The 72,089-nt window shown below is 40.9% G+C and overlaps 2 protein-coding genes across 8 annotated transcripts in view; both read right to left on the bottom strand.

Annotated features, from left to right (window-relative positions):
- Nucleotides 1-20,775: 20,775 nt before the first annotated feature.
- CEP15 (centrosomal protein 15) lies at nt 20,776-45,872 on the bottom strand. Its single transcript, XM_063291522.1, is given in 6 exon segments — nt 20,776-21,119; nt 21,121-21,221; nt 22,963-23,037; nt 36,746-36,869; nt 39,928-40,009; nt 45,732-45,872. Coding segments are annotated over 5 exon segments (387 nt in total). The 5' UTR covers nt 39,981-40,009; nt 45,732-45,872; the 3' UTR covers nt 20,776-21,085.
- Nucleotides 45,873-61,640: 15,768 nt separating this feature from the next.
- Nucleotides 61,641-72,089, bottom strand: part of PTPRG (protein tyrosine phosphatase receptor type G) — a 655,485-nt gene continuing 645,036 nt past the window's right edge. For 5 of the 7 annotated variants that reach the window (XM_063291516.1, XM_063291515.1, XM_063291518.1 and 2 more), the window contains 4 exons: nt 71,395-71,537; nt 69,242-69,377; nt 68,607-68,733; nt 61,641-62,614 (listed from right to left, as the gene is read on the bottom strand). In XM_063291516.1, coding sequence (XP_063147586.1) covers nt 62,580-62,614; nt 68,607-68,733; nt 69,242-69,377; nt 71,395-71,537 — 441 coding nt within the window. In that variant the 3' untranslated portion in view covers nt 61,641-62,579. Of the gene's footprint in view, nt 62,615-67,517; nt 68,734-69,241; nt 69,378-71,394; nt 71,538-72,089 lie in introns of those variants that run through there. The other 2 variants (XM_063291521.1, XM_063291520.1) reach the window with 1 other exon arrangement.

The raw sequence follows: 72,089 nt of genomic DNA, 5'->3' as shown, positions 1-72,089 counted from the left end.
ATGGGGATTTACAGACCCACTACATTTGGGGGGAGAGATAATAAAATTCATACATGGGTGTTTCAAACTGTTCTTAAGTGTTGGAGATTAGAAGGAGGCCTAAAGGAGGGGCAAGCGTTCCCCCCCCCCCCCATCGTTTATGGCTGCTGGGTTCTCTTAAGCATGGCAGGGTCAAGGGGCAGGACTGACTGGGAGGTCGCCTTAATCTAGGTTAATCTCAGGCAGAGTAAGATGGATTAAGGGGCGTGTCGTTATTTCAAGAGCTCCAGGACACATCAGCCAAAGCGGCCATCTTCCACTGACTAGTCCTGATATTTGTTCTATCCTTTCCTAGAGAACAGACAGGCAGATACTCAAACATCCAGTTTTTGGTATGGGGGCAGTGGCGTTAAATCTCCCAAATAATAATAGAACTACTCAGCAGTCATATAATGCTTTTTGAACACCGGTTAAAACACTTTTCAGCTCTCAAATGCAGTCACAGCTGTTTTAGCTGGTTGCTCTGATCAAGAAATGTCCCGTTCAAGGAATTTTAAGTAAGGAGGGGTCCAGACATCACTGGGTCCCATTTTTAACCCTGCCTTGCTTTCCCATCACTTTGCCTATCTTTTGCCTTTCCATACAGTATTTGCTGAGAGAAGGAGGGTAATGGTAGCTGTAGGAAAGCCTCAATCTGGAATCAGCCCAAAAGGTAACAGGATCCATCTCTGGCTTCAGACAGTGTTGGCTGCAGTTCAGGGAAGAGCTTCCACCAAATTTGTGCAGCGGAAGGTTTTCCCAGGAAAATGTGGAATGTTTGTGTGGAGTGTTTGTTTATTCCTCGGTGAAATACATATTTTACATGTACATAAACATGCATGCTCAGGTGCATGCGTCTTTGTGTGATTAGTTTCTCAAGCAATAGCTATAAGGAGGCAGTACAGAGGGAGACAATCTGAGGAGCTGGGAGAAATTCCCACTGGTCCAGGATGATATCATCAGGCCATGACTGTGAACAGGAGTGGGTGAACATGAATTCATCATATATGTTTGGTGAATCACTGGCTGTACATGAATAATTGTATCCATTCCCATCAAGGCATGGCAGAGAACACACCGAACTAGATAATGTGTATGTGGGATTGGGCTCATTGCTCAATCGATATGAGTAGCTGGAGAATGAACATATAAGTGCCAGCTGCGTTCCCTATTTGTAGACTGTGTTGGGCAATGCATAAAATCTCTCCTGTGGACGCCAAACATGCAACTGAAAATTGTAGAAAACGTATCTGATCAACCTGTTCTGACAGCAGTTTTGAGCTGGCAAAGTGGGGCTGCACAACATGAGGAACAAGCTTGCATGAGGCACACCAACTCCCAAAGTGGTCAACAAATGGTAGGGGGAGAGGGAGTTATTAAATAGTGAGAAGTACTTTGGTCAATAACATTTGATTCGTATTATGGATATCACCTTTACATCCAAGTACAACATCAGTTCCAATTTCTGCCCTTGATCACTTACTTTGTCTGGGCATTGTCTACTTATTGGACTGTGCTTATGCATGCCACTTCAACACTCTTTTCAGTGTAAAAAGGGTGGTGCATCTCTGGTTTATGCTTATATAACTGTAGTCCTACTTGCTGTGTAGATTCCCTGCAGAGGAAAGAGTTGGAAGCTCTTAATAACCCTAAAGGAATAGACAGAGCTTTTCCCTGGTTCCTGATGGCAGCGTTGCTTGAGTTGTCCTCCATACAAGATCCTCTGGGTCTGCAGGCTCTTTGCATTCCCTATGGAGGAGACAAAACCTGTGCTGACCACCTGGGTCCAGAAAGTTCTCCTATACTTTCTAGTGGGAATCTTCATCAGTGGTGATGGTAACTTCTTCCCCATGTTAGAAATTTATCACATCAGGGAGATTGTACTCTATTGCTGGGGTAATCACCATCGACGATCATATGTGATGAAACTGACATAAAACAGTCATGGCCTGATGATATCATCCTGGACCAGTGGGAATTTCTCCCAGCTCCTCAGATTGTCTCCCTCTGTACTGCCTCCTTATAGCTATTGCTTGAGAAACTAATCACACAAAGACGCATGCACCTGAACACAAGGATATGACATTTTGAAGAGGTCTTCATACAGTGGCTGACCTGGCATCTGCTATGCTTGATGATGGAACAGCGATGGATGGTATCTACCAAGCCTGATAACCATCTCTGTATATGCCCAAAATTCATAGGTGCATAGGACCTGCTGTAAACATACAGGATATACTCAGAAGGAGTCCAGAAAAGAATCTAGAGTCAATGGAATCTGGGAGGAGACTATTGTGAGGTGAGCATACACACATGCATATATTCAAATTCTCATTCAGCGAAATATTTTATTTATTATTATTTATTATTTATTTATTATACAGATTTGTAAGGCCGCCCAACTCACACATGGTGGCTCCGGGCAGCTTACAGAATTAAAAACAACAAAAACACAATAGACATCCCCCGGCGGCAACAAACACATTCATACCAGCCACTTGATTGGCTCAGAAGCAGCCTGGGATCCCCAGGCCCATTGACAGTACCACGTCTTCAGGGCCTTCCAGAAAAAGAGCAAGGAGGGGCCCAATCTTATATCTGGGGGAATGATGTTCCAAAGCGGGAGAGCCACTACAAAGAAGGCCCTTTTCCTTGGCCCCACTAGACATACGTCCCTAACTGAAGGGACCTGCAACATGCCCTGCCTCCCCACTCTGGTGGGCCGGGTGGATTTAACTGGGGAAAGGCAGTCCTGCGAAACCTGGCCCCAAGCCATGTAGGGCTTTAAAGGTGATAACCAGCACCCTGAACTGGACCCAGAAGCAAATCAGCAACCAATGCAGCTCCCACAAAAGACATGACACATGCGCAAGTCTAGGCTTGTGCAAAACTATGCGGGCCGCTGTATTTTGAACCAACTGAAACTTCTGAATACTTTTCAAGGGCAGCCCCATGTAGAGTGCATTACAATAGTCCAAACGGGAGGTGACTAGGGCATGGGTGACTGAGAGAAGGGCCTGGTGGTCCAGGAATGGGCATAGCTGGCACACAACACGCAGTTGTGCAAAGAGTCTCCTGGCCACGACTGCCACCTGCTCTTTGAGCAGGAGTCATGAGTCCAGGAGAACCCCCAGGTTACACACAGGGTCTGTCTGGGGCAGTGTGACCCCATCCAGGACCAAAGATGGTAATTCTCTGGAAACCAAAGAGCCCCAAACCCACAGCCATTCCGTCTTGCCAGGGTTTAACTTCAGCCTGTTGCTCCCCATCCAGACCTCAAATGCCTCCAGGCACCCAGAGAGGGTGGTCACGGCATCACTTAACTCACCATGGGCAGAGATGTACAACTGAGTATCATCAGCATACTGATGATATCTCACCCCATGGTGATGGATGATCTCACTCAGCGGCTTCGTGTAGATGTTAAACAGGAGGGAAGAGAGCACCCCACAAAGCAGGGGCCGAGGGCAGGACCTCTTGCTCCTGATCATCACCAACTGGAAACAGCCCCAGAAGGAGGAGGTAAACCAGGACAACACAGTGCCCCCCACTCCCAACCCCCAAAGCTGCTCCAGAAGGATACCATGGTCGATGGTATAGAAAGCTGCTGAGAGGTCAAGTAGAGCCAGGATGGTCACACACCCTCCATCCCACTCCTGCCAGAGATCATCGAAAAGTGCAACCAGTACCATTTCTGTCCCATATCCAGGCCTGAATCCTGACTGAAGGGGTCCAGATAATCTGTTTCATCCAGAATCCTCTACAGCTGCAGCACGACCACCTTCTCAACAACCTTCCCCAAACTTTCTTAATGGACTTCAATGCAGCAGACTTCACACACAGCTGACCAAATTTCCTCTGTGATTTAAGTAATCTGCACACTAAATTCATTACACAAATAACATAGGTGCCATAATTTTAGTCAATTTACAACTTTTTGTGTCATGACTTCAACATGGAAATAATATAAATCAACACAAATGATGTGAGTTGTGTAATTTTGAGATGAAGGCATCATGCAAATTATGTAAGTCCCTGAGATGCCCTATTCTTCAATTTAATTAACTTTCCTCAATTATGGATACCCCTTTCCTATAATTAATATTTGTGCAAGCAGTGGTATTCCCTGTGATACTCTATGGAAGCAAAAGTTGGACTTTGAAGAAGCAGGATAGGAAGAGTATTGGTGTTACTGAACTTTGTCATTGGAGAATACCATGGTGTCAGGCTCTGCCTGCTACCCAATAAAATACAGACGCTAATTTAGGAGAAATCAGGTTCTGGTTTTATTTAAGTATAGTGCATGCCTAGTGAAAAGCTGAGAGTGGAGGGAGCGCGCCGGTACGGGATTTAAATAGCCCGCGCCAGTCAGCGCTCCCCCCTCCTTGGGTTGTGTAAGCCCCAAGCCCCGAATGTCCCATGGCCGGTGGGTGAGGGGTTGCGGGGCCCCTGCTGTTGCCCCGGGCGTCTGTTTAATCCTCTTCCTCCGGCCGGTGATGACTTTGAGCCGGGCGATAATCTTCCGTGCTTCTTTGACAGCTCCAGGCATGCCTCGTGCTCAGGCGTTGTCAGTTTCACCCTTTGTTACAATGTATCCTTTTGAATGGCTTTTCTGGCTGGAGTCGTTACCTTGTTGCCGGTGTCTGTTGCTTGCCTTTGTCTTTGCTTTCATATCTTTTTAATCCCTTGCCCGTATTTCCTTGTATTGTTGTGTGTGCCGTTGTGCTGACACAATCAGCGCAACAGTGCTCATGACATACTGCCCCCCTTCCGAATGGTTAACCCGCGGGTTTGTCGGGGTAAGCAGTGTGGAATGCACACGTTAGGTCCGGTGCCTTGACGTGTCGGGCAGCAACCCATTCTGGGTGGGGGAAGTGTTTCCACTTCACCAGGTAGTGTAGAGTGCCCCGCTGCCTGCGCGAATCGAGTACTTCTGTCACTTCGAAATGTTGCTGGCCGTCTATCATCACCGGGGGGGGGGGGGGAGGCGTGCTAGGGTGCCACCGGGAGGGACTTGCCGGCTTTAGCAGGCTACAATGGAATACCGGGTGAAGTCTCTTTAAATTGTGTGGCAGGTCCAGGCGTACTGTGACCGGGTTAACTATTTGTGTTACCCAGAACGGTCCAATGTACTTGGGGCCCAGTTTCTTAGAGGGTTGGGGTGAATTTATGAATTTGGTAGAGAGATAGACCATATCTCCTACCTGGAATGTCGGTTGCTGGCGCCGGTGCTTGTCTGCCTGTTCTTTGTAGGCTGTCTGCGCTTCTTTCAGCGCTTCTGTGATTACTGGCCACGAGTCTGCTATCTTCTGTCCCCAGTCACTTGCGCCCATTGGGGGGTCCAGGGGTTGCGATAGCTCCGGGATGGGGACGAATTTGCGACCTGACACCACCTCGAATGGGGTCTTCCCCATGCTCGTGTGAATGGCGTTATTGTAGGCAACCTCCGCGAACGGGAGTAGATCGACCCAGTCGTCCTGGTGGTAATTGATGTATAAGCGGAGGAATTGTTCTAGCGTGGCATTGAGGATCTCCGTGGCTCCGTCCATCTGGGGATGCCAGGCTGTGGATAGCGTTTGTTGGGTCCCGATCAGTTTTAAAAAAGCCCGCCAGCACTTCGAGGTGAATTGTGTGCCCCTGTTGGTCACCAAGCATACGGGACATCCGTGTAACCTGTACACGTGTACGAGGAAGAGTTTTGCCAGCTGTTGGGCGGATGGGATCGCTGCACAGGGGATGAAATGCGCCTGTTTGGAAAAGTAGTCTTTCACCACCCAAATGGTTGTTTTCTTTTGGCTGGGTGGTAGATCGACTATAAAATCCATGGAGATCTCCTCCCATGACCGGAAGGGCTCCACCACTGCTTGTCCCTGGGGTTTTCCCGGTGGCCGTTTGGCCATCGCACACACTGGGCAAGGTGCTACGTACTCCTTGATGTCTTTTCTCAAAGAGGGCCACCAGAACTGCCTCTGAGTTAGGTGCAGGGTTTTTAGAAATCCGAAGTGTCCAGCCTGCTTGCTGTCGTGCGATCTGCTGAGGATCGCCCATCGCTGTGATTCGGGGACATATAGTCTGCCTTCTCCCCATGCTAGGTCTTGCTCCATTGTAACTTTGTCGGGGTTTGCTAGGAGCCAGGGGTCGGATTTCAGGGCGGTGTTGAGGTCTGCCCATATCCCCCCTGTTAGTTGCGGTCGGCGCCGTCTAGGACCGGGTTGGCTTGCGGTCGGTTGAGCTGCGGGGTTGGGCTGTCTTCGTGTGCTGCTCCGGGTGGTCGCTGCCATCCCCAGCTGGGAGGCGAATAGTACCGTTCCTACCATATCAGGGATGGGCTCTTCGTCTTGGGGCAGTCGGGAGAGCGCGTCGGCCAGGAAGTTCTTCTTGCCTGGTATGAGCTTCAACTGGAAGTTAAACCGGCCGAAGAACTGAGCCCATCTGACCTGTTTCGGGCTGAGGCGTCTGGGTGTCCGGAGTGCCTTGAGGTTGCGGTGGTCTGTCCAGACCTCAAACGGGTGGGTGGTCCCTTCCAGCAGGTGCCGCCACGTCTCCAGTGCCATTTGTACTGCAAACGCCTCCTTCTCCCATACGTGCCAGCGCCTCTCCGTCTCCGAGAATTTTTTTGACAGGTAGGCGCATGGCTTAAGGATTCCTGCGGGGTCCTTTTGAAGCAGTATGGCACCCAGGGAGAAGTCTGACACATCAGCTTGAACTACGAACAGCCGTTCTGGGTCCGGGTGTGCAAGGGTTGGCTCTGTTGTGAACAGCGCTTTCAGCTTGTCAAATGCTGCTTGACATGCAGGAGTCCAATTAAGCACGGCCCCCGGGTTCTTGACTCTGCGTGTTTCCCCAACTCCTTTGGTTTTGAGTAGATCTGTTAGGGGGAGGGCTATCTCTGCGAACCCCCTGGCAAAGGACCTGTAGAAATTTGTGAATCCCAGGAAGCTTTGAAGTTGGCGCCTATTGCGTGGGCGTTCCCAATTCAAAACTGCCTGGACTTTCGCGGGGTCCATTTCCACGCCTTTGCCGGAGATTCAGTACCCTACGTAGTCCAAGCGCGATTTGTGGAACTCGCACTTGGACAGTTTGGTGTAGAGTTTAGCTCCCCTTAATTTGTCCAGTACTTGTCTGACCAGCCGTTCGTGTTCTTCCTGTGTCCTCGTGTAAATGAGGATATCGTCTATGTACACTAGTACCCCTTTAAATAGGTGTTCATGTAGCACCTCATTGATGAGTTGCATGAACACCCCCGGGGCCCCCGCTAACCCAAATGGCAGTACCTTGTATTGAAAGGTGCCGAGGGGACAGTTGAAGGCTGTTTTCCACTCGTCCCCCGCCTTGATTCGGATCCTATAGTATGCCTCGTGGAGGTCGAGTTTGGAGAACACGCAGCCCGTTGACAGGTGGGCGAGCATGTCCTTTACGAGGGGCAGTGGGTATTTATTGGAGAGGGATGCGGCATTGAGTCCCCGGTAATCGGTACAGAGCCGTAAGGTGCCGTCCTTTTTTTCTCGGAAAAGGACAGGCACTCCGACGGGCGAATTCGCTGGCTCTATAAAACCCCTGGCCAGGTTTTTGTCGATGAACTCCCGGAGGGTTGCCAGCTCCTTCTGGGTCATGGAGTAGATCTTTGGTTTGGGTAGGGGGACGTCTGGGAGTAGTTCAATTTTGCAGTCCGTCTTGTGGTGGGGGGGTAGTTGGTCCGCCTCCTCCTCTTCGAAGACGTCTGTGAAGTGAGCATATTGGTCTGGTAGTCCTTCTGGGGTTGGGTTATTGTCTTGGGTGACTCCCTCAGCCCTCCCTACTGTCGGGGTGGGTATCTTCTCCGGTGCTGGAGCTTGGTATGTGCCATCGCTGAATTGGATGGTCCGTTTCCTCTAGTCGATGCGTGGGTTGTTGCTGGCTAGCCACGGTATGCCCAGCACTATGATGGGTTTCCCGATTTGGGTTACCACAAAGGATATTTGTTCTTTGTGGGTGCCCATTGTTAGGGTGACAGTCTTGGTCTGTTGTGTGGCTGGTTTCCCCCCGCTGTTGAGCCGTCCAGTTGATGGAATGCCAGCAGTCTGGGGAGGGGGAGGCAAGGCAGCTTGAGCTTTGCAACGATGTTAGGATGAATCAGGTTTGTGGAGCACCCAGAGTCCACTAACGCTTCGGCCACAGTGGCTCTGGGGCCGTAGGTGAGTCTGATTTTTCCTGTCAAGATGGAGTTGTCATCATTCTCTCTGTGTGCGTTGCACCCCTTTTTCACCACCTGCTCCACGGCACGACTTAGAGCAGGCGGGGAGCGTTTCCCGCCGGCTGTGCCGGGGCGTCACTGTCATCCCCAGCGAGGTAGGCATCTGCGTCCTCGTCTGGGGCTGCTAAAGCTCCTGTCAGTCGCTGGGGGGGTGGGTTTGCTGGTTTGAGCAGCGTTTTCGGTGCGGGTCAGGGTGTGCGGTCCGGTGCTCTGTTTGCGAAGCAGTCTGCCACCTTGTGCCCCATTTTCCTGCACTTTGCGCACGGTCCGCGGGCGAACCTCCGCTGTTGGCCTGCATGTCCGGTTGGACCCGTGTGCATGGGGGGTCCTCTTGGGTAGGGCGGGGATTTGTCGTCTCCGGTAGACAGCAGGAACGTGCGGTGTGCGTGTTCCGCTTTGCCGGTGAGGCAAATCCATTCATAAAGTGAGGTTGAGTCGTCCCGGTAAAGTGCCCATTGAAGCACTTCTTGGTTGAGTCCCCTTTTGAACATTTCGGTGAGGGTGGCCTCTGACCACTTGGTGATTTTGCCCACGAGGGCTTTGAATTCCAGGGCGTAATCAGCTACAGTTCTTTTGCCCTGTCTCAGTGCTTGCAGTGCGCACTTCGCCCTCTCCTTTGCCATTGGGTCTTCGAAATAGTGTATCAAATTGGCGAGGAAAGTATGGAAGTTTGATAGGGCTGGGGACTTGGACTCATATAGCTGGACGTACCAGTCTGCCGCCCTGTCTTGCAGTTTGATGGCTACCGCCGAGATTTTTTCAGCTTCTGAATCAAAGTAGTGTCCGTGGCGGGCCATGTATTCTCTGGCGTTGGTGATGAAGAAGGACAGCTTTGTGGGGTTCCCATCGAAGGTAACTGAAAAGTCCCTTGGGAACCTCACGTGCTGTGGGTCGCCCCTCCATGTGCTTTGGCTCGTGGGCTCTGCCGGCATGGATGCACTCGCTGCTGCAACTTGCATGCAGGCGTGCCCTCTCCCGTTCGGGGTCTGGTTTGGGGTGGGTACCTGCGTTGGCATTGTCTTGTAGGGTCAGTTGGTTATCAGGGACTGTAACAGGGCTCCTAGGTCCCGTAGTTGGGCTTCCATGGCTGTGAGCCTGGCTTGCGTGTCCCTGTCAGCTGGCCGCGATGTTGTTGGGAATGATCCGGTCGGTGTTTCGGGGTAGGTGAGCTCCAAATTCAGGTAGGGTGGCTCCATCCGGTGTTCTACCCCGTCGGCCCAGTAACGGAGTGATTGGTCTGCGACTTCGTCCTCCGCTGCGCTTCTTGCGGCTGGGCTGAAGCTCCAAGACCGGAACTGGGGTGCGGCGTGGGCCGGGAGGGTGCCCGTGGCTCTGGTAGAGTGCGTCATCTCCAGCTATTGCAGGGTCACCTCTGCCTCTTGCTGGGTCCGAGACTGGAGAGTGGGGTGGGCGAGGAGGGTGTCCGTGGCTCCAGTGGGGTATGTCGCCCCCGGCCGTTGTCGGGTCGCCTCCGCCACTTGCTGACCATCTCGTCTGTCTTGGGTGCAGTTTGCCGGCTCCATTGTTGCTCCCGGTTCTGCTTCTCACCGTCTGGTTCCTCCCGCGGCTGGTCTCCGTCTGGTGGGGCTTGGCGAGGTTGGGTTTTGTCACTCTCAGCTTTCTGTCAGGCTCTGCCTGCTACCCAATAAAATACAGACGCTAATTTAGGAGAAATCAGGTTCTGGTTTTATTTAAGTATAGTGCATGCCTAGTGAAAAGCTGAGAGTGGAGGGAGCACGCCGGTACGGGATTTAAATAGCCCGCGCCAGTCAGCGCTCCCCCCTCTTTGGGTTGTGTAAGCCCCAAGCCCCGAATGTCCCATGGCCGGTGGGTGAGGGGTTGCGGGGCCCCTGCTGTTGCCCCGGGCGTCTGTTTAATCCTCTTCCTCCGGCCGGTGATGACTTTGAGCCGGGCGATAATCTTCCGTGCTTCTTTGACAGCTCCAGGCGTGCCTCGTGCTCAGGCGTTGTCAGTTTCACCCTTTGTTACAATGTATCCTTTTGAATGGCTTTTCCGGCTGGAGTCGTTACCTTGTTGCCGGTGTCTGTTGCTTGCCTTTGTCTTTGCTTTCATATCTTTTTAATCCCTTGCCCCTATTTCCTTGTATTGTTGTGTGTGCTGTTGTGCTGACACAATCAGCGCAACGGTGCTCATGACACATGGACAGCCAAGAAAACAAACAAATGGATCATCAACCCAGAAATCTCAACTAGAGGCACAAATGACCAGGCTCAAATTATCCTACTCTAGATACATTATGAAAAGGCCTAGCTCTCTGGAGAAGGCTCCAGTGCTGGGAAAGGTGGAAGGAAAGAGAAGAAAAGGATGACCAACAGCAAGGTGGATGGACTCAATTACAGTGGCAATGAGTGCGCCATTGGAAGACCTGAAAGACCAGGTTAGGGACAGATGGTCATGGAGAAAATCTATCAGTGTGGTCGCTAAGAGTCAACACTGGCTTGATGGCACATAATCAGTCAATAATTAATCTATTAAAACGAAGTTCCAATGAATGTGGAGAGAGAGAAAAAAAGCCACTAACTGATGTTGGGGGAAATATAAAGGGGTGTTTGTAGAGGTGAGATAAGATAGCCATAAAATGACTGACTGGCAGTTTAGAAAAGAAGTTCTCCTCTGCTTGTCAATCAACACAGAATGATAACTAATTGCCCTGGAACTGTGAGGAGAAGGCAAAATGAAGAAGATGAAAGAGGAATGGTGTTTTTCTCATCAAGGTACCAAATGAAATTTCAGATCAGCCATGACATTATTTTCATGGGATCTATTGCTGTTGTTGCATGATGATGATGATGATCGTACACCGAAGTAAGAAGCCATATTAATGCCATTAAGGAATGTGAAATATCTTAAGGTATCACTTTATCTAATCACCCTGGTAGGAAAAATAGTAATGTCTTCCTACCACTCAAATAAACAAGCAAGATTTCATTTTCATATTCTCCTAGTAGAAGACTTACATATAACAACTGAACCACAACCCAGTACCCACTATTTCATCTCCTATCGTGACCATAACATAATATGTACCATTAAGAGGTCAGGAGTGCTTTTTGCAAGTGAAGACTTGGTAATTGAAGAACGCTTACTAGTTCTCTGGAGAACGCTCCCAGATTGACATTTATTTATATTGGTACTGAAAAATAGAACAATGCTTTGGATATACTTGATCATTCAATCATTCATTCTATTTCCTGTTATTGGCTTCCTACAATTTCCTTAATCAAGAAGTTGTGGGTTAGATTGCTGGTATATTTATCCCTGAAAGTAATATATCTGTCAGTTTTGCAGTATGTATTTCTATTGTGGAAATTGGTCCTAGGATTAATACATTGTGAGAAGAGGGTGAGTCTCAGCTCCTTCACCAGTCAATCCTCTGTCCTGGTGATAACAAAATCTATGCTGCAGCAATACATACTGCATGTATTCTTTTTAATGCTAAAATAGCTACACATACTTATCTACCAATGGAAGATGGCTATACTAACTGTTCGGGAAGCGTATGCACCCACCTCTCAAAATTCCAAAATAAAATAAAATGTATTTTCTTTTCTCAGACATACGGACTGGGTAGCATGGAATGAAAATGAAGGAAGTCTTGAGCCAGTCACTCCCTCTCAGCCCAACTCACCTCACAGGGTTGTGGTTGTGGGTAAAATAGGAGGAGGAAGGAGTATTAGGTATGTTCCCCACCTTGAGTTATTTATAAAAATAATAAAGGTGGGATAAAAAAAATCTAAAAATAAAGTGGACCAAATGAAGAAGAAAGCAAAAGGACAGTTGAAAAAACACAAAGATCTACACAGAACTACAGAAAAATACATATAAGCAGCACTCAACTGCTTAGATCATTAATATGTAGATAGGGATTGCTTGAAACTGAACTGAATGAACAGTACTGTCTGTCAGGCCCAGTAGTTCCTACTTTAACTGACAGGAATTTTCAGAGTCTCAAGTAAACTCCTCTACACAGTTTGCCACTCAAGATCCATTGGAAATATCAGGCATTTTCCTGGGGACAACATGAGTACAAGGCAGGAGTGTGTCAAATGAGAAGTAGCCCCTCTTCGTTTCCGTACTCCACAGGAACCCTTCTTAGACCCAGGAGATCCTAATAACTATCTCCCAGTTGCTAATGCCCCTGCGGGGACAAATTCTTAGAGAAGGTTGTGGTAGTTCAACCCCATGCATTTTTGTATGGATTACAGAACCCAATCCAATCTAGGTTTAGGCACAACTTCCTTGCAATCAGCCTAATTAACTTTATCAGGAAAAAGATGAAGTAGATCCTGTTGATTTTTCTTTGACTTCTTGGTGGCCTCTGCTGCCATCCTTAGCCAAAACTGAACTCTGGGTGAAGGCAGCACACGGATACTATAGTTTTGCTTCTATCAGCAGGATTGGACTCAGAAAGGAGAACTAGGGCTTCTGCATGATTCCATGGCACCTGTAGTTTAGGTCCTTCAAAGCTCCATCACTGTCATCATACTTTTTAATATTTCCATAAAGTTACTGGATGAGATCATGGAGTAGGGGTTGGAATGCGGCATCATTATTATTATGGTGATATCACTATTTTGGTGTCATTTGAGGCTCATGAAGCACTGGATTTTTCTCTGTACTTGTTCATGGGAAACATGAAGGCCAAAAGTTAAATCCTGATAAGAAGTTTCCACAGGGAATTGCAGTAATCTGAGTCCTAAATAGCTTTCTATAAGAAGTGCCTTCTATCCGCATGGTTCCTTGGTAAGGCTCTGGAAACTTCCCAATTGATGTAGTGGTATGTGGAAATGACCTTGGGAGACAGGAGGAAGAGCCACAGACTAGGCAATGGTCGGATAAGAGCAGCTGAGCCCACCAAAGGAATGGGGGCCTGGCAAGCATCTCTTCCCTAGTTTCTTGGACTGTAAAGGCGAGGGGGGGAGAGAGGTACTTTCAGACTTGCACGATTCTGTTAATGTAACCTTACAATAAAGACAGAGCTAGTACTTCTGGATGTGCTTGTCTGGACTACCTCACAAGGCTGACAATTTATTACTGCAGTATCTTGTATGCAGATCTGCCCTTGAGGATGACATACACAATATGGATGCTGGATCACTAGCTGCTATGGCCAAATGGGATCATACTGTATCGGTACTGATTTCCTATTTATTTCCAGATCCACCTCAAAGTGCTACTTTTTTTAAATTGTAGAACACTGGGATTTCCATATATCCACCTGCTTGTGACTTGAGAACTGCAGGGGATGGTAAATTTACTTTGTATATAAGAACCTGTTTGTGAAAACCTCTGCCTATAGATGTGCAACTAGTACTAACTTTACTTCCTTCTCAGGACTAGATTAAAACTTCTTGTATCTGCCTGAGCATTTTAGCACAGTAATTTATCCTGCTAAAGTTTAATGCCTTTTAAAAGGCTTAATACAGTACAGTATCTGTATTTTGGTGTTCATAGTCTGCAGATTATTTTAGCCAGCCAGTCAAGTTCCTGACTCCAAGCATATTCCTTTACTTAGATTAGGGGCTGGCTGCTATCCAGTCTTATCAGAAGGATAAACAGTTGGTTCATGAACCAACTTTTGAGGATAAAATGTGCTTTCCTTAGGCCCTTAACCTCAGACAGGAAGAGGATGCAACCTTTTTAGGCTGATGGATGGTTTGGGAGTTTAAGAGCAGGTGGTGAATAAGCTCACAAAATGGCTGTCATGGTAAGCCCCCATACTCCTTGCTGCCTCCTATCCCTTTCAAAGATGGGGTCTCTGTCCAGTTTACATTGGTTTTTTCTCCTGGGCTGGTGGACACATTTTCAACCAAGGTAAGCAGCTGAGCCACCATCTTTGTTATAGTCTAAGAACCTCTCTGGGGCGGATGTGGGCCTCTGGGGAATAAAAATGAAGCTACAAGCTGGCGTGATGCTTTGTAGCATGTCACTTTCCCCCCCTTTTTTTGTTTTGTTTTGGCGATTTAAAGAATTAGAAAAAAAGCAGGGTGAGCAGAGAATCTGGAAGGCCATCAAACCAAGCGACTAAGGGTACATTGGCATTGAGTCCTTCCTCTTCGCCCTGTACATCCATTATGACAAGTGAACTTTTTTAAAAAGTGGAATAAGTGATTTGAATAGAAATTTGTGGTAGAATAAGAGATGGAGAACCAGAGGTCTTTTAGGGCCAACCATACAGGAGGAAGAGTACCCAAGACCCTTTGATATTATATTCCTCAAAGATCCCTTGAATTGCCAAGATGATTCTTCCTTGCTTCCTTCCCTGTTGGCTTCTGGCATTTGGCAAACAGTTCTGTAGAAATGGGGGCTTTTTTTGCGTATGAAACAGCCTCTTCCTTCTGATTCATTCTGTTAACAAACCAAGGATGTCATTACCTTGGATGGTTCCATGGCAGAACACATCTAGACAACAGGGAAGTGGAGGCTGACTCAGGCAAAAAAGCCAAATTGCACCCAAGGAATGACTTGGCAGCCAGAAACTTGGGGGTGGGGGAAGAGGAAGCATCTGGAAGCCAGAACAGAGTAGGCCAATGCTGACTCTTCAGACACATTCTAAATGCAGTTCACAGACAACACAGAAGAACCGTGACAGACTTCATTTCAGTCAGGCACCAAACCAGTTTTGAGAGATTAGGTCTCACAGTTTTTCCTATTCTAGTTTTTGTTATCTAAGGAAGCATAAAGCCTAGTTGAGCTCTTGTTTCCTCTGGATTATTAAGTGATTAAGAATATACAATGCCTCTTGAGATGCTTCGCTTTCTGTCTTATTAACTGGCATAGTGTTTCAGGTTAATGTCTGCTAAAACCCTGAGTGAAAAGATTTAACTGCGCAGCTAAGTAGACAAGGGTTTGGGAAGGAAAGCAAAAAACCCTGGCTACTTTTAGGGAGGAAGACATTGTCAGTGCCCCACAGGCAGGGAATCTGAAAGTTAAAACATTCTGACCAGTTAACTAGGTGTATGAGCCTTCCCCCACCTCCCCCTAACCATGGCATAAAGATATTATTGCATTTTTGCCCCTCCATGACTTCATGGAACTCCTTCCACCCCAGTTCTAGGCAATCTGTGAGACAGGCTTAAGTCCTCCTTTGTTGTTTTGGTGTAAGAGTTGTATTTTCTCATGAGACTGGCACAGAGTCATAGAGCAACCTCAGTGTGTTTCAAATCTGGTAGTTTTCCCTTGTGACCTTGAAGGAAAATCAGGTACCTACAGTGATTTGAACCAGAACCAAAAGAGGGAGAATAGGGACTGACAACGGGAGCAACACATTCTGCATCTATATAATTTTCTGTTGACCTGAGGATGCGTGGACGGTGCTGCAACTCATCAGTGGGGGAAAGCACGGTCTTTGTTATATGTTGCCTCTTCATAAATGGTTTATGCAGACTGGGGTGAATTCATTTAAAACAAGCACTGCCCTTCATGTGCTGTAACTTAAGAGGATCAGGCCTATCATGAGGCAGAGTGAGACAGTAACCCTGGGCAAACTGAGGCAGGGAATGAGCAACGTGTTAGAATAGCTCTCTCTCTCTCTTAGAAGGCCATCTTTAGGTATGATGAGCATTCCCCCAATGGGTAGGGTTGGAAAAGGTGCTGTTGCGTACTGTTGAACACATCTAGCTGGCATATGTACATCACCTTGTCACTTCAGGCAGCCAAATACTCAACACACAGAGTTGCCAGGTATTCACACAGTGCTGTGCATGCTATTCTTTACTGTCATTTAATCAACCACCTATTCCAAATGAAACTATATTCAATGAATATATGTGTTTAGGGTTTCTGATCTAGTAAGGGTGTTATGTTCTCTTTAAGCTATGATACAGAAAGCAGTTTGCAAATGCACTTCATTTCTGGCCTAAAAATTGTGTATCATTATGAGTTGGATACCCATGCATCTTTGTTTCAGCAGCACCTGGGCACAGAAAACAGAACAAAAATATTGCAAAACATGGGGTTATGTAAAATTACACAACGTTATGTCACGCTCATGTTCAAAATAGGTATGTATATTTGCTAGGTAAACACCTACATTTTGAATAAATAGTGAATTGGATTCATCTACCATTTGGTTGAGAGGATTCTATAATGAAGATGATGTTAGTGGGGAAATTAAGTCTATTCTTTAACTCCTTGGGAAGAATGGGCTATGTGCAGTTTCTTTGTTCTGTTTTTCACTCATAACCAATGGCTGTGAAAGAATGCTCAGTGTGGAGAACACTCTTGAATAGAAGCGATATACACCTTTTATTATTATTCATGCAATACACTCCAGGTTGTTTTCATACTGCTAAATAGTTGTTTAGTCAACATGAACTGGAGAAAAATCTGACTAAAGTGAGAATGAAGCAAATTCGCTACTGGCTGGGGGAATACTGTTCCTAGACTTTCAGGACTAACTAGAAGAGAATAAGCAAATCCAGTTTATCTTGGCTCTTGAGCTGTGGCAAGTAGCTAAATTCACATATGCACAAAAGGCCAAATGTGGCTTGCTTGGTTTTGACTTGTAGCTTGCCAAAGCATGGCCTGACACAACAAATGAACCAAGCCATTGCCTTGGATCTCCTAGTGAATGTACCGGATTCCAGTGATGATACTCCAAATTAACTGATTTTTCTTCTTAAGATTAAGAAGTATAATATAAGCAAAAAGTGGAAACAAAAGCTTCCAATCTTGTGGCCATGATGGAAGAGAGAAGAAGGCACATGCAAGTCTAGGCTTGTTCTTGCTATGATAAATTGTAGTTTATTGTTATAGCCAAATGCTATAAAACTAGTTAGAGCATTGAAAAGTAATTAAGATTATAATGAGCTTAAGTTTTTAAATCTGAACACATATATCCATGAAATCCCACTTAAGACTGCCTTCCCAACATAGGAGTTGGGATGACTGTAGAATATGTAATAGGGAGAGGTGTGTATAGGATGTGCTTGCACTAAAGGTAAGCTATTTATGTGCACACATAACTATAGTATAAACAATAACAATTATACCAGTTTTCTGTCTTCCTTTGTTTCTAACGGCTTCCTATTTTTACCTTCTTTCCGCCTTTACTACTAGGACAGAATAGACAATCATTAGGCCAAGCGCCATAATTGGAATTTGAGCGTATGATGCAGAAGCTCCCATAAAATGGGTGTGATGGGGAAAGGAGTTGCAGTCACAAAATTATAGATATACATGGCAACAAAAACTCTACATGGAAACAGGCATGTTTTGCATGTGGACCCAAGGTTCAGTCCTCAGGATCTCTGGGATGGGAAAACATCTGCCTGCAAGTTTGCAGCACAGTTACTACTCAGTGTTGAAACAGCTGGCAAGATGGACCAATACTCTAGATTCAGTAAGGATAGCTTGTTGTGTTCCTATGTCCTGGAGCAAGCCAACACTACTGCACTGTCTCCAAGCTCTTGCAGGCAGTGATGTATGAAACTCTCAAGACATAGATCAGCTCTTCCTTTCTTGTAATTCAACTGCATGGCAAAGAACCAAATCTTACAGAAGAAAACATTACCAACTTGTCTTCATGACAGAACACTGAGTAGGTATAAAATTGCAATGGTCTCTATGCCAGGTTTTGTTTTGTTGTTTTTAAAATCTTCCCTGCTTCTAAGATAAAAGCTTAATTTGATATTTTTGTAGTTATATAACAGTAATATTTTGTGACATTTTGTATTGTGACACTATAGATGAAATTGTCATCGGACTGACACCCTTTACTGTTTATTACTTAATTAGAACTGTTAACAACACTGCAGAGAAGCGTGCTAATCTGCCATCACATATTATGAAAACAACGTTATTGTTACAAACACCAACACCCACTCAACAGGATAGTTCTAAGATGGCAGTTTCTGTTAAAAAAGAGAGGGAGAGAAAACCTGATTTGTTTAATGGACACTTTAGCAGTGCAGAAAAAGAAGTTGATAGCAACTTCTAGCAATTATCTTTCAAAAGGAAAATATTTTCTGCAATAGCAATTTAATGGAGATTTTGGTTAACATGTTTTGGAATCAAAATCCACACATTCAGAACAGTAACCACCATAAATGTTGAGCCCTTGAAATTTCTGAGGGCTAAGTTTGTCCCCCTGGAATCTTTTGGAAAAAAAGTGGCAATAGCGCACTTGCTCCCTCTGCTGGTCATATAACATGTTACTTGACTATTTAGACCAGTGTTTCTCAACCTTGGCAACTTGAAGATGTGTGGACTTCAACTCCCAGAATTCCTCAGCCAGCAGTTGGGAGTTGAAGTCCACACATCTTCAAGTTGCAAAGGTTGAGAAACACTGGTCTATACAATTTACTCTTATAACTTGCCCCCATCGCTCTTCTGGGGAACTCAATCAACCTCCTTGTTACGATCTCATCTTTACCTGTTCATGTGCTTCCTTTTGTCTTTCTCAGACAATGAGCTAAAGGAAAATGCCCACCTGACCAAAGTGCAAGGACCAAACCAAGCATATTGGTCAGAAACAAAGTCAACCATACTTTGGCAAAGTATCACTAGAAAAGACCCCAGTAAATACTTACTTCATCTCTGAATTTAATATACCTTTGTACAATATCATAGATATTCTGAGATATCTGGACAGACATGGATGAATATCCAGAAATAGGCTGTGTGACCACAATTCATGCTAGGGATGGATTACTGTTATGAAACAGAGTAACAATGGAAAATGCCCAAGAACATGCAGTAATTCCAAAGGACAGTCTTTTTCACTGAATCCTGTTAGCATCTTGGATTATAAAGCCAACTCAATTAGGAGCCAAATGCTTTCAATTTAAAACAGTGTTGCCGTTTGGCTATTAAAACTCAGATTTTAAATCTCAATTTAGCCATATAGATAATTCAGTTACTTTGAGCTAATTACTTTTTCTCAGCTTCATCAGTTTCCCACAGCCGCTGGGAGAATAAAAGAACAAATGGAATAAAAAACAAATATAATAATCAAATTAAAATTATGTTATTCTTGGAAGGGATATGTAGCTTCTTCACATATTTTTAATGTTAATTACATATTTTCACCCCCTTTAGATTTTATTAAAAAAAAAACTGGTCAAATATCTAGGAATTCTGATTAAGTCTTTCAGATGTTCCCATACTGTATGGGAGCAGAAATAGATATGGTTGAATGCAACAATGAATTTCTTTCATAGCTTGGACTGAAATATCATCTGACAATTTTGAACAACTGGGTTGTGAAAAGCTTATCATCCAAATTCATACACATTCATAAATGATTATGGTATCCCACTGCTTCATCCAAAATGTCTGAAACCTTAGACAAATGTCTGAAACCTTAGACAAAATAATTGGTAGCATTTATTTTCTTGGAAATAGTTTTGCTCCATTTCTCAAATTCCAGGTATCTGGCTCCAAATGTAATGATCAGTGATGTATCACCAACACTAAAGAAATTTACACACTAATGATAAAAGCATAGGAATGAACTGATTATGTTCCACCAAGTCATTGTCAACTCTTAGCACCCACACAGATTTTCTGCATGATCTGTCCCTAACCTGGTCTTTCAGGTCTTCCAACAGTGTTACTCATTGCCACTGTAACTGAGTCCATCCACTTTGCTGCTGGTTGTCGTCTTCTTCACTTCCTCCTTTCCCAGCATGAGAGCCTTCTCCAAAGCTAAATTTTTGCATAATGCATCCAAAGTAGGATAATTTGAGCCTCATTTGTGCCTCGAATGAGCATTCTGGGTTGATTTTTCGATGATCCATTGGTTTATTTTCTTGGCTGTCTACGGTATTCTCTGAAGTCTTTTTGAACAGCAAAGTTTGAAAGCATCAGTGCACTGCTTAATTACGCAGTTCTGTTATTAGTATATTCACTCTTGCACAGATTAAGCCTCTAGCCCTAAACAAAAATGAACTCTATCTTTCCCTTAAATTTTAGCTCTAAGGGCCTCCACACTTCCCACCTACCAGTTATCGTTTTCAGGATGCTCACCTGACCACAAGAAATCCACATCCTTAATATCACAGTGCAAAATGAATATATAGATATTAACTGCTGAAGTATATTCCCTTGCTAACAGCTACAGAAAAGTGTATAAAATGAAGAGCTTGTGTGAATAATTTCAAAATAGATTTGCTCTAAATATTTATTTTGAGAAAACATCTCCTCAAAACAATGTAGTCTGATATAAGAGCCTACTGCTTCGTGATTAATAATTGATTCCAAGCACAAAGTTGAGGTCAATGTTGGATAATTCTAAAATCCTATGGTTAAATCAAATTATAAGATGGATTCAATCTGAAATATTCTAAGACAGCACTGTAATCTTTAGCCATAGAACTTGTATTTACAAACCAAATCCAACAGAGAATAAGCTAGAGAAGGTACAAATTTAGTGGGCCGTACTTGAGTCTTCATCACCTGATTTCTACTGAGTCCTTAAGCATATGCTACATATCAATATTCTCTAAGTGTTGTGTCCTCCCATTAAGCAAATCCTTTTATGGGACAGTAAGCCAGACTGATACCTTCTACCACTTTTATTGGGAAAAAGCATCTCTCCACAGCAAAAATGAAGGACAAGTAACAGATTACATTATTTCTCATCTTGACTGAGTAATTGAACAGCTGAGTTTTCATCCTGCAATGTGTTGTTCATATTTGACATCAAAGTCACTTCCATGTAGCTAACAGGCCTTTGGGGAAGAACGCTTCAGTGCAGATTTGGAATTGACAATCTTATCCAACAAATATTTAAAAGAACTATATAATGATCCACCATTCTGAAGTTTGAATAAATTCCCCCCTGGTTGTTATTTCATTTTTGTTTCCGGTTTATCCTGGTGCTGATCTCATGTGCTGCTTGATGTGATGTGATTTTTTTTTTAACACCAATAGGGGCTTGTGTTCTTCCTAAAAAAAATGGCTCCCACTTAGGGATGGATTCTTCTACTTTGGCCCAGTAAAGAGTCTAGAAAAAAGGTATAACACAACATGAAATTTAATTGCTTCACAATATAACCTATTATTTACCAGCCCAACAGCAAAAGAATCTGAACATATGATGCATTATTAAAGCTTGCTTTATGTGTGAAGTAATTTAGAAAAGGCCAAACTACTTTCTTGCTAAATCTTAAATCCCTCAATTATACAATATAATGGAGTTTGGAAGGATTTCAGTACCTAGAGTAAATATGCAATAATTGGATGTGCCCTCTTGTGGTGAATAATGTATTAGAAAGGTAATCCTTCAACATCATAATTGTTTCTTTGAGAGAGAGAGAGGAGTTACTTTTTTCTGAACTTCAACATTATTCTCAAACATTTTTAGTATTAAAAACCTTGTCTAAAACACTGATTTATTCGGAGGCTAAAAATAGTTTGACATTTACATAAGCACAATCATGAATTCCACTGATTTAACGAATGTTTATGTTATTTAAATCCACAATGTCAAGGGAATGGTACAAACAATCTGTTCAAGGTTCCATGAAATTTAGCTGGCTTCAAAAACTGTGATGTTCTGGGATCCACCGTTTAAACGTAGATCTTGACGCTAAAGGATAGGCATCCCCCCCGTCCACTAGGTTTAGACCTGCCCTAACATCCCCCCAATTAATTTATTACCACCTTCTTACCTCATTTCTTTCTTCTTTCATTCTCAGAGAGCAATAGAACAATCTCAGTTCTATACTTTAGAATTCAAAACCAGAGCATTGGGACTGGTGGAAGAGATCTTGCTCAAGTCAGATTTCTGCTTAAAAATGATCAGTGGAAGTAGCCCAAACAAATATTCATTCGATGCACAACAAATAATGGCCTAATATCTTAATCTAATTAATCCCTTCCTTGAAGACCTATCCAAACCATCAGTCTTATCCTTCCTCTCTCTCCACTAACTCCTTTTTAAAATTTGTTCTCTTGCATTCCCTCTTCTAAACTGTCTCTTCTTGTCAATCATTCTTATTCCATTTTCTTGCTGTCAATCATTGCTGCTCTCATACTTCTTATGCAAAAGCTACCCAATGTTTGCAGTTATAAGAGTGCTGACTCATCCTCAAACATTGCCCTGAGCTTCTGAAGTATTTAGAGCTGGGGCGGGGGCATGAGTGAGGCCCCTTTTCCCACCACAGCTCTGAATTTCAGAGGAAACATGGAGTTGGTCCATCTCTTTTTAGGCTTCTTTTGCACCTGTTTAAGATACTTCTGAAGCACAGTACGATATGGGTAAGACTTGGCCCTCTTTCTAACTTGGAAACGTGGGAGGGGGCAGAGAATTGTACCACTTGCATATTATGCTTTGGGTGAATTTTGAGCTGCTTCAAAGTGCAACACAGTCCAGCTGAGAGGCCAATGCTGAAACTAATACTGTAGCCATTTTTCTATAGTACACGTTTTCTTCAGAATGGCTTTTCTTAATCTTGATGAAAAAAGTCCCAATGTATAAAATGAGGGAATGGAAAAACAGTGTGGAAACTTTCAGTTCTCACAGTGAAATGAACATTACACTGAAAACTGAAATGATAGAATCTGATGTTAAATTGAAACTGGGTAACAGGCTTTATTCTGAAAAAAGGGGCCTTAAAGTGTACTGAAGACACAACAATCATTGCATTTTTCAGGACTAATTTGGTTTAACAGCAAGACAAAGCAAAGAGCTGATATGCCAGTGTTAAAGACAATAAAAACCTAAGAAACTGCTTTAGGCTTACTTCAAGGTTAACAGTTTCAGGGTGTAGAAGCAAGTGCTCTCTGGATTGTAGCTTTTTTGCTGCTGCCTCTAAATCCTGCAATACACAGAGAATCTGTTGAAAAGAAGGACGTTTCCAGAAATGTCATCTGTAATTCATTTTCCTTTTAAGCAACTATGGAAATAGAAGTAATATTCTAGCCATACAAGTTGCAACTCATATATAAGTGACACCAGAAGCACAGAGAAAAAGAGACAGATCTATGTTCCAAGTTGCTTACAATCTAAAGAGAGAAAGAAAAGGGGGAAAAAATACTTCTTTCGTTCAGCAGCATGGAACTTATTAGATCAATTCCGAAGGCTTCCAGTAAATTTCTAAGCCTTTAAACCCCCCTGTGATTTAGGACAAGTATATTTATTAAATTTATTAACTTGTGAAACATAGCTCTACATCCCTGCAATCATACAACTCTCAACAGTTAACATAGAAAAAGTTACATGGATTACTTCCTTCCAAAGGAGCCTCTGCTGGAAATGGCAGGAGGAAACAAAAAGCATTAGTTAATAGCTGCACCCCAGCCCTGCTGGACTTTGGCATTGTATAATGATAATGTGGGATGTGAATTTTATAATTTATTTAAATTATAACTATACAGTATTTTTAAATTTTCAGTATATGCTTACAGCATAAATTATTTACAATAAGACATATCAATTTATTTATTTAATTAGATCTAGAGGCCCCTTGATTCCAAATAACTCTGGGTGGCTTACGTATTAAAAGTCACAAACAGAAACAAAACAAACAAACAAAAATAATCAAGTCTGGAAGAACACAAGGTCCCCAAAATGGAATGATACAACACCCCCAAAACTGAGAGGGACATAGCAACCATCCTTCCTCTGGGCCTGGAAGCAAAGCCAAGTTTTCAGACTGATGAACACCTTCAGGGTGGGAACCATACAGTTTCCCGTACTCTGAAAGGATGCTGTTCCAGAGGACAGGCATTGCAACAGACAAGGTGAGTCTCCTAGGTCCCGATAGATGACATGGTTCAATTGAAGGGACCAGGAGTACCTCTGCTCTACCCAGTTTTACAGGAAGGGCAGAAATGAATGGAGATAATTGGTCCCTCAAATAATCAAGCCCTATGCCATGAAGAGCTTTATAGGTGATAACCAGCACCTTGAACTGCATTTGGAAGTCAAAGTCAGTCCAGGCAACTCCAAAGACTATGTTCCAGAAACCTCAGCTAGACATGCCAGTCAACTTTATCTGCCAGCTAGCTCAAATATTTTTCACAGTGGCCTTTTAGATGTTCCTGAAGTTCCAGCAAGGAACAGGTCATCCTAAACAGGGCTGCTGGATGGCTGTCAACAGATGTGATACGGGCAGAGAAATAACATTTAGCTGCCCCTATTGCCACAATGAATCCCAATCAAGTTCAATCAGATTTGTTCTTTGTCTTCCTCTAATGGTGCTCCAAGAATTTCTTCTGTCACTACATCTTCCAGAGTTCTTCGGAGAATCAAGGTGCACACAGGGAGAGGCCATGTGGGAGCAATGCAGTCCAAGGCCTCCACCACAAGCCCATTCTGGGTTGTGACTAAGGTCTCAGCTAAACTGCCCACCAGGTCCTCAGGGAAAACCCTAAGCTCCCTCTGGAACCCAACAGGAGTCAGAAGTCACCTGCAGTGGGCTGATCTAATAAACCCTTTCTCCCCACAGGGAGAGTTGCACTAGTGAGCTGAAAGGTGATCAGAGAGATCTCTTCGCAGCAGCAGATTGTTGGTCAAGTTCTCTAAAACCAGATCACATCACAACTGCACTAGGACAAAAAATAGATCTAAAGTGCAACCTCTGGCATGTGTCAGGCCTTCAATGACTTGGGACAGGTTAAGGGTTGCCATGGGGCCATGAACTCCTGATCTCAACAGCATGAAGATGGCAAATTAAAGTCCTCCAAGACTAACAGTCTCAGGGTCTTTATAGCTATGCTGGCAATAAAATGTAGAAGCTCAGGCAGGGATGAAGCTGTGCAACAGGGATGGTGGTACACCAGCAGCAATCCCATTCCTTAAATAAATTAATAAATAAAATAAGCTATGTCTGCGTCCCAAATCTTTTGGAATCAGTAGACCCATATGAAATACTGAGAGCACGTTATGGATATTCTCACAAAACATCTCCTATCTTGGCCATTACTCCCCACAAATCACTTGGGGTTCCAAGGAAGCACACAAAAAACAAAGCACAGGGCTGCAGGCCCTTTTCATTTTTACTTTCTAAGAACGCTGCTAAGATATATACAGTACTAGAAGCATTCTTGGAAATAACTATTAGAGTTGAGACCAGTCTTTTACTTATTTCTTGAATTCACATGCCACTAACTCCATAAAGATGCAGCTTACAGCTAACAACAAAATTAAAACATCCATGGTATAACATAAATATATAAATAATTTACTAGCTTCCCACTAAAAAAAAACAACAAGAACCCATTTCTTTCTTTTTTTAAAATCAAAATTTGGTATGACTATTTAATCCCTGTTTCAAGCTAAGTTTGCAGCCACCTTTACAATGTCTGCAACTAATTCCATTGAGCAGTTGCATGCTGTATGAAGAAGCACTTGCAATTGCAGTTCTTTTCATCTGGAATCCTGTGTTTATGCTTTTCTTTTGAATTGTTCTACTAAGTAATGATGCCTCCTCAATTGAGGGAGCATATAAGCTGATTAAATAAACAAACTGCTTCAGAAAGGTGGAGGTATAAATGCTAAGAAATAAAATATCCACGGAAGATAAATGAGAGCAAATTCAGCTATAAATTGCATACTTCTGGACTCACCAAAGTTTAATGCAGCTTCCGAGGTACATCATTATGTGTACAAATGGCACTTTTTTCTCTAATCCTACAATGGATTTGCTCACACAACAAAGTTAAAAAAAAACTTCTAAAAATAGGTTAAGAACTACTTTTAAACTTGTACTGTAGTTTTCATGATTCTCTTACTGGTGGGAAATCAAAATTTAGCAGCGCTGTCAGACAGTGTTCTGGGGGCAGCAAAAAAGGACTTTGGAGATTTCATGTAGCCATATCCAACCCTCAAATGTAATAATTACATGTTTCAGAGTTCAGACCTGTCAACAAGAGAACTAGAACACTGGGAAAATAGCACATAATCAGAAGAAAAAAAAAGATTAAAACATTTATTTATTTATATTTTATTTTTATCCGGCCTTTATTATTTTAATTAATAAATGGTAAGTTTATTAGATTTGATGGCTTTGCTGACCTAGTGGATGTTGTTGTTTATTCATTTAGTCACTTCTGACTCTTTGTGACTTCATGGACCAGCCCTCGCCAGAGCTTCCTGTCGGTCGTCAACACCCCCAGCTCCCCCAGGGACGAGTCCGTCACCTCTAGAATATCATCCATCCACCTTGCCCTTGGTCGGCCCCTCTTCCTTTTGCCCTCCACTCTCCCTAGCATCAGCATCTTCTCCAGGGTGTCCTGTCTTCTCATTATGTGGCCAAAGTATTTCAGTTTGGCCTTTAATATCATTCCCTCAAGTGAGCAGTCTGGCTTTATTTCCTGGAAGATGGACTGGTTGGATCTTCTTGCAGTCCAAGGCACTCTCAGAATTTTCCTCCAACACCACAGTTCCAAAGCATCGATCTTCCTTCTCTCAGCCTTCCTTATGGTCCAGCTCTCGCAGCCATATGTTACTACGGGGAACACCATTGCTTTAACTATGCGGGCCTTTGTTGTCAGTGTGAGGTCTCTGCTCTTAACTATTTTATCGAGATTTGTCGTTGCTCTTCTCCCAAGGATTAAGCGTCTTCTGATTTCCTGACTGCAGTCAGCATCTGCAGTAAACTTCGCACCTAGAAATACAAAGTCTTTCACTGCTTCTACATTTTCTCCCTCTATTTGCCAGTTATCAATCAAGCTGGTTGCCATAATCTTGGTTTTTTTGAGGTTTAGCTGCAAGCCAGCTTTTGCACTTTCTTCTTTCACCTTCATCATAAGGCTCCTCAGTTCCTCTTCGCTTTCAGCCATCAAAGTGGTATCATCTGCATATCTGAGATGGTTAATGTTTCTTCCAGCGATTTTAACTCCAGCCTTGGATTCCTCAAGGCCAGCTTGTCGCATGATGTGTTCTGCATACAAGTTGAATAGGTAGGGTGAGAGTATACAGCCCTGCCGTACTCCTTTCCCAATCTTAAACCAGTCCGTTGTTCCGTGGTCTGTTCTTACTGTTGCTACTTGGTTGTTATACAGATTATTCAGGAGGCATACAAGATGACTTGGTATCCCCATACCGCTAAGAACTTAAGACCTAGTGGATAGCTGCTTAATAATGGGGTGTCACCAGAAGAATGTCAAAATGATTCAAAGAAGGAAATTCCCACAGGGACTTCCTATAATTTCCAAACCATGACAGTGCCAAAGAATACAGATCCTGACACAGAATTAAAACAATACAAAACTGGAATGCTTACAGCAAACAGGGCAAGTACTTGGAATAGTGTTAGAAGGAAAAGCTACTCTAATATAAATAAAGATTGAGGGATGTGGAGCAAATTTACTGCAGGTGGGAATGAAAGAACATGATTGTCAGAGAGATCTTCAATGTGCAGAGGTGGGGGGGCCGGAGTGGGAGGAATGCAAACCCATGTTCCTCCTTCCCACATAGTGTAATTAGAGCAACGTCAGGGGCCTCCTGGTATCTCTTAAAGGAGATGGTTTGCAATCACAGGCATTGCCAAGTTACTACATTACTATGTCAGTGATGTAGTGAGGGGTCAAGCCCTAGAAGCTAATTTCAAAATCCCAAGACACAAAGCTGCAATCTGTCTGCACCTATATGCTGGCTAGAAGGCAGCTCTGCTTGGGGTGTGCTTGATATGATCTCTCATCAGCATTAAGCAAATACATTTTCTGTGGGAACAACTGTAGACTTCACCAAATATACACCCAGGGAAAGGTTGTGTTAATGCCACGAAATATAGAAAATGGCCCTTATTTGCATCAATGCAATAATCCAAATCTAAGATGGTTATACACTGCAATACAGAGGAGAAAAAGAGTAGCCATCATTATGGAAGACAAGTTCCATCACCACAGAAATCTCAAAGATTTCTGATACAGGAACTGATACAGGAGAAACACCTCATGGCAGAGCATTTTTAACACCTCAAGGTTATTATACAGAAGATTTCTCTTCTGTAGCATAAGACAGGACTAGATCTAACAGTTAAAATACAGGAGTTTAGATTTCAGGTGAATATTAGGAGAAACATCTTGACAGGAGGCCCTATACAGCAGTGGAACCAATTGCCCAGAAAAAATGGAGGACTCTCCCTTGCTGGAGAAGCCAGACAACCCTCTACTGGGAACGATACAGCTTCAAATGTCTTGCCACAAGCAAGGGGATGCATTATGCAGCCAACAAAAGCCCCATCAACTCAATGATTCTACAATACTTCTTTACTTTCTTTACAATACTTCTTTACTTTACTTCTTTACAATACTTCTTTACTTTCCAGGAATTACCTGAATCTGCCCAATGCGAGTAGCCTTATTGACTTTATAAGGCAAAATCCTCACAAAGAGAATGTTCAGGAATAAGATGGAGGAATTTAAATGAGTTCATTGTACTCTTGATAAATCCTCTTCAGGGCGCAAGAACTGTTCCTTATTCTTACTGAGGTACTTTCTTCTGGAAACCTGAGCTGCATGATTTGAATTGAGGGTAAGTTACAGTTAAGCCAGTTCACAATCTGGAGTGAAAGCATTCGCTGTGCACGTGTGATGAAGCCAATATTCTCTCTCAGCAAAAGCTACAAAAGTAAGAAAGCTACAAAAGAGGCAGCAGTCTTGAAGCTCTTCATTGCTTAAGACAAAGATGACTTGCTAATATGCATTCGTAACATGTGCACAAAGATGAAGCAACGCAGCAAGCTGTTCACCAGACATTCAAACTCCAACGAAAACTCACCTCTATTAGCTTTTCTTAGGAAATCTGCACAGGGCCTTCCACTTCCATGTGCGCTGTTCACAGAGAACTAGACTTGATTTAAGAAAAGGGGGAAGCGACTCCTTGAAGCTACGACCACCCCGCCTTTTTCTGTGGTCTTTCATACACAAACATTAGACTTCAAGCGCAGGCCTTTTGGGCAAATTGAGAGAGCTAGGAAAGGGATGTGGGAGTGGGGTGTGAAGAAGCCAAAACTGAACAGAAATGGAAGAGGGGAATGTAGCAGATGGCATCATCAAGAGCAGTGAGTGAGTGTGAAGACTAAGACATTTAAAGGAAAAAACAGAAAGAAGGAAATTCCCAAAGGGACTTCCTATAATTTCCAAACCGTGGCAGTGCCAAAGAATACAGATCTTGATGCAGATTAAAAGAACATAAAAAAACCTGGGATGCTTACAACAAATAGGGTAACTACTTGGAGTATTGTTAGAAGGAAAAGCTACTCTAATATAAATAAAGATTGAGGGATGTGGAGCAAATTTATTGCAGGTGGGAATGAAAAAACATGACGGTTGGAGAGAGCTTCAACATGCAGAAGTGGTGGTGGTGGGGAGTGGGAGGAATACAAACCCATGTTCCTCCTTCCCACATAATGTAATTAGAGCAACATCATGGGCCTCCTGGTATCTCTTAAAGGAGATGGTTTGCAATCACAGGCATTGTCAAGTCTGGAAACAAAATGACAGGGCAGCTGGAGTACAGAAGAAAGGTTTGGCTGTAGCCTGAACAGAAAAAGTTGTTATAGTAAATTTCTCTGGCACAATTCATTCCTAGTTTACTGGAGTGCTATATGGTTGATGAACTTATTTTTATCGTAGCGTTTTAAGTCTGTAGGAACAGACTTAAATTCCTTTAGGAACATTCCAGCCCAGATCATTTTGGTGATTGCCTGAATTTTTTTTTTCAAAATGTTGTTTATAATAGTAGGAAAGAAAAACACTTTAGGGCAAGGGGGGGGGGGACAGCATTGCCTTGCATTGATTTTAGTTGAGAAGGGCACTTTCGCAAGGCCTACATACCAGATGTGTCTTTTTGTTGCTCCTCTCCAGTTAGAGCATATTCTGAAGTCTATTGTCATCCAGAATCCTGATTTAATGACAGCCTACTGACAAAAATTGTGGCTGGGAGCTGAAAGACGCCTTAAGGGAAGAAAATGATGTCACTGAGATTTGATGGCATTTTTGCATGCTGCTAATAGCTAGAGGCAGCCATGCCGGTTTTAGTTTTCCTTTAAGTGTCAGTGACAGGGTGTGCTTTTGGCAATGCTTTTTAACATATATGGTCAATTGGGCAAACACCTTTAGCATATTAACTGCAGATTCGGATGGGCGGTGGCGGCAGTGTTTATTTTAGCCTAAAACACTGGGGCTTTTAACAAACATCAAAGACAGATAGGAGTAAGGCAAGAGAGATCAACACAGGAAGGCACCAAGTCAGAGGTGACTTCTGAGATGCCTACCATTTATTTATTTATTCAATTTATATTCAATTTATTCTGCCACAACTGTCTGCCAGTAGGTGCTTTTCTGAGTTCTTCAAAGCTTATGCTTATGTAATCAAGATACTATAAAGCCATTTTCACTTCTGACAGCCTCTTTTTCAATTGCTTTCCATTTTTCCAGGCATCAAGGTCTTCTCCATTGGCTCTTACTTTCATATTATGTGCCCAAAATATCTAAGCTATAGTTTTAGCTTCATTCTTAGGGCTTCCAATGAACAGCCTGGTTTCACATCATCTAGTGCTGAATGATCTGAACAACTGAATAGTTCCCTGGTTGTGATGAGGACTGAGAAGAATTCGAGTCTTTATAGCTACAGAATCTATCTATTTATTAAATGCATATGCTGCCTTTTGTACAGGAGTTGAGGGTGGCATAACTAGTGCCCCTTCCTCCTATTTGTCCCCACAACAGCCAAGCTGTGAGATAAGCTGGGCTGAGAGAAAGTGACTGGCCTAAAGTTGCCAGGGGGAGGGAAGACCCAGATCTTCCCACTCCATCCAACAGCTTAATCTCTATACCAGTATTTCTCAACCTTGGCAACTTTAAGATGTCTGGACTTCAACTCCCAGAATTCCCCAGCCAGCATGGGGAATAACATTTGTTATGTTATTCACGCACTGGATAGCATACACGGGACAAGATTTTACCTCACTGTTGGAAACAGTACTTAAGTCTGCAATAGAATAAGAATGTAGCAAAGAACTGTGAAGTTTTCTGCCATCAATATTTGAACTTAATAAATGAAAAGAAGCCATTCTAGTATTCTTGTGGAAGTGGGTGGCATGTTAGTAAACATCCTCAGTTACAGAGCACTGTCTAGCTGACTACTATTTACAGGAAGAGCTACATTCTTTCTTTCCTGGAAAGTATGCAAATTATAGGGAGTTATGCACAAAAGTATCAGAGGTTATGATATTTAAATAAAATCTGTCTTAAAAAGATATAACTTAATAGAAACCTTAAAATCCAAATCTACAGTTGATATGTGTGGCTTTTCATACATAAAACCAGTTTCTTCAATCATGTTGCCTATCTCTATCTTCTTAAGAGGAGTTGAGGATTTCAATTTCTATAACATTGTAATATTATGAAACTTACTCAATTCAGAAGTGCCTTGGTAGGTGCTTCTGACGCACACAAAAATTGTTTTGGTGCCATGTGTACCTGAGTTTAGAGTATATGTGGCACCAAAACAACTGAGTTTCATTATTTTTTACCATTATTCATTATTTATCCATTAGCAATGAATGGCGGGTGGGTGGGAGATAATGTGACAGTAATTTTTATCATATTCCAATAGTATCCCTTTTTAGAAATCTTACAGTCGCTCCTGGGGATGGCTAGCTCCCTAGAATGGCCCTGTTTTGCTTGTGGGTTTATAGATAACTTTTAGCCATCTGGTTTCCATCATATTTATATTTTATTATGCATTATATTTATTCTATGGTTATATTGCATTGTTTTAATTGTGTCTTACTGTAAACTGCCCAGAGTCCCTCCTTGTGGGGAGATGGACAGTGATAAATTTGATAGATAGATAGATAGATAGATAGATAGATAGATAGATAGATCGATAGATCGATAGATCGATAGATCGATAGATCGATAGATAGAAAAATGGCTGTCGGAACATGGAGAAAGTTGGATTAATTGCTTCATCATTTCTTAGGAACAGAACTCACTGAAGTCAATGCTGCTTGCTCCAAAGTAAGTATATGTAGCACTGCTGCCAAAATAACTTCAAATTTCAAAGAATCAACTCATTCTAATTTTAATATTACCCTTTGCTGAATAAAGCCAAACAAGAAGATTCCTTGGATTGGAATTTCAGCCATTTCTCTGTTTTGGAAGTACAACATTTCAGTTACAACTGAGAGAGCAATAACAACTCTTTTTATAGCTCTGAAGCAAAACTGAAATGATTTTAACTCAATTTCAACTAACTATAGGCAAATACAGTGACACCTCGTCATGGCATCGGTGTTTTTCCGACAAAGCCAAATCAACAACTCTCCACATGGTAACTGTGAAATGTACAATGCCTGTTATTGGGAACAATTTTCTAAAGTTGGCACATAAATCCAAACCTTATTTTCAAGGTTCTAATATAGTGTTCTGAGTAGATCTCCTTCCTGTTTTATTTTGTTATCAGAAAGCATCTGCAGTGCTGCCTGCCTGTTAAAACCAGAATAAAATGAATACATCTAAAATCAGTAATGCTGTTCTTTCCTGCCAGGCAATTTGTTTTCATGGTCTTCTGTTTCTTTCATGAGTTTTCTGACAGTTCTGGTATTCAGAGAAATTATGCAGAACAGTGCAATACAATGGCAGCAATAGCCTGTATATCTTGACCGTTTCTCCTACCCTTCCCACGTAGCACAGAAGCAATGCAGGACTTAATTGGAATGTAAGAAGAATATAAGTTAAATTACTTATATATCAATGAACCAGCAGTCTCCATTAATTAGCTAGCAACAAGTTAGATCTCTTTCGAGGTTGTCCATAAAATAAACTGACAAATGATGAAGAAAATGACAATCACCATTTCTTTGTTCTTTGCGATTGTCTCTTTTTAAAGATCCACTGAAATTTCTCCAAGCTTTGAACTGCTCATTCTGCCAAATGTAGCCAAATTCCAGTTCCTGTGAAGAACTAAGAGTCCCACTATGTGCAAATTTCCCTTTCTGATCCAGCCAGAAATAATCTCAAAAGCACTCCGCTGAAATATGCACAGAAAGGTTTTGGAACCCTCAGCTCCAAAAAGAGCAGAGTGGGCGAGTGGGTGATCTGTCATAACATGTTTGGAACAAATCAATTAAAGGGAAGCAATTTCCCATTTTTTCAAAGGAAGAAGTAACACGTCTCCAGTCCTCAAGGCCATACTGCCCCAGAGATATCTCTAGAAAAATTAAACAATGATAACTGCCACAAATACAAGCAGCACCGTGGAACCTCCAATGGAAAAACAACATGAAAATTAAGGCATAATAGAAAAAAAAATGTTTTCCAGAGGTAAAGCATATACGTCCATCTTTTAAATCCAGATGGGGGGAAAATTTCTTGCAAAATCAAAGACGCTGCTCTAAAAAGTTAGGTGAGAGGCAGAGTGACTCATGAATGCACAACAGACTATAAGGCAGTTGACATCTAAGCCTCTTGTTTGAGGAGTAAAAAGATTAACCATGCCATAAGAAAAACCCTTCCTATCCAAAAGGATCCGTGTTTATGCTTGCCTAAAGGAAAGAGTCGGTAACCAGCCAGTTGGAAATGGTTTCCTTAGAGACAGTAGAACCTGCTGACTTTGAGCCAGAAGAAAAAGAAGGGGTGATAAGATTTCTTATGACTTGGCTCACTCCTAGAGAAATGTTTTGTCATAAAATTTACAGAGATAGCCTTTACTGGCATGGGCAAGCAAGTGTGAAAGCGATATAATGAGCCCATCACACCTTCGTTGGAAGGCCTGTAGAAGCACTTAAGGATTGCTTTATATTTGAAGAGTGGAGTGTAGAAATGTGGGGTGATTTGTCTCAATACTGTACGCTAAAATATAATGGCAGTAGTTCCACTAAGTGCGGCATGTTGAAGTAATTTCCAATGGACAAAAGGTTCTTAAAGAAGTAAGAATGGTGGCATGCTTCTCCTTAGCAGTTTCATTCTAGATTACTAGGAATAAAAATGTACTGTTCCAGAACTTGAACATTTTGTAGTTTTGTTTCTAATGAATTCTGTTTCTTCTCCAGACCAAGATGTTCCAGCCATTCTGAAGATGGTCTGGTAAGTTTTTCAGAACTCGGTTTTCCAAATGGAAAGTCATTGTGCTATACCAAGCGAAAGAAGTCTGTTTCAGGACAGGAACAGTATGTTTTGCTCATACTCACCTTAGACTTAAGAGTGCTTTCAAAAAAATAGCTTGGGTAAAGCAAAAGGCTTTAAAGCTTCCAACATATTGGGGTAGGTAATCTTTAATGGCTAGGAGTCACACTGACTAGTTTTGTGGGACTGCAGATCACAAAATGGATGGGGCCCCATCATATTTATAGACTTGGTTATGGAGGGAATTTGGGACTTTTTAAAAAAAAAACTGTGATGCATCCATTTTAGGCTTTACATTACAGTTCTCCTGTTTCCCAATGCAAAATGGAAAGAGAATGTGCTGTCAATTTTCAGCAGTCATGATCAGACAAGGTTCCAAAGGCTGCAAAAAGGGTATTTGGAAACCTCAAGAGGTCTATGGGGCTGTTCATCTACGATCAAAACAATATAATACCCATCATCCATACTACTGTCTTCTCATTACATCAAATTAACAAAAATCATCTAGAATGAACCTATGTCAACGGAACAGAAGGCTTCATTCTCAGTGGTGGGGGACAGACAGATTTAGTCCTATTTGCAACAGATATATCGAACAGGTTTAGCTCTTATCCCATTAATAACACAAGTATACCTATTTGCTTTCTTATGTATAAATTAATGAACTACTACTAATTACCAAGAAGGAAGTTCTTCAAAATTCCTGTAAAGAAAATGTGAAACACTTAATTTTGGTACAAAAAGATGAAGATTGTAAAATCAACCACCACACTTGGCTTAGAGAAGTCGTCATCATCATCAATTAAACTTGTATGCCACCCAGCTCTCAATGACTCTAGGCAGTTCACAACAATCAAAGAAATCACAGTAAGTTATATTACAGTAAAATATTAAAAAATTATGCAACAAATATTAAGTTGCTGTGGATTTGCGGGGTATGGGAGTTGGTTAATAGGATTATTATGCAATACCAAAAGGAAAAATTTGCATCTGATTTGCAGCAATGGATATGTACTGCTTATTAACATTTGAATTAGTCTTTTTTTGATGAACAAGTAAGATCTCCCCGCCACCCTTATTAATAGCTTTGTTTATCTACTTTAGGTTATGTGAATCCTTTAATGCTACTGTATACATTTGTATTCTTCTTCTGTTGATTGGTTTAGCACAATGAAATAAATTGAAAATAAGGGATCCGGATGGAGATAGGCACAAAGAGCAACAAGGGAGAAAAGGCAAAGTCTCAGAAAAGCAAGGGGCTGTCGGATAGTTGAGAAGTGGAACTACATAAAAAAAAATCACAAGGAAGCTTGTAAGAGTGGAGAGAGGAGGAGGGATTAAAACCAAACGCAGTATTGAAGGCAAATGTGTGCAGGATCTGAAAGTAAAGTGGAAAAAATGTGTAAGAATGAGAGGCCTGTTGTTGGAACAACAACGAGGACAGCTGTTTTAAGCAGAATGCTAAATACATGAATTAGCGAACTAAAGTGAGATAATGAAAGAATAGAGAGAAAATTGCTTTAATTAAGCTGCCAATAATACAGATATTAAACTTAACTGATGATGATGATGATGATGATGATGATGATGATGATGATGATGCAACAAAGCCTTAGCTGACATCTTGTAAAAAAATCTGATGGCAATTCAGTCATTCTAAGAACAGTCAGCACACTGTTTCAGGAACAATTCTTTTAGCAATATGTCAGGTTCTGGTCAATTCAGGCATATAGTTGAAAGCAGAGGGAAATAACCAGTACTTTATTGCCTCACTCAATCACTTGACTTGGGTGATTTAAGAGAGCATTTGTGAGTGTTTTGTGGGATTTATCTATGACTCAATGACCACACTGAGAAAAGGGCTATCAGTTACGATTACACAGAACAGCTAAGATGATAGTTCTGTGTTCAGACCAGCATATTCCTAGGTACTAGATAACAGGAAAATTGAGGACTATCATCAAGGGATAGGAGAAAGCTTTCCAGGAGCAGTTGGTTGACCATTAAGGAAAGCAAAAGTGATGAACCAGGGTTGTGATTCAGAAAGCTGATTCTCATGACCCCAGAACCTCTAGTCCCTTTGTTTTGGTTAGAAATGTACCGATAGTCCTCAGTTAACAACCATTCATTTAGTGACGGTTCAGACTTACCATGGGGAACCATGTGATTCGCTTGACAACCGCTGCAAAAAAGGTCGTAAAATCGGGTTGGATTCGCTTAATGACTGCTTCGCTTAGGAACCAAAATTCTGGTCCCAATTGTGGTCATTAAGTGAGGACTACCTGATTATGCTTAACATGTTGCAGCATTAAACTTCTCTATTTTTGGCTGGATGCAATTAAAAGCATTAGTCACTCACTATTTGAGAATTCATCAGAAAGACATGGTTATTGTTACGGAGCAATTTTACAATAAAGTTACTGCTTAAAAGCCACAAAAACTTACATTTAAAAGTAATACATTTCTTTTACGAGCTGCATCAACTTCTTGCATATGCCATGCCTTCTCAGCTTCTTTGTCTCTTAGATGACTCTCCATCTGCTGAAGCAACACCAATCTCTGAGAGAGTCTACAAAAGGGAAACATTATGATAAGTGGGCAGGCATTTTTTTTTCTGCACAACAGCCAGAAAAACAACAACCTTATACCCTCACCCAATTTTTCTCTAATTATGTTGAATACAGCGTGGGAGAACAGAGAAGAGGGGGAAAGCACATGAAGTCCCTTTCTTGCTGGGCTCCTGTGGAGAAAGTTACCATCCTGTTGTATAACAAGGAGTCTCTGTGCATAAATGAGACAATCAGCGCAGAACACCTCAGACGAGATGTGCCTGCAAGGCAGAGTTAGCCATCTATAGCATGAATTCTGATATGGGTCAGCTGCATTCTGTAACTGTGGGTAGTTCTGCAAATGTACATGATGCTACGTTCAGGAGAAAAGCTGTCACATTCCCAATCCCAGCCATATGTACCTCTTTGACTGTCCCACACAATTTAAAGACCAGTCATGTTTTCCTTACAATCCGGATTCACTGACAATAATCAAATGTTTCTTCTTCTCAAAAACAACCTTTCCAAATCTTTCCTTTAGAAATGAGGCTCTGTTCTATTCTCTGCATAGATTTAAAATGGCTTTTCAAAAAATGTTTAGTAAAGTAATTTCAAGAAACTCTTCTGGGAGGAAGCAATATAGTGTAGTTTGCAGAGAAACAGGATTCTGCATATGTACTATATACCAGCCTTTCTCAACCTCTGGACCCTGGAGGAACCCTTGAAATATTTTTCAGGCCTTGGGGAACCCCTGCACATTCAGGCTCAAATATAGGCCGGAAGTTACAACATTATTATATTTGTTTCGTGTTTAGGAATGTGTATATGCATTAAGTGTTCTTAAACTAAAAATAAAGGATGAAACTTACCTCTTTGATGTGAAGTTGCCTGAATCTGAAATAATTTTTAAAATAAATCGTGATCTCTCAGGGAACCCCTAGTGACCTCTTGTGGAACCCAAGGGTGCCACAGAATCTTGGTTGAGAAACCCTGCTATATACAGATGAAAGTTGTACACAGAGGCTGTAAAATGTGGATCGGGCAGCCTTCTAATCTTACATCAGGGGAGATTTCCCATCTTAACTTTACAAAGCAAACAACAGAGTTGGAAGAAGAGTCTCAGAAAGCTAAAAAAACTAAACATCAAATACGTATACAGGAAAAACAAGTCCCTTATTACTCTTGATTGACTAACACCAAAAATAAGGAAAACAAGACTTTCATCAATTTCTTTGGTTTGCTGGGTCAGCTCTCTGTGCAATGAATATTAGGATATATTAAACCAGTAATAAATGGGGAGGTACTGTTTTTTGCTTATTTTGGCACAGAAGTATTATGAATTTGGACTCTGTATGTATAGATTTGTACACAGGCTGTTTTTCCATTTACTCCTTTGTTTTTTTGCTCTGTGGCAAATGTCTATAATCTTAGGGAGAAATTTTTGCTACTACCCACTATTATCTCCTTAAAAAAATGGTGAAATCTGAGATTGTACCTAGAATGTAATGCATGCAAAGTAGATGCTCTAGTATTGAGCTATATTCCCTCCATGAAAGACACCTGTTCATCTGAACTTAAAGAAATACCAGCTACATTCAGATTTATATAAATGATTGAGAGATTATTATGTCAAATAACATTGTAACCTTGATTATTTTTTACATTAATTCAGTAGAATTATATTACATCATTATTTTATTTTTAAACCTTCAACAATTTAGATTGCTGTGTTGTACTAGCTCTTCCATCTCCTTTTTGAGAAGAAAAATCCAGAAAATTCTTCACAGATTTTGGCATTAAGCTTACTACAATTGCTGTACTTTTAAAAAACTCTTTCCCAAGAATGAATAACTTGTCTTTTCAACCTAAGAAGAATATTGGTCCTGTCAATCTATTCTAATTATGCCCATACATTTAATATTCTTTTCCTCTGCCAGAATAAAAGATAAGTAGGATACACAAGGTCATTTGAGGAGCCATAGGAGAGCCTAGTGCCACAAACTGTACATTAGGATATAAATGGGGACAGCCTATTTAATCTCTCCATACATGATCGGAAGTCAGCCCTGAGTAGCGAGGTGACCAAGTCTGCGGATGAAACCAAATTATTAAATGCAGTGATGCACCGAAAAGATCTCCCCAAACTGAGGGAATGGAACAAAATTGCAAGCGAGGTTCATCCTAGGATAGTATGAAAATGTGTATATTAGTGCAAGAAATTTAACCAACATATATACTGGCTAGGACGTGCATTCATAATGACTGATCAGAAAGAGATTATGGTTTCATGGTTCAGTGAAAAATTTGCTGCTGTGCAATTACTGTTAAAAAGTAAATGTCATGCTAGGGTTCATAGAGTGTGAAAGAAAAGTTGCCAATATCATACTTGTTTGTACCGATACACAGTAAAGTACTTTATGCTATCAGCTACTTGGAAACAATCATGGGATGAAAACTATTTTCTTCAAATCCAGTCTGCATGTTTCCTACAGATTGCTAACTGTGGAAGCAGGAAGCTAGAATAGGCAGACTTTGGGCCTACGGATCAAAAATTCTACAATCTGCTTCTGAACAGGAAAATATTTAAAACATAGCTAGGATATTGCAATTCACATTCACGTTTAAAAAATTGTTTTAGGAATCTGGATAGACTCTGAAGTGCTAGCTGCAACATGGAGAGAAATGCAATAAAATGGGACATTACACTGAATTTAGAAAAGGAATATCTAATCATTCTGTTGTAGCTGGAATTCAATCAGAAAATACAAGGTTGATGAAGAGGACTTCATATTCTATTTTATTTGAAAAGCAGCACTGGTGAAACAGCTCCCTCTAGAGGCAGAATATGGCATAGTTTTTAACAGAAGGAAGTACCTTTCTGTTATTAAAATTTGTTATGTCTCTAAGACAGCGTTATCTTGCATGAGTATCAATTATTTCGAACAGCCACACAGTTATTCTCAGTTTGATAAATCAGATTACAGATTGGGGAATAGTACTGCAAATTCTTAAGCATTCACATAAAATGTTTGTGTTTTTCTAACCTCTAAAAACAGGACATCTTCTGAAACTACTTACATTTCTTCATGCCTCTTAGCAAGCTGAATTTCTTGTGCCAAATAGGATGCCATCTTTGGTCACATTAATAATTTCAATTACTCTATGAAAGGGAAAAAAGAAGAGCAAAAATGGTTCCTTCAGAAATATACATATGTACTTTTTATGACATTTATTAAGAAATAATCCTAAATATAAATAAATGAATTAGTGACTAGAAAATTTTGTTTTTAAAAAATGAAATCTTTTAACAATATTAACAGAATTACAGTACAGCTTCATGATGTTTAAGACAAAAGCTCAGTGCTGTGCCCGCCTAGAGAAGTTTCTTTTCCATTCCTGTTTACTTTTGCTTTTAAACTTGGTTTATTTCCCTTTTTAACACTGCACTTTTTAATTTGGGTCTGTCAGTTTTGTCGTCCAATAAAAGAAAAAGGGCCCACAATTTTTAATAGTAATTTTATTAAAGATTATAATTACAACAGTAAAAAATAATGCAAACTAAAAAAAGAATAAAAAAGGAAGAGTAGAAGGTGCAGAAAAGAAAAAAAGGGAAAAAAAGAGAGAAAAGTAAAAATATAGTAAAGAAAAAGAAAAGAAATATATAAAGAAGTGACCTTCTACCTTCATCACAACAAGTACAAACAATTTTAGTAACTGTTCATTTCCTCTTAAAATACAGTAAGTAATCTCTTCTTCCCATATCCCATCTCTTATTTATAAACAAATCCACAAAGCATCCTCATTTCAATCCTGGTGTCAGCAAAAGTCCATTAAGGGTTACCAGAAATAACAACATATCTATTTTAACCTTGATCAGTAAACCAACTTTATATTCCTTCCTTTTACTTCTAACAATCTTAATCTTTAGTCCATTCAAATAAAACTGTAAAACTTGATTTCTTTTCATTTTTCTTTGTCCCTTCTCATGAGATGCTTTGCAATTTCAACGAACTTCTTTAGTAAATCCAGTATAGGAAAATTATCTAGGTCACTCTTTTAGTTTATTGTTTATCCCTTTTGATTATTAAAACATCAGCTGGTTTCTTTTGTATGTCCAGTGTAACGTCTTTTTCCATGTCATTCTTGTAGCCTGTCATTTGTAAATCCACTTTCAATTCAATTTCCATCTTGTCAGGTAAAACTTGTTCTTCTTCCACAACTGCTTTTAGACACAGTCTCTCCCTAGAGGCAGGTGTCTCTGTTGACACTATTAAAATTAATTTCTGAGTCCATTGTTCAAAAATATACTTCAATGTGTCCAATGTTAGAATATTTATGCTTCATTCTTTAATTGTGAGTTTGAATGTTCTTCTCCTTTAATTGTAATCTTTAGTTCCCTCTAGTGTCCAATTTTTAAAATCTTATGCTTTTTTTTTAATTCAAAACCAAAGCATTTTCCCACAGGAAGGATTTTTTATAATTAATTCCAAAAATTTATTTCAAATTTATCTGGACCATTAGTCCGCTGTAACTTTCTAAAATCAAAGTTATAATCACTCTTTTGCTTAAACTTGTTCTTAAACTTGTAATTAAAACTTTCTTCTGCTAAGGATTGAAGGAAACTCATCCCATGTTGTCAAACTTGTTGACCCAAATAACTGAAAAGCAGTTAACCAGCAATTTCCGAAAGTGATTAGAAAGGAAGTATGTGAACTTGGTGTCCTTTCAAAGGCGCCGACTCTGGTTTGAGCAAGATGGCTATTCCCTCGTCTCCCAGAGCTCTAAACCTGCCAGAGACCACTGTCTTGCAGTCTCCTTGAGAGGAGCAGCTGTCTGGAGCACTTGTGGGTGATCTCAAGTCCTCCCCTTGCTCAGAGAGGTTTCAAAGAGCCGGTCTACTCACCAGCTCTTCATTCCACCACGGCTGTTGGCCCCATCTTCAGTCTGCCATTTCTCCCTCCAGAAGTCCCACAAATTAACAAAGCATAATGTACCTGTTGTCATTATCTTCGCAAAGATAACAAAGTTGTATATTTTACAGCACAAAGGCTATCATTATTACAAATAATCTCATAGTTCTTTGCAATGTATGTTAAGCTTCATGACCTAAAAACTATAGTTTTCTAATTTTAAATTAAAGACGGATTTACATTAATAACCCACCCTACGCTAAGCGAATATCCAAACTGATTGGTAGTTGGACTTTCTATGGAGTACTCTTTCTGACTGCTGTAAGATGGCTCTGACAGGAAAGGATTAACTCCACCTCTTTAGCCAGAAGGCAGGGCTTAAGATTCTTCCTCTCCCATGGAAGATCTCTGTAAGAACTGGCAACTTCAGTTTCACCATTCACCCAACTCATGCACAATAGCTACATGCAGAATTTACGTTTATTGGAAACAAGCGCACAGAACACTGAAGAAGCTGCAATTAGAAATTCCCACTCAAAATCCCCCATTAAAACATTCCAGTCCCAGGCATTCCCCTCCCCTTGTTTCTTTCCCATCCTCCTTCCAACGGCCAACACTGCCAGCCGCAGATGTCTCCGGCAGAATGTCCTTGACTCCCACCTGAAACCCAAACAAGACCATTTCACACTCCTTGCATTTTCCCCCTCCCCTCTCTTGTTCTGACACGCTTCGAGTGGCTGTTCCATTGCAGACAAACACAATCAGATGTTTTCCCAAACGTTTGATTGTGGAGACTGACCAAATCCGTGTTTCAGTTGCATGCACTGACTTCAGTCACAGTTGCTGGTGGCAAGCAGTGCTGGCCCAGCTGCTGGAGGATTAGTGTTGCTCATTGTTTGCTTACTTGCTAAAGGGTTCACTTCACCTGATGCCTAGTTCAATGTTTACCTCTGCCCTTCTCCTTTGCTGCTTGGAAGCTCCTCTGGCTGATGCTAGTGCAGCTGTTCCTGAATCATCTGAGTCTGTGAAGCCAGGCATTTGTTCTCATTTTGTGTTCAACTTCCATATGGCTTTTGTGCTATATGTCAATTTCCATCTTGTCAGGTAAAACTTGTTCTTCAGATACTTGTAGCTGCTGGTGTCCTTTGCTGCATGGAATTTTATGGCTTAACTTCCTTCTGCTCTCAGCCTGTGGCTCAAATTCCATCTCTTTTATTGTTTTGGCCCTCAAAACAAAGCTGAAAGAAAGGTCATTCTTTCTCCTAGAAGGCACAGCTAAAGACTGAAAGGGAAGGGCTTCTTCCATAGAACATGAAAACTTAAGCCATGCTTTCTAGCTAAAAGAGGTAGAGTTAATAATTTCCAGTAGACTCCACCTTCAGCTGGAGTTGCAGCTGTTGTGTGTGAATAGACCAAACCAAATGAGGATCTGGCCATCCTCAGAGCCTGAGCTGTCATACTGGACCTAGTTATACCAGTTCATGTTTTTTATCTGCTCTATCACCCTTCCTCATCTTTCCCAATATCAGAAAACACTGTAGGGATACCTAAAGATTCAGATTTTTTCTTTTTTTTTCAAATTAAACAACTTCCCTGGCAAAGGTCTTATTTAAAATATAGCTGGTCTTGGGGCTCATCTATTCTTGAGAGCAAACTCCATGCAGATGATTTTCAGAACTTAAAAAAATAACACATGCAGTGAACCCTTGATCTGACAAACTCTATTTAATGAACTTTGGATGCAATGGGGCCAAATCAGGTGTGGATGTCACCCCCAAAATAATGGAAAAATCTGTTTCTAAAAACTGTAAAACTATAACAACATATCACATTTGTGTCAATCTACATCATTTGCATAACTCTGTAATAGGCATTTTTATGTTATTTGCATTGATTCATGCCATGTAATGGAATCCTTTCCCCCAGTAGTCTGTTAAACTGAGATTTTATAATAATAGTATTTTACCAACTTTGGACTTTATTTTGGCGCATTAAAGGACGCATGTCAGTACCACTTGGCTGTGTGCCTGGACAAGATTAAATTTGGTTTGTACGTGAGTGTACCCATGCAAATACCATGCACATGCCTTATTGCCCTTAAGGTATGATGGTGTGGAAGTCATCCAACCCTGAAACAGTGTAGGAAGCTCAAGAACCATGTTTCTCAACCTCAGCAACTTTAAGATGTGTGGACTTCAACTCCCAGAATTCCCTAGTCAGCATGATGACTGGGGAATTCTGGGAGTCGAAGTCCACACATCTTAAAGTTGCTGAGGTTGAGAAGCATGGCTCTAAAGCATGCATAGGTTGAACAGAAGGTTTTTTCTGATCCTGTGCCCCTGCATTCTAACCTAGGAACCTGCTTTAACACTCAACTCATTTTTAGAGTTTGAGCATGCATTTCAGCAGTAATAATCTGTCCAATATGAGCTTGATTCAGTTTCCCCTCAAGTCTCTTCTTACTGTACTGTTCAAGTTGACAGATCATGCTACCCTAGTTTAATTCAGCTTAGCATGTTATATGAACTCAGCCACTGTTGCTTGCAAACTATGATTTAGACTACTGTATGAACCTAACTAATTGTAGCTGATTTATCAAAATGTTTAAACTATGGCCTAGTGTGAGGTTGGAACTCAGATGCCATGAGAGATAAAAACTGTCTATGGAAAGGCTACAAGTTACTGCCTGAGGCAGGCTTTGATAGTACATACTTGTCCATTTATTTGTTTGATTTGTATGCTGCTGCTGAGTCTCATATTTGTAGTGGCCAACAATACTAACTACACAACTGTGGTGACCAGAAGTCAAGCCCAACTAGAAGGCCAACTAACAGGAAGGCATAGAAGCCTCTCATGATAGCTACAGTAGCAAGAAAAGATCTGGTATCACCAGCAAACACTACTGGTAGCTGCCTACATTTATACTGTTCCACAATGATGTTCTACAATAGCTTTTTGTTGGATCCTGAACACCATGTGAAAGAATGAAAGCCTAAGCTTATTGGGCAGATCTCTTACGAGCAAGAACACCGTCTGCAAGACGGACATACATACATTCAAGGGGATGTACAGGAACGCAGGTAGCCAGTAACTAGATGCATACAAAGTCATGAGTATGTTTGGTTTAGTTTAGCAAAAAATCCGATCTAGACAACCACTACAGCAAAGCTCTACAAAAATGTCTTATTTAAGACTTATAATAGTCGACCAGATTTCTGCCAGACCCAGCAAGTTGCGTGAAGCCAGTCATTGTGGGTCGTAAGATATGATTTAGACACTAGAGTTTACAGCAAACCGCAGCTTAGCAGGATGCGTGAATCCAGCCCAAATCACCTTGCACGACGCAGCTCGTCCGAAAAGCCATTCGGAAGTGCGGCTTATGGATGCCAGGACCATGTTTCCCCTTCACACACATTTCTGCACGCAAAAGGGGAAAAGAAAAAACAAACACCTTGGCTCTTAGATCAGTTCAAGGCAATCTGCTGCTAATGACGGAAAGCTCGCGGACAGCAAGTTGAGCCAAGGTTTTAGTGTCTGAGGGAGGGTAGCAAAGCGTTCCTTTGCACGAAACCGGGGCCGCGGAATACAATCTCCGATTTGCAGTTGAGCTACCGAAAAACACGCACACTTGCTCCGGTGGGCTTCGCTCTGCTTTTTATCATCTCTTCCCTCCCTCCTCCCTCCTCCCTCCTCCCCCTCCTCCCACCTCCCACCTCCGGCATTGAAACACTGCGAGTGATTAGAATGGTCGGATCTCCCGACAGTTCGGGAGCTTCCAAGTTAATCAACGGGAAGGGGGGAGCGTTCTGAGAAGACGCGCGGGAGACCCCATTCAGGAAATAGGGGGTTCGTAGCCATCAACGCGGGAAATAGGATCATACTACTCCGGGACGGATGGGGGGGCAACACGAAAAAAAAATCAGGAGCCAGACGCGCATTTCTGCGAACTGCGAACTTAGGTGGTGAAACTACCTCTATTAGGACCCTGCCACAGTTAGGGACGCGTTTTCCATCTCAACTTCATCTTCTTTAGCTCATTACCGCCATCAAAATAACCCAAACGGCTTTCACACGCGGCAAGTTGTTATCGCGTTACCATAAACTCGGGGCTACGGGCAGGGAGAGACGAGTGGCAGAAACGAAGAGTTGCCGCACCCTGATTGGTTCATGTCCTGGAGGGGGCGGGGACACAATAGCGCAGGAATCTGCCTTCCGTGCTTGCCCGGTGTCGTGACGGAAGGACGGGAGGGGGTGGGGCTTCCCGCTGGGCGTTTTGAAGCGAAACCGTTGGGAGCGGAGGAACGAATGGGGGCTCTCCGGACTGCGAGGAGGTTTCTATTGGGAAATACTATTGTTGCCCATAAAACTCAGGAGGAGCTGGAAGGCGAAGCGAAAGGCATTTATTAAGGGGGCGGTCAAGCCTTTATATAGGGTACAGACACAAATGCTGCATACATTTGATATGTGTGATGCTCAGAAAGCAACAAATCTACAAAAGAGATAAATAAGACGTGAGAAAAGACACACGCTTAAAATATGTTGCATCTCCTCCTTTCCCACTCCCGTTTTTATCTTTGACTCTTGCAAGCAGTGTTTCTCAACCGTGGCAACTTTTAAGACATGCGGACATTAACTCCCAGAATTCCCCAGCCAGCATGTCTTAAAGTTGCCAAGGTTGAGAAACACTGCTTGCAACACTGAAGGACTTAAGAATACAGCCCTATTGTTTGATTGAGGGTCCCTGAAAGGGCTAGTTTTTGCACATAGAAGGAAATGGCTTTGGCTCAAAGGAAAAACATGGTTCTCTAAACTCTAAAGGAGGCATGGGTGCCATGCTACAATGATAGTATCACCTTTATTAAAATGCTAATGATAAAAGCATAAAATTCTATGTAGCGCTATTTACCCCAGTTCTTATTACCTTAGAAAACTGCTTGCAAAGAGAAGTACAGCAAAAAGGAGGTGCTTATGTGCTTCCCTTTCCGAAAGTATTTTTTTTAAAACGCTTTCCAGAATAAAAGTAAACTTGTAGTGTGGAATAGTCCTGTGCAAAACTTGAGTCTCCTAGCTCTTTGCTCCATTGTGTTTTCCCTCTCTATGCCCTGTTTATTCCATTATGTATTTTACCAGTCAGTATTGTGTGCTGAATCACCTAAACTGAGCTTGGCTGATCTTAAAACTAAGCAGGATGGGACTTGGTAAACGGTATGAATGCCTAGGTGCCATGAATGTATTTAAATCTTGAGGAAGAACGTGGATATCATTTTGAAGCCCCTTTCCATGATATTTGAGAACGCATGAAGGACAGGTGTAACCAAAGGACTAGAGAAAGGCAAATGTTACTCCTATCTGCAAGAAAGGGGGAAAAAAAGACCCAAGTAACCATCACCAAGTTAGACTTACATTACTACCAGGCAAGAACTAGAACAGATAATTAGTAGTGTGTATGTATTTAGAAAAGAATATATGCAGAAGCCAGCACTGATTTATCAATAACAAGTCATGTCAAATAAACCTGAGCAGTTGATCAGAAGTGTGTAGTAGATATAATGTATTTTGTCTTTAGTCTCCCATGAGATCCAACTAGAGACCATGGCAAAATGTGGAGTAAATTACCATTAGATGGATACAGACCTGACTGAACAATTATATCCAAAAAATATCTGTCAAGGGTTTCATATCAAGCTGGAAGAAAGTGATGAATGGCATACTGCAGGGCACCATCCTAGCATTCTGTATATATTTATAAATGACTTGGATGAGGTTATCAAATTTGCTACAATTCAAAGATATGGGTGATAGAAACACGGTAGAGAATATTGTGAAGATTAAAGAGAAGTTTGACAGTCTTGACAGTCTGGGACAATGAGCAGAAACCAGCAAGATGAATTTCAACAGAGACAAATGCAAAGTCTTTCAAATGGGTAGGAAAAATGAAATGCAGGCGTATAGGATGGGGGGGGAGGATCAGTGATGTTTTCAACATACTGTCATGACAGTAATTGATAATATCTTAAGGGGACTAGGCCCCTTTAGTATGCAAAAAATGGTAACGTCTTGTTTGACCAGAGCTCCATTTAAACTTCAGGATCATATCCATGTTGTTCTCTTGTCAGCAGTACCTAAGCGATTTGCCCTTGCGTTCTGGGTGGTACATAGACGGATAGATAATTATGGTTTATCTAATCTAGCCTAATCTAATCTAGCCTATAATCATGGTATTTCTGGTGGTCTATTATACCTTTTCATTTGTTTTATTATTTACAAGAATATGTTAAGTGATACATCAAAACCAAAGACTATGGAATAAAAAATGGTGAATGACATTTACTTGTGCCAGTTTCAATTTATTTCATGGCCAATTGGGATTCTTTGGGAGAAAGTGGAGGGGTACCAATACTTTTGGTCGCACCAGTATTTTAATGAACTGTACAAGTCAATTATGGGCTGTGTGAACATGTGCTACTATCTATCACTGCTGTGGGGGGAAATGGAAGGGAAAGTACTCTAGACTGCCTTGGAAAGGCAGGAGATATACAAAAATAGCAAACATATCTTTGAATTGTCAGTGCATTACACATACATATTAGATTCAGAAACGTGCTAAACCAGTTAATGAGCAATGAATGCTCTCAAAAGATTTTAAATTGGAAATGGCCAGTCTTACAAGTTTTTGTCTGCATTTTTATCCAAATAATTTTTTAAAAGAGAAATTGGTTAATTTTAACACTAGATGGCAGTTGAACACAACTAGTTGAATCCAGCTAGTTGAGCTCAAGTCAGATTTTTTAAAAAACCTTGCTGCAACAGAACAGTAAAATGCTCTCATTTAACTTGCTATTAATTGTATTCTCTGAAAGATGTCATACCCTGATATTTTCAAATTATACAAATAAGTATAGGCAAATTAAATGAAATATTTAAGAATATAATGCATCACATATTATTTTGGTATCTAATATGGTACCTACCACTTTTTATAGTGATCATAATTTAGCTTGTTATTTTTGCTAGTATGTAACAGCATATTTTATGGTTTGGGCCTTTTTATGTCATTGATCAGTGCCATTTGATGCATCTTTAAAAATAAGGGTTCTGAAGTCCTGTATACCTAGTTATGAGTTGGTCTCTTGGAAATAAAGAGAAAAGACATTAGTTTTTCATGGTTGCTTGCAAATGGAAAGCTGTAGGGACCAGAGGCTACTGCAGGGTTGCTTTTCAGGATGGACTTCATGGCAGTCATTCTGAGAAGCAGCATGATTTGCACTCCCTCTGACAGAACACTCAGCTTCCACTGACAATTGTCTTGAGACCACAAAACAAAAGTCTCTTGTATTCATTGCCTATGGCAGTGTTTCTCAACCTTGGCCACTTTAAGATGTGTGGACTTCAACTCCCAGAATTGGCTGGCTGGAGAATTCTGGGAGTTGAAGTCCACACATCTTAAAGTCGCTAAGGCTGAGAAACACTGGTCTATGGTAAGATTGTTTCAGTCTATCAGGGAAAGGGGTCAGAGTCACAAGCTCTTGTTTGGGGAAGAGCTCCAGGAAAGGAATCCTGGGCTGTGAATAAATTCCTCTGTATTCCTCCAGACTCCTCCTGGTTTGAAAGTCTCCCTCTTTTTTTCCCCTGCTTCTACTCAGCCATCCCTTATATGTCTTGTATTTTTAAAATTTTGAACCTGAGGCAAGGTGTGTATGTCCTAACAGCTTTGAGAGAGTGGATAAAATTGGAGTGAATAAGTGAAGTAAAACTGATTTATTTATTTACACACACACACACACACACACACACACACACACACACACACACACACGTGTGTGTATATATTTGTAGAGCCAGTTTGGTCTAGTGGTTAAGACAACGGGCTAGAAACCAGGAGGCTGTGAGTTCTGGTCCCGCCTGAGGCCTGAAAGCCAACTGGGTGACCTTGGGCCAGTCCCCCTCTCTCAGCCCAACTCACCTCACAGGGTTGTGGTTGTGGGGAAAATAGGAGGAGGAAGGAGTATGAGGTATGTTCGCCTCCTTGAGTTATTTATAAAAATCATAAAGGCGGGATAGTTAAAAAATAAAAATAAATCTATCTATTCATATCCATATCTATAAGGATATAATGCTAGGAACAGCTAAGATACTGTGCAGAACCCTCGAACTCCCAGGCCTCTGATAGAGGACCCATGGTTGAGGAAGACACATACCACCCATAGGGGTGAGAAGGGAATTATACACACACACACACGTATACATATACACATACATTTACATACACGTACATGTGTGTGTGAATGAATGACATGACTTCCTGTCTTCTTCCATATGTGAAGGGGGGGGATTTAAAACATCCAGTTATTTTGATCACACTGCAGCTTCTGATTATGCTAAGCTATAAGAATTGTGGTTTATTCAAACTACAGTTATGAAATATCTAAACTACAATATAATTTTGGTTTGAACTATTTGTAGTCAAGACAAATCACACTTATTTCCTGCATTTGTGTATAATGCGAAGATAGTTTGTGCAGACTTGTAATAGAAGGTTTTAACTTATGCAAGGAGAAAAGGAAATGCATGACTCTGAGACTTGTTAGTCCTTGTTAGTGCTATCTAAACTTGACTATAGGATATGAAGGAGACAGTAAAATAAGGGAGGATACTGCTCCTTTGTTGAAATCTATTTGAAGGCTGCTGGAAAGGCTTACTATTAATGAAGGCTGATGTGCAACTGAGTATTTCATATTAAAGATCATCTACCCTTCAGTACATTTGTTTTATATTAATTTAAATGCATTATTGCAATCAGATATATTATGTGAATATAGTACTCATAACCGAATAGAGTTATGGGCATTTCAGAACATTTAAATCTATGGAACTTGAACAGGTATGAGTGCATATTGAGTTCCTGCCAAATTATTCCTAAGTGCCACTTAAATTAATTGGACTTGAGCATATCATTGTGTGCTTATGTCTCTTGCTTTCAGTGGGATATATACACATTAAATGTTATTTTATTACCAAATAGCAGATTTATAAATAAGATAAACATACAGAGATAAAAACATAATTAAAGGCAGCAAAAACAGCACAAAATACGGCAACATTCAACACTGAAGGAACATCTTACTGATGCGTTCGCTACTGAACCAGGGAGGGTTCGAAATCTATTGCTTTGTCTCTGAGGTTGCATGGCTAATCTGGATAAATGATTTGGCCTAGACAAGGAAGCCTAACTTTTTTGAACCTGTGAACATACATGAAATTTTGAGAACATTTTGTGAGAGCTCTTTAAATACAGGTGCTGGAGGTCTTGCTCGTTCATGAAACTGCCGTGGAGTTTGTATTAAGTTTTAAAGCAAAGCTTGGGTAGAGTGCTATTGGATTTATTTTAGCATCTTACATGAATCATTCTGAATGTATTTTGAGTCTTTGCTATGGGTCCACTGATTTCTTTACAAATTAGTTCAGCCTCAGTATTCCTAATGTGTAAAGCAGGTAAATATTTTCTGTATGCTTAATTTCTTCGTTGTATGATAGATAAGGATGGCTTGGCCTGTGGATATATGCTGTATGATTTTGCAGGTACAATAACAGTTTCTTCATATAAAACTTGATTTGTTTCATTTTGGGGGGATAATAGTGTGATTATGAAATAGTATAAAATAATTGCTTCAGATAGCATTTCACACAGTGCTGGGATCAGCCCAACACCATTGTGTGGTCTTGCCTTTGCTCTCATTTTCAGCTTCATTCTCTACTTATTATAATCCAGTTTATACAACTCTAATGTACCAACATTGCAGAGATTTCCTTTCTTTCAGTTGCCACATCGAAGTAATGGCCATTCTGATGATTGACCAATCTTTTAACCCCTGTTTTTCCTGGACTGTTTCCATCTTAACCTGTCACAACATTTTTGCAACTAGAGTATGCATGTTTTTCTCCTTTCCAACTTTTGTCTTGCCTATGACCTGTCTTTTATATTGTAAGCCCAAGGGCAGGGGCTGACTTGTTTATTGATTTGTAAGTTGCTCTGAAAACATTTTAAAAAACAGATTGGAGTAACAAAATGTTGCATTAATACATTCATTTACCCTGAGACACAGCGTGCTGAACTTGTTAATCTGAATTTGCCTGCCTTCTGCTGCTGCCCACGTTTGGTAGCAATTCTTTATTAACCATTGATGTTGACCATTCTTTACTGTGTTCTTGTTGGTGTCCCCCCACCCCAATCCATTATTTTCCTTGGGTACAGTCTGTCTTTGTTTTGCCAAAATACAGTCTCCTGTATGAACAAAATACTGTAATGTACGTTCTGCCACAGGGTGCTATAATTTGACCTGAAGGTACATGGCATAGTGGTAATTTGCCCACTGATTTCTGTGGAATGGATATATTCAATAATATCAAAAATTAATGTTTTATAGGCTGTAAAAAATAAAGTCTGCCAAACATACAAGGGCAGTTGTAAAATTATGCAGCTATTCAATCATTTTCCAAGGAACTGGCATGAACCTGTTAAGTACTTGTTTTAAGATACTGCTTTATTTTAAATTAATTATTTTCAGTGTCCTTCCACAACAAGCGTAAGAATTTGTATTTTAAGTTGTGCTTAGTTTCATTTCTAGAAATATTGTATATATCTAATAGTGAATAATATCAGATACAATTATATAAGCTTTTAGTTATATGAAGTAGTGGCCATCCCATATGATAGATATACAGCTAGGTCACGAATAATGCAAGTTCAAATAATACAATATTTGATTTATAGGGGGAATTGTAAATTGATACCAGGTCACATTTAATGTGTGGTTGAGGCTAGTACATGTATAGTTGCGGTTGGGGTTTTAGATGCTGCTGAACTTTGTGTATGAAAAATAGAGAAAAGGAAGATTCTATCAGAGGAAAACAGTATAAGCTCAAAAAAGAAGAGACTTGTTATTATGTTAGAGCAAAAATTTGATGTAATTGAACAATATGAACGTGGTCATAGCAATGCTAAAATAGGACAAGATGTTGGAATGCCTGAATCTACTGTATGCAATATTAAAAAACATGCAGGCAAAATTAAAAAAAATGGTAAAGTTGCATTAGATGTTTGTGGTTTGCAAATCACAAGGAATAGAAGTGTTACACTGATAGAAACAGAGTATAATTTAAGTATGGATTGAGTATTGCAATAAATAGTAATATTTCATTAATATACATATTAAATTTATGTTTAAAAAATTTCATTGCCTATTTACATTGAGCTGGAACCAATTCCCATATTTTCCTTCAAATAGTGCAAATTCAAATAATGTGTTATGGGCACCGTTGCGCTGATTGTGTCAGCGCAACGGCACACATAACAATACAAGGAAACGGGCCCAAAGGATTAAAAGATATGCAACTGACTGACAAAGAAAGGTAACAGCTACCGGCAACAAGGTAATGACTCCAGCTGGAAAAGCTGACAGAAAGATACAATGTTGCAAAGGATGAAACTGACAAAGCTGTCAAAAGAAGCACAGAGATTATCGCCCCGTTTAAAGTCATCACCGGCCGGAGGAAGAAGATTAAGAATACGCCCGGGGCTCCAGCAGGGGCCCCGCGACCCCTCACCCACCGGCAACGGAACACTTGGGGCTCGGGGCTTACCCAATCCAAGGAGGGGGGAGCGCTGACCGGCGCGGGCTATTTAAATCCTGTACCGGCGCGCTCCCTCCACTCTCAGCTTTTCACTAGGCACGCATACTATGCTTGAATAAAACCAGAACCTGATTTCTCCAGAATTAGCATCTGTGTCTTTTTGAGCAGCAGGCAGAGCCTGACAGAAAGCTGAGAGTCACAAAAGCCAACCTCGCCAAGCCCCACTGGACGGAAAAGCTCCGTGGGAGGAACCAGACGGCGAGAAGCAGGACCGGGAGCAGCGATGGAGCCGGCAACCCGCACCCGAGATGGCCAGCAAGCGGCAGAGGCGACCCCGCGACGGCCAGAGCCGATGCACTCCACAGGAGCCACGGATACCCTCCCGGCCCACACTGCACCCCAGTTCTGGTCCTGGAGCTTCAGTCCGGCTGCAGGAATCCCAGCGGAGGGCGAGGTTGCGGACCAACCCCTCTTAGATGGGGCAGACGAGGCAGGATATCGGACGGAACCGCCCTACCCCAACTGGGAGCTCACCTACCCCGAAACGCCAACCGGCCCATACCCAATGGCATCGTGGCCAGCTGACATGGACACGCAAGCCAGGCTCACAACCATAGAAGCCTGGCTACATGACCTAGCAGCCATGCTACAGTCCCTGATGACCAACGGGCCCTACAAGACGGAGGCAACACAGGTACTCACCCCAAACCAAACCCCAAGTGGGAGAAGACAAGCCTGAATGCCAATCACAGGGGCCATGCGGCAAGGCCCATCTGGGGGTGACCCGCAGCATGCAAGGTTCCCAAAGGACTTTTCAGTAACCTTCGACGGGAACCCCACGAAGCTGTCCTTCTTTGTAACCAACGCAAGAGACTACATGGCCCACCACGGACACCACTTTGGTTCTGAAGCCGAAAAAATCTCGGTGGTGGCCATCAAACTTCAAGACAGGGCTGCGGACTGGTACGTCCAGCTGTACGAATCCGGGTCCCCAGCCCTAACCAACTTCCTTACCTTCCTCGCCGACCTGAGACAATACTTCGAGGACCCATTGGCGAACGAAAGGGCGAAGTGCGCGCTGCAAGCATTGAAACAGGGCAAAAGAACAGTAGCAGACTACGCCCTGGAATTCAAAGTCCTCGCGGGGAAAATCACCAAATGGTCAGAGGCTACTGTTCAAAAGGGGCCTCAACCGAGAGGTGCTCCAATGGGCACTCTATCGGGATGACCCAGCCTCGCTACAGGGATGGATTTGCCTGGCCGGCAAGGCAGAACATGCACACCGCACGTTCCTGATGACAACCGCAGATGACAAAACCCCGCCCAGCCCAAGAGGACCACCTACGCAACCAGGACCAACCTGGCACGCGGGCCAACAGCGTGCGCTAAGTGCGGGAAAATGGGGCACAGAGCGGCAGACTGCTCCACAAACAGAGCACTGGACCGCGCACCCAGACCCGCACCGAATATGCCGCACAAACCAGCCAACCCCCCCTCCCCCGGCGACTGACAGGAGCATTAGCTGCCCCAGACGAGGACGCGGACGCCTACCTCGCGGGGGACGACAGCGACGCCCTGGAACAGCCGGCGGGAAACGCTCCCCACCTGCTCTAAGCCACGCCGCGGGGCAGGTGGCGAAGAAGGGGCGCAACAAACACAGGAAGAGCGACGACAGCTCCATCCTGACGGGGAAAATCAGACTCGCCTACAGCCCCAGAGCCACTACGGCCGAGGCGCTAGTGGACTCTGGGTGCTCCAGAAGCCTGATTCATCCCAACATCGTCGCGAAGCTCAATCTGCCTTGCCTCCCCCTCCCCAAACCGCTGGCGTTCCACCAGCTAGACAGCTCAACAGCGAGGGGGAAACCAGCCACCCAACGGACCGAGACAGTCACCCTAACAATGGGCACCCACAAAGAACCAATAACCTTTGTGGTGACCCAAATAGGGAGACCCATCATAGTGCTGGGGATACTGTGGCTAGCAAGCAATAACCCCCGCATCGACTGGAGAAAACGCACCATCCAATTCAAAGATGGCACATACCAAGTGCCAGCGCCAGACAAGACACCCACTCCGACAGTGGGGAGGGCTGAGGCTGTTGCCCAAGACAACGACCCAACCCCAGAAGGACTACCGGACCAATATGCCGATTTCACGGACGTCTTCGGGGAGGAGGAGGCGGACCAACTACCCCGCCACCGTAAGACAGACTGCTCAATTGAGCTACTCCCAGACGTCCCCTTACCCAAACCCAAGATCTACCCCATGACCCAGAAGGAGCTAGCAACCCTCCGGGAGTTCCTCGACAAAAACCTTGCCATGGGCTTCATAGAGCCAGCGAACTCGCCGGTCAGAGTGCCCGTCCTTAAGGCTATGTACCGATTACCGTGGACTAAACGCCGCATCCCTCTCCAATAAATACCCACTGCCCCTGGTAAAGGACATGCTCGCCCACCTGTCAAAGGGCCGGGTGTTCTCAAAACTCGACCTCCGCAAGGCATACTATAGAATCCGGATCAAGGCAGGGGATGAGTGGAAAACAGCATTCAACTGTCCCCTGGGCTCCTTTCAATATAAAGTACTGCCATTTGGGTTAGCAGGAGCCCCAGGGGTGTTCATGCAACTCATAAACGAGGTGCTGCATGAACACCTGTTCAAGGGGGTGCTAGTGTACCTCGACGATGTACTCATCTACACGAGGACACAGGAGGAACACGAACGGCTGGTGAGGCAAGTCCTAGACAAATTAAGGAGGGCTAAGCTCTACGCCAAACTGTCCAAGTGCGAGTTCCACAAATCGTGCTTGGACTACCTAGGGTACCAGATCTCCGACAAAGGCGTAGAAATGGACCCCGCAAAAGTCCATGCAGTTTTGAGTTGGGAACGCCCACGCAACAGGCGCCAACTTCAAAGCTTCCTTGGGTTCGCGAACTTCTATAGGTCCTTTGCCAGGGGGTTCGCGGAGATAGCCCTCCCCCTAACAGACCTACTTAAAACCAAAGGAGTCGGGGAGACGCGCAGAGTAAAGAACCCAGGGGCCATACTTAATTGGGCTCCCGCATGCCAAGCAGCGTTTGACAGGCTGAAAGCGCTGTTTACAGCGGAGCCAATTCTCACGCACCTGGACCCAGAATGGCCATTTGTGGTACAGGCAGATGCGTCTGACTTCTCCCTAGGTGCCATCCTGCTACAAAAAGTCCCCGCAGGAATCCTTAAACCATGCGCTTACCTGTCAAAAAAATTCTCGGAGACGGAGAGGCGCTGGCACGTATGGGAGAAGGAGGCGTTTGCGGTAAAAACGGCACTGGAGACGTGGCGCCACCTGCTAGAAGGGACCACCCACCCGTTTGAGGTCTGGACAGACCACCGCAACCTTGAGGCGCTCCGGACGCCCAGACGCCTCAGCCCTAAACAAGTCAGGTGGGCTCAGTTCTTCAGCCGGTTTAACTTCCAGCTGAAGTTCATACCAGGCAAGAAGAACTTCCTGGCAGACGTGCTCTCCCGACTGCCCCAAGTCGAGGAGCCCATCCCCGATGTAGTGGGGACGATACTGTCCGCCTCCCAGCTGGGGATGGCAGCGACCACCCAGAGCAGCACACGAAGACAGCCCACCCCCACGACCCAAACGACCGCAAACCAACCCGCCCCCAGACGCCGGTGACCGCAACTACCAGGGGGGATATGGACAGACCTCATCGCGGCAGAGTCTGACATAATGCGACCAGTTCATGGGATTCATTGTCTGTCCTAATTGAGGCCTAGCTGTATAATGAGAGACAGTGTGGTGTAGTGGTTAAGGTGCTAAACTAGGAGCAAGAAGACCTAGGTTCTAGATGTGCTTTAGGGCAGAAACCAGCTGGGGAACCTTGAGCCAGACATACTCTGTCAGCCCTAGACTGGGATGTAAAAAAAAAAAAATCTAACATCTATCAACCCATACTAGCAGAGTGTGGTAGATTACAGTCCATAACCTTCAGTGAAGTGGAGGACATGATTGATTCAGGATGATTATATAGATTATAGTGAGCATTTATATCTATAGTGAATGGAGAGAGACAGAATGTATATAGTGATTTTTCTAAGAAAAATACAGAAAACGAAAAGTGGGAACATTAATTTTGCTGCTTTGTCCTACAGAGCACAATCAAAGCAATGAAAGATGACACTAGAATAGTAATTTACTTCCACTTACTGCGATGAACTGGTAAAACTGACACTTAAATGTCAACTGTACTAATTAATTCTAGCCGAATGGCTTCATTCTGGAAGGTTACTTTGTAAACATTTTGAAGAAATATAGTGATTTTATGAATCTGTTCATGATATAAACCAAAATGCTTCTTCTATGATTCATAAATGATGAATATACAATGCCTAATTTGTATTCCTTTAAGATATTTGCCTGTAGAATCAATCTTTGATCAGTGGGAGGTAATACCATTATAAGATTAGAAAACATGACAATAAATGAGCAGTTCATGATATATATTGCAGATGGTTGTTTAGTTCTTTAATGGTATTACTCAGCTAGATGTGGGGACAGAACGGAACCTCGGATTTTGTGAAGGAGATAAAAATACTTGAACTGTCTGTATTTGATGTCTTGTTGTTGCTGGATGTTATTTCATTTATGCTATGATAGTCTTGATTTTCTTGGTCTTTTAGGCTTAGATTCCACACATCCATCCATCTTTTTTATTTTTATTCTTCTGATGGAGAGGATTTGGCACATGTAGCTTGTGTTAATTTTTTAATTGCTACATTTTTATTGATTTTAGCTGCATCATACAAGGCTACCTTGGAAACTTGCAATACTTTGAAGTGTTTTTCTGAAGACTGATAAATTATCTGAGAACCAATCAATTACTTAATGATTATATTTTATGAAAAATCCATTTAAGAAAACATGAATGTTGTCTTTTTACATAATAGAATAGAAAATTTACTAATTTTTTCTTAAGGATTGATAAGATGCAGTCACAAAAATGTCAACCACATTATCCTTTGAGATGTACAATTCCTTACACCATGTTCTACATTCTTCCAAAGAGAGTCCCATCTTCTGAAGCAGAAGTTAGAAAGTTTGGTTATATGACTATATAATTTTAACACACATATTAATTTTTGAAAAACAATCCAAAAATGTACTTGAAGGGAAGGGCAATATGTAAAAATCTCTTTTATTCCATTCAGAGAAGCTTGAGCTCGTTCACTGAGGGTATAAAAGAAGGATACTACTGTGTAGATTCCATATATTTTGTGAACTAAATTATAGAAGGTTTGTTTCATTTTGTAATGAGCGTAACAGATCATCAGTGGAGTGATTTTAAATCTGTGCTCAGCACTTTGATACCTCAGAATATAATTGAAGATTTCTCAGTGAAAAGATAAGAATGAATTACCTCTCCTGGAAGATAGCTTCCCCACTTCTGCAAGTCATTTTTAAAATGTACCGTGTTATGGCTGTACCCTAATATTCTTTGCAACATTTCTTTCTGTTCTTAGGGGATTTTTGAAAAAAGTGCTCTTTTGTAATGTTCTTTTTAATACGTGGTTCATAGCTGAACTTATGTAGTTTTATGATTACGCTATATTATACTGTAGGCAGAATGAGAGATTCTACCAATCTAGTTGATTAGGGATAGGCAGTAATTTCCATGATCCATTTTTGCATCCTCCAGAGCTATAACTGAACTTTGGCAGCAAAATGGCAATTTTTGGTGGTATGGTCTTTAGTATTAAAAATATGGAATAAAACAGAAGTGTTAAATCTCTGGTAAGCTTAAAGCATACATTTGGCCTTAGCAAACAGGCTGAAAAATTTGCCCGTCCTCTCAGTGTCATTGCTGTGTCACCATTTACCACTCTGATTTTTGGAGGCTGAACAGTCACTATGAATATGCAGCTTCTTTCTGCAAAAAGTTTCCTTTTCAGTAGATGAAAATTTAATAGAATTTTTTTTCACTGACCATACTACTTTGTACATGGTAGAGCTCAGAACACTCCTCACTCAGTTCTGAGCTCTACACTGGGGAAACCAAACAGCCTTTACGCAAGAGGATGGCCCAGCACAGGAGGAGCAACACCACAGAACCAGAATCAGCAGTTTACCTTCATCTGAAAGAAAAAGGACACTTATTTGAGGACAACAATGTTCCCATTTTGGACAGAGAGGATAGGTGGTTCGAGAGAGGTGTTAAGGAATCCATTCACGCCAAAGTGGAAAATCCTTCCCTCAATAGAGGCGGAGGCCTCAGACACAACTTGTCCCCCATTTTTCATGCTGCTCTTTCATCAGTCCCCAGGAAGGGGACTCTTAACGATCCACTTGGAGATGAACAAAGGATTTAGGAGTAGGACATCCCAAGGACAATCCACACCTCCATGGCACAATTAACAGCCATTCAGGTATATGGACAATGCAGCCACCCTGGAAGACATATATGGGGTCCCCTTACCAACCTTTGTCCAGACTGAAGAAGCTGCTTGGACAAGCAGTGAAACATTTCTACCAAAAAGAAAGAAATCTAGTTGCCATGACCCAACCTACAGACAATTCCACCTGGATGACTGAGAATCTCTATCGACAGCTATTGAATTATTTTAATAACCTTCACCAATATATGGCATTGTGTAGTATTATGTAATGTTATTTTTACATAGATTTATATAATATTATTTTTAAAATAGTCGTTCATTAACACAATTTAGTCGCTATTGCAAGGAATCTTCATTCGTCACTAGCACTATATATGTTGCTATTATTATACATTTCCTTGGATGTTTAATGTTTGTTTTAAGCTTCTAAGAAGCTGGAGAGGACTATTGGGGGAAAGGTGATGATGCTACGAGGTCACTCAAAGGAGTGGAATCAAAATTGTTATCAAGTTGTTTCTTACAGCAAATTACAATATTGCTTATATGCAGAGCACTACTTGTTTAGTAATAGCTCTCTCTCTCTCTCTCTCTCTCTCTCTCTCTCTCTCTCTCTGTATGTGTGTGTGTGTGTGTGTGTGTGTGTATATATAATTGTGGGAATGTGTATAAAAATGAGACCAACAGATGAATGAATCCATGCATTAAAAGGGGCATTTTTTTCTTCTTGGGTTTACTCCAGATCTTGGACAATATATGTCTGCTTTACCAAGTTCTGTTTTGTAATTTTATTTTAGTGCTTATCTTGAGTTGTGCTGTGCATATATGTTTGAGATAAGAGTGGTGATTGTAGTAGTCACCGTAAAGAAGTTGACAGCTATAGGGCACATTAATGATTTTTTTTTTTTGGCCAGGTTCTTGAAAATTAGGATAGGCTACAAAAAGATTATTTAAGAAAGGCTGGCAAAGAATCCTCATATTGGAACAGATGTTTGCATCCCTTTTGTTCTTTTCTGTTTCACCCCATTGTTTGTCTCAGCAGGCGGCAGCGCATGGCTGAACTTGTCTGGGCTTGCAAGGTCAACAGCCAGGTGAATGCTTGAAGAGAGAACTACCAGGGAATCCCACAAATGCAGGCTACACTTGGTAGTTGAAAAAGGTAGTTGAATAAAATGGGCAAATGGGTGGTTCCATGAAATGACCAGGATTTAGCATGATTCAAAGGAGACTTTACCTTCACTCTTTACAATCACTTTATTTCCCCTTTTATCTCCTAAGCCCCTCCTGGTTTGTCCCTGGCACAGTGTTTTTGGAAGCTTTATGAAGGCAGGCTTTTCCAACTTTTGAAAAAGTAAAAATGGAGTCTAGCTTGGAAGTGAGAGAAGAAATGGGAGGGCCAAGCTGTTTTTTTCTCTGGGAACAGAGAACCGTCTCTCACCAATTAACATTACAGAATGTTTTTCATCCACGTTCTAGTCTAGTTTGAATGTGCCTTGCAGAACTGAACCATTTAAATATATTTATCTTCCAATAAAACAGAAACCCAGTTTCATTCAATAAAGTGTCCTTTGCAGAGAATGACTGAAATAACAGATGGAATCTGACTTGCTCGGAAGATTGGAAGATGCACCCTCATCATTCCAAGTTATGAAGGATAGCTTCTAATTTGTATGCACGGACAATGTATGAATACTTTATTTCCAAATGTTTTAAAAAACACACCAAACCACACTACCCAACAGTTGACTCATGGTGGCTTCACTTGCATCTAAGCACAAGGGACTAATTCTGTGTGTGGATCTTTTTGTTATATTGGAGATGGTTTTAATTGACATGGTGCATATGCAAATATATTGAAATTATCAATCAACTATTATAAATACATCAAAAACCATACTTTATTTTATGTATAGCAATACAATTTACATATTAAATAACACTATAATAGAATGATTTGATATACTTTTAAACATAACAAAATGGAAATTCTTCAAGTTACAAAAAAGAAAACAAAAACAAAATTAAGAACTCCCCTAAAACCAAATACCACATTTCCCCAACGGGTCAGAGAGATAAACTTATCCAGTGACTGGTTAAGTCTAATTCCTATTGCACACACTGACAATGGAAATTAAAGAAAATCCAGCATCAACAATCACTGTTCCAAAGAAATAACATGTGTTGAATCATTTTTGGAATGTGATGGCATTTCACTACGTCAGTACACATAAAATATGTTGTCACATATACACCACAAAAGGAAAAAAAATGAAGTTGAAACTAGAAAAAAATTAGCTTTATATGAAAATATAAAATTCTATGATTATATACCATAGATACAAAGTTCCCAGAAGATGCTTATTCAAGCAACAAAATATTTACAGTTGTAATGGTTTCTGTTATTTAAAAATGAATGAAATGAAAAGAATGGCTAGAGATGAACACTTAGTTCTTTAGAAACAATGGCTGCTTGCTAGTTTCAAAGGTTTAACAACAACAACAAAAAAGTCACTACCCCAAATGTTGGAGAGTTGTGACGTTTTATAAAATTGATTATCTCCTCTTCTGGAGATGTGTTTATTCTTAAAACTCAAGTCATTTTTTTTCTTGAAATTAATTATCCTCTGTAGAAAAGGGTTCCATTTCAAATATCTAACAAAAATACTAAAAACAGTCAAATAGCTAAAACTATAATGTCTGAGGCCAAGTACTTTCACTGTGGTTTGTCTTTCTTTCTCCCCCTGTTCGTATGCCTGCCCTACACAGATGGGTGTAGCTGGTATTGTTTATAATGGCAACCAAAAGAGAAAGCTCAAACGATACACAAGCCAGAGTAGAGAATTACATCTGTAACAAAAAAGAAATGCATTAGAGACATTTCCAGTTCATATAAAATTCACTGTCATAAGCATCAATAATGGGAATGGGTAGCAGAAGAAAATGAATTTTGAAAGCATGGCTGCTCAGTCATTCAGATCATGACATTTTCCTCTTTCCCCCCCCCTTTAATTGTACCATTATTTTTGCTAGGAATTAGTATTATGCTTCTTTGGTAAAACGGATAGCTCTACTTTAAAAGAGAATAGCTCTTTATAAGAAAACAGGCATTTATAACAAATCATTGTGCTGTGTCATGAAAAAGGAAAGGGAGAATATTTCAGTACTTTCCAATCAGTCTCCTTCAGTTTAAAGAAATAATTTAGAAGAGTTAGGAAGCAGGTTTTGCTCTTCTCATTATATTCCCAATTATAATAGATTTGAATACTCTGTCTTCCTCGTATATACACATACATATATACCTTAGGGTTTTTCATATATATTCTGAATTGATTAAAAAATTAGAAAAAAGCATCACTGTATGCATGACTGATGAATTAATATAAAGTGCTTCTAATATTAACTGCTGGATCAAACAATACAAAATAAAACACATATTTGAGATGAAGATTACACTAGGAATGAGCTTAAGATATTTCAATTGACTGGAATTTAGTAAAGAACTCAAGGCATCAACTCATGCCTTGGGGTGAGCATCCAAATACAGAAGATCATGTGTTTGAGAATATCCATATTGTAACTATGTTTTCTTAATTCCCAATGACTTTTGTAAAGCCCAGTGATTCAATTCTTTTGAATAAAGCACTTGTGTTTACAAATTAATCAAAGTTTAGATATCATCAAGATCCCATTTTTCTCCACAAATGAATAGAACTTGAGTCTAGCAGGAAGGATGAGTACAAGATCTATCTTGAAGAACAAGGCCAAGTAGAAATGTAAAATAAACAGTAAAGGAATAAACACTCTTAAGCATTTATTTGGGAGCAGCCATAAAACCCCAATCCAGGAGATGTTAGTTGTGCTTAAAGAAAATTGAACTTAATGGGAGTCAAATCTTGATCAACCTGCTCTCTTGATTCCAATTATTAATTTTGTGAATGCAATTAATGTGCACATTTTTGTCATCTAAATAGTTAAGAAGCATGCATAACTCTGGAACTGAAGAGGGATGAGATGGTAGAGGTAGTTTTTACTACATGCTCTGCCATGATTCTGAAAAAGAAAATGCTTTCCCCAAACTCCTTCCTTCCTTCCTTCCTTCCTTCCTTCCTTCCTTCCTTCCTTCCTTCCTTCCTTCCTTCCTTCCTTTTCTATCCCATCTTCATTATTTTTATAAATAACTCAAGGCGGTGAACATATCTAATATTCCTTCCTCCTCCTATTTTCCCCACAACCACCACCCTGTGAGGCGAGTTGGGCTGAGAGAGCGTGACTGGCCCGAGGTCACCCAGTTTGTTTTGACATTTGCAGAACAGCTTTTCTGTCCCTTCATGGTTCTCCGCCTGCTTAAGGTTCTTTTCTGCTGCTATTTGCATAACAAAAACATATGTATGTTAATTGAATTAGGCACTCAACTGCTTTTCTTCTATTACTGCTCTAGTTCTCTGTTTTGGAGCTTTATGTTATGTTACTGTCTTTTCAAAACAATGAGAAATGTAACCTCAGTAGTGCAGTTTTTCATATCATAGTGAAATTATTTTGTGGAGTTCATTCTTACATTTAATCTTGAACAGTAACTCTTTGCCCTGAACCTTTCTCTATTAATATTTGTCTCTTTGCCTGCAACATTAAGCTTAATGATCAAGAGAATTAATAAATATTTAAATGGAAGGTTATTACATGTTAAATGGAGTTACACACCCGTGGACTAGATTCTACACCAGTACTGAGAACCCAGTTCAGATGACATTGACTTTGCAAACAGTCTTGCTTCAGCTAGATACAGGTCTAATTTAAGTTTAAGATCCATACTCAAATTTACTCGTAGGAAATAGCGGCTTACATGCAGTCAAGCTGGCTTGTCACAAACACATTCATTCCCTTCCATGAAAAAACAGGTCAAAATTAAAAGTTCAACTGAAAATGGAAAAACAAAACAAAAACACCTCTTTTACCTTTTGAACCAATCGTTTCTTGACATAATTTGGGTGTGAAACAATCAACATTGTGATCATGCTCAATGGTTGTAATTTCCTGAAGCAATGCCCATTGGCAGTAGTTGCACAGCAATCCGTGATGTGGGTGCAAGCAGAGTGCCTCTTAGTCCTAACAGATGCAGTACAAATGGCAGAACGTAAATATATTTTTAGGATGTAATACAATTTATGGAAATGTAGTGGACCAACTAAACTTTACTGTATGCAGTTCCTTAACAAGAAGATTGGAGCCATCAAATGGCTTTTAGTGTGATATGCGCAAGGTTCTTATGTTATGGAACTCATTTACCTCAGTATCGAAGAAAGTACACAATGGAACTGAGAAAGTTTTGGGCATTTTCTTTAATGCCACATTAATAATAATTCGAATAGCATATTTAAAATGGGCAGTATCGCCTATTTTTGTGATTGCAGTTACATGCCATAATGTGAGAGTAACTGTCACTTTACTGGGTATTTGTCTTGCTTTATTAAGTCTTCCCATTTCTTCAAATACATTTAAGGAAAATGTATTTTAAGAAATAGTTTTGTTTCTAAAAACACAGTATTTAGATTTGATTTGTGGAGACAATATATATATATGAGTATCTATGACAGTAGCAACAACTTTGAATTCTTCTATCGAAGAATTAAAGTCATCTGATTCCTTGAGATTTAGTTGTGAAGTATTTCAAAAATGATGGTGGTTGAATGCAAAACTGATTATTTCCTCATTATGCCTTCAGTGGATATAACATGGCAAAACACTATTTTTGTCAATGAGCGATGGCCATTTATATCCGCTAAACGTGTGTGAAATGTTTATTTTGAACAAATGTTAATATTCTAATTTATTGTATTACTTATTTGGGGTGAAAATAACTGAAATCATTCTTCAAAGAAAGTAGTGGCATTACTCTGCAAATATCTGTTGATATGCCACTGTATAATTGCAATAACTAGAAGACCAATTATTGCATAGTAGTTCCTATATTGTAATTTTTGTAGCAGTGGTTGGAGCTGTTTAATGCAATTAATACTGGAATGACTGTGTTTCAGAACATGAAACTTATAGAATTTTCAGTATGTTTTAGAGGAGCTGTTCAAAGTAAGTTTTATTTAGGAAGAAATGAATGTGTAGGATATACAATGATCTTGTTCTTACTGAGTTAATAAACTTATGTTTGAGATATACCATTTCAGAGCTGGAATTCATACAACGGGGAAAATGATGACTACATACCAACCAAGTATCTAGGAAAATGCTGTTATAACAGATTCCATGATTCCTTCTAAGGACTAGGAGTGTTTGCCTTAAATGGAGGAATATCCGACTACCCATTTCTGGCTTACAGTCCAGTTTTAATCTTCTTTTACCAATCAGAAGGAGTTCGGTGTTTTGACTGATCCTGAATTCCTTTTACATAAGCTCAGCCACTTCTACACTGACAGCTTGAGAGAGAACATTTGGATGAGGCAACTTCACTTGTTACAGTGCACCATCTTATACCTTGTTACTTGCATATACTGGTGCATTATTTTAACTAATTTGAATTTATAAAGCCTTTATCCTTTAAGTTCAGTATTTCCAAACCTGGGCTGATCCTAGCATTAAATGTGTGTTAACGTGTATGTGCCACCTAGACAACAGGTAAATCGGGATAACCTGGAACGGTCGTTAGTTGGTATGTTACATCATCCCATAGGTGTAGATTTAATTATTTGTGGGAATTTAATGCTAGGATTGGCCCAGGTTTAGAAATATTGATCTTAAAGGATAAAGGCTTTTTTGAAATGGAGGCTATTTTCCCTCTGGGCCATATGTCACATGATAAGATCCAGAACAAGCGTGGACTAACTAACTAATTTGAATTGGAAACATAGAAAAATAAATTCAGGAAAAAAAGGAAATGTTTCACACCACCTCATTCAGAGAGTGTGCAAGCTGCTTCTACTGAGCTAATCCAGATAGTCATTGGGTGGAATCTAACATCTTTCCTGAAGACTTCTACTAGTACAATGGGACTTTCTTGTCTATTCTCCTCTAACATTTGAGGAGTTCTCTGGAATAGCTGTCAAAAGTGCATAAGAGGCTTTCTTTAGCTATTAAAACTAATGCTGCCATTCCTACTGAGTTTCTCTACATCCTCTGCTTATTTACATATGATTGCAGAAGGCTTTGATAATGTACTCAAGCATTTTGCTGGAAGCTACTTCATTTCTCGTTTGTACAATATAAAAACAGGAAAAGCAGTACTGATAAAGACCAAAGGGCTATCTATTCCACCAGTACCAATGTCACATCCAGAAGCAGAATATGAGCAAACGAAGTATTGTCCTTGTCGTTTCCCCCAGTAACTGAACTGAGAAGCTTATTGTCTCTGATACTGGAGATAAAATGTAGCCTTTATGCTGAGGAGCCATTGATAACTATTCTCCATGAATTTGTCTCATAAAATCAGTGTAAGGGGACCACATATTTAGCTGAGCTTCACAAATGGTTTGGAAAGCACAACTCTTTAAAGTTTAAATTTGAAACAAAAAAAATACATGTTAAAACTCATGAGTAGATTTTTTTTTTGAAGGGAGTGAAACAGATTAAGGTTGTAATCCTATATGCATAGATTCAGTGTAATTTACTTTTGAGTAGACATATAGGATTGTTCTGTAGAATAATGTAATACAATGTACAGTATCTAAGAATGAAAGTATGAAATTGGGAAGTACATACTAATTAATTTTATTTTAAAAAAAGAGGAAGAATGTAATCTTATAGGTAGTTTTTTTTTTTTTTATTAGATCGCTTCACCAGTAATATGGATCAGTACGTTTTAGCACTAAAGTATGAAAATTACACACCGGTAAAAACGGCATCTAACAGCTAGGAAATTAAGAAATTCCTTTCTCCATCATATAACATACTGTCAAGACAGAGGTTTTGTTCCAGAAAACTCAAGGAACTATACATGTAAATGTGAATAGTGTATGAATTGGAAATATTGCTAAATACTTTTGGAATAAAATAACCTGATTGTGCATTGTTGCACTGTAATTAAATTGTCCATGGTGGAAATATGATCAAAATATTTTCTTGAAATGAAAATGTTATTAAGAGCACCTGGGGGAATTAATGGAAGTATAAATCCAAAGTCTGAAATTGAATCACAAATCTGACTTGCTCTGCATTTTGGGAATATAATTTTACGTGTTCCATAGAAAGAAATTCACTGAACTTTGTAAAGTCAAAGCACAGATTCCAGACAACGCAGAGCAGCCGTTAAACTGAATTTCAGTAGCTTCCCAAAGTTTATCTAGCAATCACCAGTTTGTGAAAGACAATGAAGAACACTACTCATCCATGTTACTGGAACACAAAAGAACTATCACAGTATGAAAATTAAACAATAAATATTGGAATATGTCAAGGGTACAGCATTTTTCATGTAAATCAAAAATAATTCTCTGGCCTAGCATCCAAGATCGAAGAGCCAAGGCTTATAGCAATTAACTAAACATCATGGCATTTTAACTAATAAGTAGCATGTCTGTTGTCATGGAATGTAATCAGGATTTGTTTGCTTGCTTTTGTATTATATTTCTATAGGCAGTTAACACTGATCATATAGTGCAAACTAGATAAAATTGTGTTTCACTGTGTGAAATAAACAGAGGTGCAAATGCTCAGTAGGATACCATTAAGACGTAAAATGGCAAAAATAAATATCAAAACTTTTATCAGTGTAAAAAAGTAATTGGGTTATTGTATAACCTAGAGTCTGGCAAAAAAGGCCTCAAAAAGTTCAGTCTTCGGAAATTCCACAAATTAAGTGCCTTTAAGTATTCCTTTCAGACAAGAGATTCCATACTTTCTGCAGGATCTGATTCTTCATTGGCCATCACAACACCATTTTTGTCCATTGCCATGGGGCCATTTCCATTTTCCTTAGTGCTGATCAGGCTTAGCATTGCTTTGTAAAGAAATTGGTAGTGCTCCTGGAACAGAAAGATCAAAATGTTTTAACTGTATAATATTTAAGCAAGCAGAATGTTCAGATTGCATCTTCCAGAGTGGTTCAGCTTTGCCTGTTAAGGTTCCAGTTGGAGCCCAAAGTTTTTTTGCATCTTCACACAACTCAGTAAGCTTTACAATATTGCTTTACGATAAGGCATATTGCTGAAGAACGGCTCTTAGGATAGAATTCAGTAAACTTATTCTGTGGATAGAACTTCTATCAGTAGAGAAAAAGAGGAGTCTCTAGAAGAAATTTTTGGAGGGTGAGGGGAGAGCGAACTGCGTTTTCATCAATGGAAGAAGAGCACTGATTTCACAGGTAGGTTGTGCACATGACTTGACAATATCCCACAAGAAAAATATCTGAACCCACATGACAAGAACTTAGGACTATACCCAAAGCCTGTTCATAGATTTCAATTATTATTTTTTTGTTTGTTTAATGACTTCTTTGTAAACAACAATTAGATCTCCCAGTTCCAGACTTACAATGTCTGTAAATACTCCAGGCCTCATCAGATTGATCATCTTTGCCACCTGGAAAACATCAACAGCATTTTCATTCTCCAGCTGCTGGGACAGGGTGGTAAGGGCACATAATGTTCCAGCTGCCACTGCTCCATACCTGCAAACCCAAAGAATAATTTTTATTCCCTGCAAATCCTGGGGATGTCTTATCAGGCTGAACTGAAACCTCTATGACTCTATGTCAGCTTTAGTTTTCCTTGAATTTACCCTACAGTTTTTGTTAAGCATTTATTCTTGAAGGAATAAAACAAGGGATGATGAGGATGAGTGCGCATAGGGAACAAATACATTTTCTGCTACAATTCCTCAGAATGCAATTAAAAGCTGAACTTATACCTTAAAACATGAAAATAAAATTCAGTGAAGGTAACAAATACTGGAAGGGATTTACAGAAGAGATGACCCAGCAGTGTTAGAAACAGGCTTGATTTTTTTGCCCCTGACAAAATGCTCAAATCAATAACTAGGCTAATTTTAAAACAATTTTGAATATTGCAAGATCAGCAAAATGACTACAAACTAGGTGAACATTAAAAGTAGCCATGGCTTAATACAAGTTGGTAAAAATATCCTAGATTACGTGGATTCTTTGGGTGATGGTGGTGATCTTTTAGTCTCACAACCAATGGTCTCTGCTATTGCAGATGTGTAATTGTAATTCTTGTAAGACAAGAGTTCAAGTATTATTTCACCATTAACTATTTTATCTAGAAGTTTTATGAAGAGTTTTTAAAAGTTTATTTCTTCCACTCCTTTGAGATGAAGGGCAGTATAAAAATATATTATTGCTATCATCATCATCATCACCACCACCACCTGAAAATTTAAAAGCACTTAGTGGTTGTTATTGTCTATTTCCAACAAATCAAAGATAGTTTGCTTGATATTTATATATTTTATATTTATTTTCTATCCCGCCTTTATTATTTTTATAAATAACTCAAGGCGGGGAACATACCTAATACTCCCTCCTCCTCCTATTTTCCCCACAACAGCAACCCTGTGAGGTGAGTTGGGCTGAGAGAGACTGACTGACCCAAGGTCACCCAGCCGGCTTTCAGGCCTGAGGCAGGACTAGAACTCTCGTCTCCTGGTAACACCCCTAAAAACTATATGCCTTTGTAACAGTTTATATGCTTTATATGCAGAAGTCCTACTCTTTGCATACCCAGTTAAATGGTCTCAGATGACATCACACAGATTTCTGTCTGTGATCTGGGAAAGTTACAGTCAGTTTAAATAAATGGTACAGGACAAAGGTAACAATGGTTTAATTCAGTATTGGAGAACTTTAAATGTTAACATGTAGGATTCTGGCTTCAAAGGTAAATGAACAGTGAACAAGCTAAGCTTCTTTGGTACATCAAACCTCTCAGACATCACAAACACATCCAAGAATGTATTCTTTTGATTATTAGTGAGGCAATTATTTTGCTAAAACAAAATAAATCTTCAAAGAGCTTTACTTTTCAAATGGAGACTGAGAGTTCAGTATACAGCTCAGGGCTTGTTCAGATGGTCACTGGGAATTATTGAACTTGGACTTGCTTCTTAGTCCATCACAAATCAGACCTTTATTATATTCCCTGAAGCACTGTCACTGTTGTAACATCTCATAATGAAAGAAACTTCCAGCCATTTTTGGAGTGGATTGCATGGCTATAGAATCACATGATTTGCCTTAATCATGTGATTAGGAATTATATCTGAGATGAATGTATGAGACAATGAAAACCATGCTAGTCTAATATTAAACTAAGAAGATGTTATATCAGCATTTCTTAACTTGGTGTCCTTCAAATATGCTAGCATTGCAAGTCTCAAAATTTAAATTATGGGAATTGCAATTTTATTATATCTGTAGGACACAGCTACAATTGCTTCTAACCATCTTCCATTCATACAAACTGCATTTCAGTATAAAATAGGATACTGTGGAAGAAAAAAGTTTGTGAAACTTAAAATATAATTCTAATATTACTAGAGAAGTCAATATCTTTTACCTCCCTCCCAAATGAAAGTTCATTAACTTGGACATTTCTTATATTTTCTCCAATCTGTATAAATTTATTGACTATTAATTAATTATTAATTAATTTAGTGAATATACATACTCATCATGAATGATGGTTGGGCCATCTCTTGTTAAGGCCTCTTCCTTGATTATATTGATAAGCTCAAAGGTACTGCTGATTGGGGCATCTGGATTTGGCCATTTGGGGCACTGAAAGTGGCGAACTTCCAAAACGTAATCATCCTGAAATGAAAATCAACCCAACTAATGACCATTTTAACTCCACTTCTATACTTAAAAATAACTGATTTTTATATCTTCAGGCTCTACAATGTATAAGTATTTCAATAATCCTCTGGAAAGAGGAGCCAAGGTAGCAACCAATTAGTAGCTCTTTTTACAAGCTTCTGCTGTAGACCAGCCTTATTCCCCCTGGTCCAGCCCCTGCTGGTCTCACTGTGTTGTCCAGAGGTGGAAGGGAGGGGGGGAGGGAACCCAGATGAGCCCTAGTAATGATATTGAGGTTTAAAAATCCGGTAAGGCAAGAAGGAAAGAGAATCAACTCTTATTTCCTCAACAGAGAACACTTACTGTGAGTACCCTGTCCATCAAGATGAATAGACTTACAACTTTGGGCTCTCCTGCCTCTCCAAAGGAGACTGCATCACAGACATTGGCATCAAAGTGGGCTGCCTCCTTGTCATCTAAAAGCCTCAGCCTCAGCCTCAGCTACTTTGTTCCCTAAGCAGGGGAACAAAGGAGGTAACTTCTCCCATATGAGTCCCCTGCATCCTC

This window comes from Candoia aspera, chromosome 2 (assembly GCF_035149785.1).
Source record: "Candoia aspera isolate rCanAsp1 chromosome 2, rCanAsp1.hap2, whole genome shotgun sequence".
Lineage (NCBI taxonomy): Eukaryota > Metazoa > Chordata > Lepidosauria > Squamata > Boidae > Candoia > Candoia aspera.
The sequence above is the reverse complement of the archived record's forward strand: the minus strand, read 5'-3'. Positions and strand labels throughout refer to the sequence as shown.